A 72089-nucleotide genomic window follows, 5' to 3' on the forward strand; every position below is an offset into this window, starting at 1 on the left:
TAAATGCTTTGTGAGGCATAGATAGTGTAGTTCTCACTTTAGATGAGGTCACAAAAATACTTAAGTAATCGCTAGTAAATGCTTAAGCAAGGCAACGAAGCCCCAACTGCTCGGGGGCGCCGGTCCGTGGGCAGCCCCCTCACTCTGACATCTCTCCATTAGTGCATGTACAGGTCCTGGCCATGTGTGTGTATTTCAGGCCTGTGTGTAATGTGTAACAATTCCCTTGGGGGATTAATAAAGTATGTCTCCTTCGTCTTCTACCTGAATTAATCATGAATTGCTGTATTAATAAGTATTTCTAAAACATAACACACTCACTTACCATTAGTATATGTCTAAATTATTACTGTATATGGACGCATGGATAAATGTACCTACCTGTATCTAAATAGTTTGTTAATCACTTACTTACACTTTCTAAATGATCTATCTATCTATCCATCCTAACCTATATAGGTTATAGTGTATGATTGAAACATTTTGACATATAGTAGTTATTGAATGAAATATTGTGATTGGGTTTAGTGTTAGAGCTTCATTTTTCCAAGACTAATGTATGCAAAGTGTTGCAAAAGATATAGAGACATGACATTGCCAAAAGGTGTGCATTCATTTAGTAATTTAACAGATGAAACGGTGCAAAATAGGGGCAGATGCCTTCAAATATTCACATATTGAAAGTGAAAATGAAAATGAAGAAAGTGGAACCTCTCTAGTTGGTTGAAGACATCAAAAAACTGAATGTGAATTTTGCGATCAGAGGATGCACAACTGGAGGAAAACTGGACAAAATGGTAATTATTAGACTGAGACTGAAATCACTAAAAGGGCAAATACAACTGGATTCAGTAGCACGATCGTCAAAAACATTAGATATTAGCATTTCATTTCCAAGTAAATCATTTATTTTTGTGTGCTGCTTTTGTATGATTACTTAAAGGGATAGTTCACCATCTCGAGATGGTTTTCTTTCCAAGAGTTAGATGAGGAGATTGAAATCAGGCTCATGTCTGTGTATTAAGAGGTGTAGGTGGGCACGTTTTCACGCCAATTCACACAAATTCAACCAATCACCGCAAATTTGGTACGACTCGCAATTTTGACCAATCACCGCAACTTTTCCGCACATTTGACCAATAACCTGAAGTTTCCCGCGACTTCAACCAATCACAGCAGTCCCACGTGCACTCTGAGAGCCAATGACCAAGCGGGAGTGAGAACGGGGTTGATCATTTCCTCGTTTCTGATATGAAGACGAGACGTGTGTGGGACTCATTTACCAACAAAACGTACAGCGAAAGACCGGTGAAAACATTTCAGACCGTCCGATACATTTTAACATCAATGTAGACTTTAACGATTTAAAAGTCGCTGCCGTCTTAATCCTGGCTGTCGGCTCTCTGCAGCGGGTGGGGCTACTGCTCCGCCTAACCCCCGCGACTGACGCTTGCACACACACAGACAACACACACACAAACAACACACACACGGTGGATGCGGAAGAAAAAGGAGATGAGACGAAACGATGACCTAAATTGAGGACAGCTACGCTCGTTATTGTAAGTTAATGAGAAGTTAAAGTCAGTACTTTATCAAACCGTATGAATGTGTGTCCCAGCCCAGGCCAGGATAGGAAAATAACTAACAATGTAAAGATCAACAAGCCACTGACAGATATGTTCAAATTTGATTCATTCAATAAATTATTATTTTATTATTAATTATATAAATATATAAAATTATTATTGTCTTAAATCCACCAGCCATTATCATATTATACCAACATTTTCAGCATCCTGAGCCTTTTTGGTAAGGTTACATAGGAAATCTCAGCCCAGGATAGTTTTATTCTCCCCGAAACAAGTTTCCTTTTGATTTTTAAAGAACTATACACAAAAAAAAAAACATCGCAACTTTTTTGCAACTTTCACTCCCACAACTTCATTGCAACAAACAGACAAAGACATCGCAACTTTTATCGCAATTTTTTACAAAAGCTCCCGCGAAATCAGGCATTTTGGGCCGCAACAATCTCAAAAAAAGGCCGCGAAATCCTGGAGGGCCTGAATGGTACTGATCCTCTCATCTCACTTGGGAACTTGCGAAAAGAGCAAATAACTATTTCAAAAATGTTGAACTATCCCTTTAAGGTAAAGACAATACAAACATATAATATAATATTACTTGTATATAAAACTTTATTCACATTATAAAATGCCCTAAGCTGTTTAACATGCCAAAAGAAAGAATTTAGCAATTTAGACAACACCACGTTAGATTACAGTAAAGAAATAAATAAATAAAAATAGTCACACATTTACAAATTACACTTACATTGAATGGACAAATGGCTCTAGTGGAGTGCGTCAAATGAATGAGTAGATTTCAATTAGTTTTTTGTGTGGCTTTTTTAATTCTGCTGTTTGGAGTGTGGGATAGCTGTGAAGCCCTTGTGATGGAAAACTGAAGCTAAAAGTTAAAAATCAGGGAAGACTGCTGATGACATGCTGCACATTTGTATACAGTACAACACGACTTAAAGGGTGATTTCGGTAGGCCTATTTTCCCATGCACTGGTGTTTAAGAGACAAATGTGAACAAAAATCTTTGAAATTGTTCCAGTATTAAGCGGGCTGTAATGTAATCCTACAGGGCAAATGTGCATAATCAATTTCCGTCCACTAAAAGTGTTGTTTTTGCCACTGACAGACTCAGATTATTATTTTGACTGTCTGACAACATTATGGAAAGGATCCATACAGAGATAGACCTTTTTGTTAAAGAGTAAGATAATTTTTGTTTAACATGAAACAGCTCTGAAATCGCCACCCTCAAACTCACCAGACTCCATTTAAATAAACAATACTTTTAGTGTGTATAGAGCCAGCATATGTTCTCATGTAAATGGGTGAATTAAGGGTTTATTTCCACCAAACCAGAGTGGTGATTGTTGGAACAGAGAGAAGACAAACCAAGATGGCTTTAGATGTTTTCTTTTGTTTCTGTCGTCTTCACATTAAGATTTTTTTCATGATGATAAAATGACTGTTACTTTAAATGGAGTCTGGTGAGTTTGGCGATAGCGATTTCGGGGTTGTTTCAAGTTGAACACAAAGGATCTTACTTTTTAACAAAAATGAATATCTCTGTATGGATCCTTTCCATAATGTTGTCAGACACTTAGAATTATAATCTGAGCATGTCAGTGGTAAAACAAGCACTTTTAATAAACTAAAATTAAAGGTGCGCAATTGCCCATTAACGTTACATTGCAGCTTGTTTCGCCGTTGTCGACTGCAGCGGTCTCGCTCAATACTGGACCAATTTCAAAGATGGTTGTTCCCATCAGTCACTTAGACATAAAAACATGGGAAAATAGGGTCTAGTTTGGAAAAATAAATTAAAAGTTACCCTTTAATGCCCTGCTAGTTTTACCCTAGAGGCTGCAATTATCATTACACCCCAAAATATTAAAGCGTTGGATCGAATGAACATACGCACGAGTATTAGAGCAACTATACAAGTTTCAATTCTTCAGTCAGTCTTGATATTCGGATAAGAAAGTCATGGAAAAAGATTGTTACATTTTGAGAACAAAATATCATGTTATGATAAGATTGGGCAGATTAGATTACACCAATTAGATTAGATTACAATTAGATTGACTTTTTTTCCTCTTACATTACATTGATTTTACAACTTCATGCTCAAAATCTTTGATTCTATTTACCATATCTAGCCGAGGACCCTTGCTGTGGACCAAAGTGTTAGTCAATAGGAAATGTTCAGGGGGTCAACTAAATCATCTAAAGAAATCATCCTCTCTCTAGACAACATTTTAAAGGAACCTGGTCAGTAGTGGATGAATATCCCAGTCTATGCCACAGTATTAAAGACTTACTGACCAACATCACGAATGCATCATCACTGCTATCTGGGAGAGAGCAGAAAGGCTGACAATCTGCTTAAAACGTCTAAAAGCTTTGCAGCAGCTTATACTTATCTGGTATGACTTTTATTTTTGCACACGCACTGTGGAATACATTTTTAAATGCGGTTTTTCCATAGAAAACGAGACGTCATAATTCTAGAAGCCGATTAGGTGTATGCGTCATAACGCTGTGGATGAACTGCTTGGTTCACAGTGTGTCACACCACGCAGGCAAGTAGAGACTCACCTGGCAAGAGCCTCTACTAAACCATGTTCAGATGGAATACATCGGGAGGTTGATGGGGCTTAAACATCTCACATCGTGACACATTCAAACATGGAGGCGTGACACAAGCACAGTGAGACAGCTGGAAACGGAAAATGCCAGTGCATAGCCTGAATATGTACATTTTTATTCTTTCATTATATAAAATGGCACAAAACAGAAAGATAAGGAGGGATGGCTGCTTATGTAAGAATAACAAGAGATAGAAAATCCAAAGATGACCCACCTAAAAAAGCCTAAAACTGAAACCCCGACCCGACCAGTGCCTGTGTCTTTAAGGTTCCCCCCAGCAGAACCCTTATGGTACTGTATCTGTTCACCCGCAATATATTTATCCTTCATTTGACCCATTACTGACTGTTCGCCAGGCTAATACAACACTTTCCACTGGGCATTGTGTATATACTAGAGCTGGGTAAAAATAATCCATTCTCAAATTAAAATCAATCTTTGTTCGAGTGATCTGATTTCGTTTAATAAAAATCCTGAAATAGATCTTTTAATATGTTAATTGTATTTAAGCTGTGGCCGGGATAGCTCAGTTGGTAGAGCAGGCGCACATATATAGAGGTTTACTCCTCGACGCAGCGGACGCGGGTTAGACTCGGACCTGCGGCCCTTTGCTGCATGTCATTCCTTAACTCTCTCCCCTTTCATGTCTTCATCTGTCCTGTAGAATTAAAGGCCTAAAATGCCCCAAAAAATAATCTTTTTTTTTTTATTATTCTTTTTTATTAAAGCTATAGTGCGTAGTTTCTGTTTCCAACATTAGAAATTCTAAGTCATGACAACAAAACTGTCGGCGCGTCCACATGATACAAGCCTTCCGTGACCGTGCACCACCCTCACCCCTACTCCACGCAGTTGCTATGTAGCCGAGAACACAGAGGATTAAAAAAACATTTCTGCGCGGTAAAGTCGCCGGACGACACAATCTTCTGAACATAGCCATACTGAAAAACACAGAGAGAGTTGTGTGGAGCTGATAGTCTTAATTAGCTTTGTATCATTTGGCAATGGCTTGACTGTAACGGACGTTCATTAATATCAAAAAGTTACACACTAAAGCTTTAATATAATGTTAGTGCTGTTCAGTAACTAGTAACAGTACTTTAAAGTGCTCATATTATGCTTTTTGGCTTTTTCCCCTTTCCTTCACTGTGTTCTATATCTTTTTGGTGGAAAAGCCCAAAGTCCACCCCAAAGGGACTTACCATCTCCAACAGAAAACACTGTTCACAAACTGCTCCAAACAGCTCTATTGTAGTCCAGCTTTTACTTCCGTGACAAATGTGCGTCATTTTGCGTCACTTTGTAACACACGTTAATAATAATAATGCTGGCCTAGCTGCTAGTGTGGCACGCCCTCAAACCAAGCTAGATAGAGCGGAGGCCCGAAGAGTTCAGATAGTTGTATCGCCATGTCCAGGAGACAGTGCAGAATTAAAATGTTATGTATGAAAGACTCATTTGTTAACATTTAAATAACTTACCACTCTGAGACGTCTTGCTGCGGTCTAGGTTGTTCTGCCTGTGTTTCGGGATCAGACCCGGGTTCCAACGTGTTATGTTATATATGTAATACAGTGTTTTCTGAAAATTAAACCATGTAAACCTATTCTGGTAATACCTCTAATTACAATTATGAACCTGAAAATGAGCATAAAGGTCTTTAAACTAACTTTTTGGGGGTCAATTCTTAATGTAAACATGAACCTGGTGCATTTACAAAAACATAACAGGGTTGCTTCTTGTCTGCTTGTACAATTTACAGCACGACAATCTCTTTTACATCCAAGCAAAATTGGTAATGTCACCGAAATTTCCCCTAACCTAATTGACAGTGAATCGAATCAGAAATGTTATTAAATCGGGACCTTGTGAATCGGAATCAAAACGATTCGGGAAATCATTGGCGGTACCCAGCCGTAGCATGTACTGTACCATCTACTCGGAAGATGCCTTAAAGGTCCCATGGCATGAAAAATTCCCGTTATATTAGGTTTTTTAACATTAATATGAGTTCCCCCAGCCTGCCTATGGTCCCCCAGTGGCTAGAAATGGTGATAGGTGTAAACCAAGCCCTGGGTATTCTGCTCTGCCTTTGAGAAAATGAAAGCTCAGATGGGCCAATCAGGAATCTTCCCTTTATGACATCATAAAGAGGGAGGTTACCTCCCCTTTCTCTGCTTTGCCCGCCCAGAGAATTTGGCCCGCCCATGAGAAAGAGAGAGACATCATGGCTTGAAAACAAGCAAAGTGGTAGTTGGTCAAGGCCACACCCCCCTCCAACTTGCCCCCCCCCCCCCTCTCTCCTCCTCAATAGCATTTAAAGCTACAGACACAGAAATGGCACATCCTAAGGAAAGCTCATTGTGGGACTGGCTCTAGTGGCTGTAATTCTGCACCAAGCCTATATAAAAACATCCAAAAAGCAGCATGTCATGGGACCTTTAATAAAATACATTTGAAAATAACCAAACCCAACTTTGATCCAAGCCCGAAATTACACACCCCCTAAACACACCTAAACGAGGTGAGTCCGTCGCAGAAGAACTAAAAATGACCAACCAGCAAAAAAAGTTAACATCAACATGAAAAAGACAAATGCCATAGAATTAGATAACAGGTACTACAAGATTACAATTTCAGATAATATTGGGGGGGGGGGGGGGGGTAAGGTAACTAAATAAAGAATTGAATGAAATAGGATTAATGACTCTCTTATATACATAACAAAAACGAAAATGTGTGTTGAGTGTAGTGCTGCCTTCAGGTGCTCAGCCAGACACCATGCAGCAGAGGCCAGGGAAGCGTCTCTTCCTCTGTCTGATCAGCGGGTGTGGAGTCAGATTCAACAAGCTGCTGTCATCTGGAACAGACAAGACACTTTGTGATGGAAACAGAGCAGGAGTATGATGATTATGCTTGATTACAAAGAGACAAAGGCTACAATTAACATCGCTACGTTGTGGTTTTTGAGCCAAAAGCGATCTCCGTGCTTTTTAGCTCCAGTAGAAGAACTAATCTCTGTTTAAACTAACACGCCCAAACCGCATATCTCATGAAGAGTCTCATATACTGGGCATAAACAGGAGGCAGCATGTGTAGCCAGGCAGCTAGTGTTTTCCTAGCTAGTTTGTAATGTATATATTGCGGTGTTTCGCTTTTGGTTGTGTTTTTGCTTGCCTGGCACAGACACTGCGACTCCTCCCAACACACCTGAGGCGCATCTCCTAATCAGGGGAGATACTGGATTGGCATGAGGACACGCTCCAGACACACCAGTAGCGCGTCTCATAATGACGGGGTTATACGCAAGATCGAGGCAGTGCTAAGTGTTCTGGTGGGGAAGAGCAGCAGCAGAGTGAGCTGTGGAAACGACCTGTGGTGGCGCGGGACTAGACGGTGGTGGAAAACTACCGAAACACGCTCCGGAGGTGCAGGACGGCGCGAGGTTAGACGGGCTGGACAGCGAGCTGGACCCAAGCAAAAAGGGGCAGGCTGTCGACACCGAAAAGTGCGCAAGAGGACGTCTGGCGGATCGGCCCACCGGCATTGCACGGGTGCCCCAATCAGGAAGAGCGGACTGGACAATGCAGGTGCCACTAGCCCCTTCCCCGCCGCCGTCAGGGTAAAGACTGTAGTCCCTTTTTACAGAATGCGTCATAGACTGTTTAAGTCAGATCTTCTGTCTTTTTGTCCACTACAAACATGTACTTGTACATTTGCTGCCCCTGAAAAGGAAACCATATGAAGACCATTTTAAAACTAAAAACAAACGTTTCTGTATGTGTGTGTGTGTGTGTTATCAAGCCTAGGAATTTTAAAGGACATAAAATGTCTACTTTGTGACATATACTCTGCCCGTTGCTGGTAGTTGCCATAGTAACGTTAGTAGCTTAGTCTCAGAGAGCGAGACGTCTTGACCCAATCAGGCAGTGAAACATTGTCGTCAGTGTCGGTGTTGCCAAAGGTCTCCGTTTGCAGCCGTTGAGACTGCAACACAACCCCGCAGATTCTAAACCAAAACGGAGTCAGAAGTCTTTTCAAATGTCTCAGGTTAAGGGGCTCTGAAATGGCAGAGGAGCGTGAATGCGAGGTGTAAACGTAGCAAAAGATTTTCGTTTTTAAACCAAAACAAAGCAAAGTAAATGTAGCCAAAGCCGAGTGTCACTGGAACCCTTAGGCCATGATTACACTTGCCGTCTTTTATTGAAAAGAAAAAGTTGACTAGGGCGCTTCTGTAGTTAAGAAAAAGGCTGGCAGCGTTACGGTTCCAAGAAGCAGCCGAGAGCGTCTTTTGTTGCTATAACAACAGCTACTGCTACAGTATCCAAGAGCGCTATGTGCAGCGGTGCGAGATAAAACAAAGTGGTCGAGCAATCTAGAGAAAGAACAGAGAGAGGGAGCGGCGCTGGTGCTAAAGTTAGATCAAACAAAGTTCCTTCAACAGGGAGCACCCGCGCTCGCTCTGCTCCGACACTAGCACAAGTTGATCTATCGGCACCTTCTCCATGTTTTCCTGTTGTTATAGAAACGACAGGTCTCGCTACTCCGCGTGTCATTGGTCAGCTAGAGGGCGTTGACGTAGGGCGGTTTTGTGCAGAAAAGTTTTTGAAACTTCGAAAAGACAAGTTGAAAAAGAAACCTCGGCGCTGGCATTTCAAAAAGCGCTCAGGACTTTTCTGAAGACACAGTTTACTCATTTTTCAATGTAATAATTAATAATAATGAATGGCAGCTTCAAAAAAGACGTGTGTCCATGGTCTTAATTGTACCTGATGTACACTAGACTTGTGAGCAGTTATGTATACATAATATTTTATTACACGGCTTGGTTGAATACTTGATTGTGATTGGTCAATCACGACATTCTGGGGTCTGATATTTCCGTATAAAAGACCGTTGCTAAGTAAAACAGAGAGTTCCCATAGAGTTGATCATAGACTCTGGAGGACCATTTTTAAATCAATAAAATCGTTTGAAAATCAATATTTGTGCTCATACGGAGCTCCTACCCGCTGATCACCGGATCAAAAGGAGAGAGAAGTGGGGGAGGAAACGGGGATCGCTAACAGCGCTAATAGCAACAGTGCAAACGGAGCATTAGTTAGCTCCATGGTTAGCTCACTCACTGGGGCGACGTGGCTTCCGCCGGAGAGCCGTGCTCATCAGTGATTAAGTTACGTTAGTTAAAGGTATAGTAAGTGAATCCAATACACTTTTTGTCAAATTTAGTGAATCTCTCCTCACGGTCACCTAGCTCTCTATTTTCTGTGTGTGCTGGAAAACAAATCCAGTGTTAATACACAGACCTGGCTGTGTAAATGGAAAACAAACAGAAAGGAGTGCACAAGCCACAAAACAGTATTCCGGCCAATCAGCAACAGGCGGCGTCAGTTGGTGGTAGGGGGGAGGGGGCCGGCAGCATGTGAATGTGCCAGCCGGCCAGTGGTTATCTGTCCGTGAATCTGGGGGGCGGAGCTTCTGGGGGTTGTACTTGTTTGGCAGTTGAGTTCAAATATCAACAATCTTTGTGCAGAATCCCTTACTGCACCTTTAAGTTAACCGTCCCGTCATCAGCCGGTGAGCTCTGTATGAGTAGCGCGGGGCTCCTGCATCAACCTGTCCAGGTTCTAATGCGCCAATAATGACCTGCTCCCTCTTCCTCATCCCTTAAATAATAATGTATTGCTTTATTTCTTATATACATTTTTTTCAATCCTTCCTTTAATCTTTTTATTAACAAAAAAAAAATGCATTCCGGGTTTGCAGGTCACACTATTGTGTTTGCCTTGATACTGTATTTCCTGTTTTGGTCCAGCACCTGTTGAAGAGTTTTTTGAATGTTGGCGTATGGCAACTGAGCAGCTAACAATATGAGACTGAAAGTATTGCACTGAATGCTCATTGCATGCATGTATTATTACAATCTATAGTATAAACAGTATGCACTCACTCAGGCCTATTGGTCTATGAGAAGAAAATAGACCTCTGATAGGTCCATATTATGCCCGTTAGTGAATATGAGTGTCAGTGCTTTTCGACATTTAAAAAATTTGAGGCCTTTATTTTTATAGGACAGCTGAAGACATGAAAGGGGAGAGAGAGGGGGAACGACATGCAGCAAAGGGCCGCAGGTCGGAGTCGAACCAGCGGCTGCTGCGTCGAGGAGTAAACCTCTACATATGGGTGCGCGCTCCACCAGGTGAGCTACCCAGGCGCCCATGGAAGCCATTTTTCCCAGCTGCTTTACATAAGTGGCTGACAGCCTGTGATTGTAGGTGTTTTTTCCCCCGGTACGGATGAATATTCAACAACTGAAAATTAGGTCTAGGTCTTTGAAACTGCAAAAAATGTGCCTATTTTGTGCCAAAATTGTCCTTTTGTTTTGCTGTGTTTTAAACACCCACTCGTTACCGACTAGAAATTCAATGCATTTCTTTATTTTCTGTTAAGGTTAAACAAGTGACTAATGATAATTTGACCCGCGCTCTCTGTCCATGGTGCTGGACAATGGAAGGTATTGTATAGTGCTGCAATGGGTATTCACAATTCACACTAATGCCACAAATGTCATCTCTGACAAACATTACACACCTTGGTTTTTCAGTGGCAATGGCATCGTGTCCCTGATTTTGCTGAGTAGGTTTCGCATCTCTCGCATATCTCTGTGAAAACAAAGAAACACCCACTCATTTGCAGTAGAACAATACAGTGTTTCAGTGTAAGTACGGATTTAAGAAAGCCGGTGCCGTCGGTGTACCTCTCTATATTTTGAATATCCATCCCCACCAGCCACTGCTCCTGCGGAAAGTCGATGGGGGAGGACGATCGCTCTTCCAGGATGGGAACGTCCGAGCTTTCATCCATCCTCAGGTCCAACCTCGGCTCAGAGTCCGTTCCTTCAGGTCCGAACAGAGACATCAGCACACTCACACTCACAGCAGCTACATCTTTTAAGCAATGGATGACATCCGTTCACATATTGTGAATTCTTCTTTTTCGAAACGTGAAATATGTTGTGGCCCTGCAGGGACTGTATGTTAGGCGTGTTCACTGAAAAGTTATCATTCAAAGTCAAATTATGAACAGATGAAAGATGCATATCGGCAAACGGCGTAAACATGTGGAATCTTTTGGATGAGGAAATGAAAATGTGTAACACGCTACAAAGATCTAAAGAAAAATACAAAAAAAGAAGATGCTAAACAAAGTAAGGCATGTATGGCAATGTGTATATGAATGGGAATGTATTTTGTTTTGTTTCATATCTTCCTCACATAATGTGTGATAATATGTATATAACATACAGAAATGAAGAATGACACATTCCATGAGATTGAAAAGATTCTGAGGGACCTAAGAACAAAATATAAATAAAATAGAATGTAAAAAGGGTAGGTGTTATAAGTAAATGCTTCAACCTACACCTTCTCGGTCAGCGTTGATTATAAACGAGTTAAGACGACACTGTATGACACTTTGTTTTTTTTTACCATTAATGTTATGTATTTATGTAATGTTGTGTGTCTATGTGATCGAAATAAACAAAACTACATGAACATCATTTAATTAGTTTTTTATAAATATAACAGATTTGATTCTTTAAAAATAATCTTTTTAAACAACAGATTATATCAAAAAAATCAAACACAAGGGCTGAAACAAACAGTGATTTGCATTGTCGATTAATCGGTTGATTATTTTCTCGATTAGTCGATTAATCGATTAGTTGTTCGTAGGGGTGTGCAAAAAAAAAAAATCGATTCACAGTCGTATCGCGATTCAAGCTCTACCGATTCTGAATCGACTGATAGAATTCCAAAAATCCATTTATTTATTTATTTATTTTTTAAATTGTATGTCTACCACAATCACATGGGAAAAGTAACTACATTTACATGCTGTGACTTGTTTTTTGAATCCAGAATTGTTTTTGAATCAGAAATCGATTTTTAATCGAATCTTGAGTCTAAGAATCGACATTGAATCGAATCGTGACGTTTTCTGAATTGTGCACCCTTAGTTGTTTGGTCAATAAAATGTCAGAAAATGGCGAAAAAATGGGGATCGGTGTTTCCCAAAGCCCTAGATGACGTCCTCAAATGTCTTGTTTTGTCCACAACTCAAAGATGTTCAGTTCCCTGCCATAGAGGAGGTAACTAGTAACTAGAAAACATTCACATTTAAGAAGCTGCAATCAGAGAATTTTCTTCAGTCTTTTTAACATTAAAAACGATGAATCGATTATCAAAACAGCTGACGGTTAATTTAATTGTTGGCAACTAATGGATTAATCTTTGCAGCGCACGCATACGTTGAGCATACTGACAGCTCTCTACTGCCCTCTGCTGTTTCAACACTGTGTGTGACCTGAACTCTGATCTCCTCAGATATCATTGAACAGTAGCAGAAACATTTAGGGGCCCGATTGCATTTAAAACTATGTTTAGACGCATTGATGTTGAATACGCAGTTTGAAATTGCATTTTAGGTAAAACTAAGAACTGGAACTAAGAACTAATTTCTGAAACGAGTGCCAGGAAAGCATGGGATCTGACGAAGGGTGAGGTACAATAAATATACTTTAAATAGATATTAACAAGTAGGATTTCAAGTCGAAATAATAGTAGGGGGAAAGATACTGAAATGCAATCGAAGTTGTTTAATAACTGCATCGTCAGATGTCCAGACATACTTTTCATGCGCAATGCTTAAAAGTTGGAAATATATGTTTGCTTGTGATTTAAATAATTGAATGCATGGATTTTGAAATGCAAACTGCATTGAATTGAGGCACAGTGCGGAAGATGGGAGAAATTCTGTCTTACAAAATAAAGCATGTAAGTATATCCTAGTATGTACTAAATGCAGTAGAATTTAGAAAAGGTTAAGAAACTAGGTCGTCACATTTCATAAGTTGAGATCAATGCTTAATATTCCTCTGTTTGTTCACTGCAGGTTTTTAATGGTCAACAAAATGTATCCTCACCCTTACAGTTATGTGCTCTTCTGTTTCCAATGTGTGCCTTTTTAAATGTATAATCTTATTTTTCAGTTAGGTTTTTGTTGTGGGGGTTTTCTGTTCAGGGGTTAAAGTTTAAAATGGGAGGGAAAACATAATATTTAAATGTCAGCAGTGCCTGAAATGGGCCAGTACTCACCAGTACTGAGTACTGGCACTTTTTTTTGTCCACATGGGTACCCTTACTTGTAATTGGTATTAACAGTATTATTAATAGGCTGATGTTTATACCAAAATAGGCTATATATATATATATTATGATTTATTGGGAAAAACCAAGCAATTGTATGTAAAATCAGACATCCAGCTCCCCCCATTAAGCCCAAATGGAATGACCCATTATTTCATAAGCACATTTTCAGACACTGTGACGATTCGACTGTGAGACTGGCAGTCGAATCAGGCTCCTTAGAACAAACCGTTGAATAGTCGATTATTTGGGGTCGCCCTTTTAATATATCCGTACGAGTATAAATATATTCAAGACGTATGAAATGATCATGTCATGAAACCGCTGAAATAGGGTACTGGCACATTTTGGACCAATTCAGGCCCTGTATATCTGATTCCCACATAAAAAAGAAAGCCTAAAACTGAACCAGGTTGTATCGGGCAGAGCATCTGTGAGGGGCTGGATTACTGCCTGGGAAGTACTGAGATGCAGCCTTGAATCCCAGCACAGCAGCTACTTACGTAACCAGTTTCTGCTTGGCCTTTTGTTTTTGGAAACTATTTCAGGTTGCATGCATTTTTTAACAATCATGCTATTAGGTTGATTCATTACTTAAGTTATTAATGTCAGGGTTTCCCCCCCCCAGTGTATTGTAAGCCTGGTGGCCCACTAGGCCTAAGCCACTGGGAATTATTTCTTAATGTATTTTTGAGACGTTTTTGGAAACTTAGATGTAGTCATATTTTCAAATGTCCAGTAAAGCATTGACTTTATGTAGGGCCCCTGTGGAATCTGTCAAATAGATTTTTTAATTCTCATTTTCACAAGTCAGTCCATGATTCTGTCATCACAGAAACCATTGGGCTCTACAGTAATGCTGCCATCAGTCGGTGACTGGCCCCAGCAGGGCTCTCGCCTGCCCCGCCCCCCAAAAAAATAAATAAATTCAATGCGTGATTATTGTAGCTACAGGCCCTTTTCACTGCACGCATTTGGACTTGTCATAGCAGGAAAAGCACAGGTGTTACTGTTAACATGAATGATGGCTCTGTCCTATTCCAGTGTCCCAGTAAGCTGTGGCCGTGTGACAGTGAGCCAGCATGCACAATCAACTCAAACTGAAGCAGCTAAGTGGAATCCACCATTAATCATTTCGTTATTTACACCTGTGCTATTTCTACTGTCACATCAAAGCGTCTTCTGTGTGTCTCGGGCTTTTTCTCTCCTTATTGGCGGGCAGGTGTCTCCAGTGACATCTAGTATTGAAACCAAATCAATACAGAATAAATTGATTAGAGCCACGGTCGTCATGGTAGCCATGTGATGCACACGGAGGTGGTTCGACCGAATGAATCTGTGCTTGTGTGATTTTCATTAAAATCCCCCAATTACTTGAATGACGTTCATTTGACTTGGTTTGAATTACATGAACGTGTTTCAAATATTACAGTTCACCGACATCTGCCCGAGCTGATCCATTTCTTTTTTTAGAAACTGGCTTTTAAAAGTGACGTGGATTTTTATCACCCTTGTATGTTCCTCGTCTTGACATTTTGTGGCATGTTGATATTGTGATTTGTTTTTTGTGATGGTACTTTTTCTGTGCAGCTGCAGCACCCCCAGCAGGCACATGGATTTGAGCATCTCCGTTATGAACATCTCCAGGCAGCACTGCAACTGGATGAAGAGGCGACAGATCTCCGGGTGGATCTCTCCGTCCTCTAGGCTGCAGCATGAAGAGGAGGGGTGAGAGGAAGAGAGGATGGACGGGAGCAAGGAAAACAGAGAGAGAGAGATACAATCAGACAAACAGAGAAGGAGAATGTGGACTTTGTATTTAGGCTAGTCTATTTCCACGACGTTCCACTTCCGGGATTGCTCCGTAGCCGACGGAAGTTCCGCTGGATGTCTTTATCATCTAACTTTATCAGGATGCATAGTATCCTGGATCCATGAAATAACTGGCCTTTAAAAATAAAAATTCTGCCTGCCTCTATGGGAATTTAACATAGGGGTGTACTCACTTTTGTTGCCAGCGGTTTAGACATTAATGGCTTATTTTGAGGGGACAGCACATTTACACTGTTATACAAGCTGTACACTTAATACTTTACATTGTAGCAAAGTGTAATTTCTTCAGTGTAGTCCCATTAAAAGATATAATGAAATATTTACTAAAATGTGAGGGGTGTGCTTACTTTTGTGAAATACTGTATACTGTATATCTATGTGGGCCACCGTGCCGCCACTTTCTTTTTAGCTGTGCCCATTCCAGCTGTGCTGTAGCCTACCTTATTTGTTGTTTTTATTGTGTTTTGTTCAGCTGTTTACTGCATTACTTGTTATCTCATTATTTGAGAATATCAATACCTATTCTATCTTTTATTTTCTGTTGCTCGACTGTCAATCACTTGTTGTCAGTAACTTTTTTTTTTTTTTTTTTTAGGATAACAAGTATTCATTTTATAATTGTTTAGGCATGATATAGCCTACCATCAAATGAATTGCTCCGGAGGGTTCAGGAGGTTACGTGCTTGGAAACTCACAATGAAGGACAGATGAAATGTTTAATAATAACGGATGTTCCTATTTCTTTCAATAATAACAATTGTGCTTTATTTCGTTCTTACCCTGAAACAGAGACGAGGGTGAGGTCGTGGTGTGCAGCCCGGGCCATGGAGCATCCTTTGGACCGGGTGTTGTACATCTGAGCCCGCAGAGACGGACAGTCGGCGGAGATCTCCCCGACGGATATCACCTGCTCCCGGTACAGCGCTACCAGGGTGTTGAATTCCTGCACTGTCTGGAGGAAAACAAAGCGACTGCTGATTAAAACCAGAACAAATACAGAATATCATCTTCCAATGGAAGGCAATGCAAAAGTCTAGCCTTAAAATGATTCTCAGCACTTGTGCTGAGGTCTGGCAATGCCAGACTGCTTTTGCGCCAATGCTGCACCTGCACATGATTTTAAAAAAAAAAAAAAAAACAACCGCTCTATAAAACGACCTGTCGTTTGGTGCAGTGCCATACTTAAAACGGACCACTTGCTAAACATTAACAGAGGTGACTTATCAGTACTCACCATCCTGCTGCCGTCCACGGCCTCCTCCGTGCTCTCCCGGCGCTCCGGCTCCGTCTGCGCCACTTTACTGATGGGAAAAATGCTCCCTGCAGATCTTGGGCGCTTTTTCCGCCCGTACGGTGCAGAACACATGCATGCACAGCCACCACCGGAGCCCAGCCAGACACAGACACACACACACACACACACACACACACACACACACACACACACACAGAAAGAGAGAGAGAGAGAGAGAGAGAGAGAGAGAGAGAGAGAGACCCCCTATGTTCTGCTAGCTGCTAGCTGTGTCCTTTACAAAGAAGGAAATGGCCAGCAGACGCAGCAGGTTCGCGGGTTTGGTTAATGCTTAAAGCCCCCGCAGGTGTGTGTCGTTATTCCCGGAGCAGGACCGTGTAGCAGGCCGGACGGACGGACCCCCAGCAGCTCGCTCTGCATCCCAGCCGAGAAGAGAGTCACCTTCAGCCCCTCCTGCAGGCCGAGAAAGAGGCTCCTCAGTCTTCCTTCCTGCGCGCGCTCCTCCGTCTTCTTCCTGCGCGCGCTCACGATTCAGAACGAGCCAACAGCGAAACAAGTCGTCACACTACGACTGACAATTAACTGTTTAGGAGCACCTGTGGTACAGAACACACCTGTTGCTGAAAAAAATATATTAAAAATAAAAATTCTGGATTTCCAAATCTGGGATAAGACAAGACACAAGAAAAAGACTAAGCAAACAGAAGAACAGAAGTCAACCAATGGCACTAGAGATGTTACAGTAGCTGTTAAACAGCAATCCCCACACACCCTTTACGTCCAATAACCCTCATTTACAATACGCCACAATAACACTTTGTTAGTCCAAAGGCACTTTCTCGTTCTCACTTGTCCCTCAATGGGCTCAGCTGGCTCTGATTCAGAGTGATTATAGTGTGGGACGGAGGCTCTAAAGGCTCTGACACACCAACCCGACGGCCGACCTTCGGCAGAAAAGGCAGTCGGACTGACTGCCTCCCCGAGTTGGTCTAAAAAGGGCCTCGGACGCTGACTTGAGTGTACGTTCTGCGCGTGCGCGAGACGTAATACGTCTCCATAACAGCAGGCAGCGCTAATCTGTATTGTCGCCCAAAAAATGAAAACCGGCAGTTAATTGGATGAACGCATCACAATTTCAAAGCCAGACCATCATGGAGGCCCGTTCGGAATACGATCTCATATTTTACGACAATAGTTCACCGAAACGTGTTTCTGAAAACATTTTAAGGCAGAAATAGGCCATGCAGTTGCTGAATCTGTCTTCATTTCAGATCAACAAAGGTCAGTTTTAAAGATTTTCGTCAGATTTTGAGAGAGACTAGTCACGCTCATCCCGCTCGTCATTTCCGGGTTAGCGCTCCACCAATCAGATTGGTCATTGAGTCCGACTGCCCGCCTTCCGATTCAACATGTCAAATCGGCCCAAATGAAGGCTGACGGCTCCGGCGGCTGACGACAGCACGGAACACACCGAACAGACTCGAGTCACCGACCTCGCCAGACTGTCCGACGGTCGATAATTGGATTGGTGTGTCAGGGCCTTAAATGTACCCAACTGTAGCTTTGAATGTTTTTGCCCATTTACCATAAATAAATAATGTTTTAAACCATCAGTTTTCCATTATAGGTGCGTGCAGTGGCCCAGAAAAACAACAGCCAGGATTTCTTCGGCGTCTTCCATTGTATCTAATTGTTCTCCAACTGTCATCATTCTGAACACAACAAATGTTGAGGAAGACTAATTTTCACTCCTGCTACCTAAAGAGAGGCGAAAATTGTCAGTTACTATTTTTAAGTTACTTAACATAGGCAAGGAATTCGGCGTAATATAACTAATACTAGCTATGGCAACACATCAAGCAGATGCAGAGCAACAATATCACACCATTGTAGTCATGTTTGTAGAATGTAAATCCATTATTTATTCTCCTTTTTAGCTCTGCTTTGGTTTTCACCAACTCCTGAGAAAAACATCTCACTGATACGTAGCTAAATGTTCCAAATGTCTTCATCAGCAAAATTAAAAAAGATTAAAAGAAACATGTTAACAACAATACCCCCCCCCACACACACACACAGTGCGTTTCACTATCTTTGTGGGGACCCGTCATTGACATAACACATTCCCTAGCCCCTTACCCTAACCTTAGCCATCACAACTAAATGCCTAACCTTAACCTTTACCCTCACCCTAACCATAACCTAATTCTAACCCTAATCCTAAAACCAAGTCTTAACCCTCAAACAGCCCTTTAAAGTTGTGGGGTCCAGCATTTTGGCTCCACAAAGCTGTCCGGACCCCACAAGTATACTGTATTCCCGGGTTTTGGACCCCACAAATATAGTTGAACACACACACACACACACACACACACACACACACACACACACACACAATGATAAAATGTAAACACATGCAGTGGATTTATTCTTTCATTTTCACTCACCCAAGAAAAAAAGAAGAAAAACCTGACCCCATATGTTTGAATTTAAAAATGCAGAGATAGCTCAAATGACATACCTTTTGCCTTTATTATATACAATTACCTCTTCACACAATATGAACGCCAATCATTTTTCCAATCAGACTTTTGTAAGCATTTTCTTACAAAAGTCACAGAGAGAGACACAATAAGTGTTCACTGACTGGCTCCCTCTATGAATACAGCGTATTCTGTGTCTAAAACTTAAATATACTGTACTCTCAATTCCAGTCTCATATTATTTGGTATAAACAGAAGGCACAGACTAAGCAAAGGCACCATACTAAAACGGGTATTTTACCCATTTGTGTATCTGATTTTCCATTTGTTCTTTTCCAGCCCACTCAATCAGTCAAATGAATCAATCAATCAATCACATCCATTAATAACTGCTGCGGTCTTTACTGGTTAGATATTTCATTCCTGAGCATGCCTCTACTTCGTAAATAAAACAACGTGTACATGTAGAAGCAAAACATTTGCAGCAGTGCATCTCACTTCTTTTATATTATTATCGATCTCAAGCGCTCCCAGACGCAGTAAACATTCAAGGCTCAGTCCAGACGTGGGGAAGCCTACAAATTTGTAGAATGTTAGGGAAAAACATGATAGTTGCTAAGGAAAAAGAATCACAGTGTAAAGCAGACATCCCTTTTGTCATATCTATATGTTGTCCAACTGTCTTCATCATTCTAAAGCCAGAACAAAACAAATGTCGAGGATGACTTATTTTCACTTCTGCCATCTAAAGAGAGGCAAACATTGTTTAATGTTTCTACTTTTAAGTTACATAGGTAGGTTAGGAAGTTAGGAAGTAAACAGCATTACTAATCTTGAAAACTTTTTTTAGTAGAGTTCATAGAATGAGTGGCTTTGTGTTAACACATAACACATCCTCCTATCATAGGAACACTCCTGAGGATAGGCTCTACTGCAGTATGGTCAGGCTGACATTGTTTCAGTCTTTTCTGAGGTTTTTGGGGTTCATGATTTAGGTAAGCTAAAAGCTCTTATTTTCTCTTGTGTTCTGAATGAAATAATAAAGTTTAAATAGGAAAAGTATTAAATGTACAATATGTAACTTTCTGCCGCTAGGGGTCTCTCAACCAAAACAATGGATTGTAAACACAGACGTTTGATGATGTAGGGAAGTTGCGTGGAATTATGGGAGTTTTTATTACTAAACGCTGATTGTTGATTAGAATGCATCTGTTCACGGACGAGTTTACCCATTCAAGTTTATTCACGTTACGTTTAGTAATGTTTATTCATGTCATGCTAATAATAATAATAATAATAATAATAGCTGCAGTTTCCCCCAACATAATTAAGTTTTTCTTGATTCAATCTGTATTAGCTAGCTGACCAGTTAGCTAGTGAGCCGGTGTGCCAGTTTAGCTGGTGATCATGTTAACTGGTGATATTTGCATGAAATCTGAATATTCAACAAGGCCCTGCCCTGCGTTCTTCTTTGCCTCCGCCCCTCGAGTGCCAGAGGCTCATATTTTCATGAAGTGTTTGCAAGTGAGACAAAATAATGGATATCGCTGAAAACATCACCAGTTTTTGTGTAATACATGTCCGTTTAAGCATTATCCACACAAACACGACACATACTGTATGAACGGAAAAAAATAAAACGAAACAACGCACTAGAGATCTAGCTGGGATTTGAACCTTGGATGTCACAAAAAAAGTTGACAGACTAGGTTCCATGTCATCTATACCACTACACTACAGACCATTGCAGAGAGTCTGGGATTTCTAGCTATATATTGGACTTTTAGTCTAAGTTAACACAGGTTAACATATGAGAGAAATAGACACCCATGTTAACTGGTGATATCACACTTTAACATGGGACAAATGCAAGCCTGGAAACAGTGAAGTAGGTTCATCTTTGCCTCACATACCAAAACCTAACTGATGTACAACAAACAGGCATGACCCCACTTAACACTTTATTCCGTTTTGGGGGTAAATACCATATAAAAATTAAACACATCAGTCATGCGCAAACGTGATCATTTATCATTGTTGTTGTGGGCCATCTCATACGAAGAATGTGTAGGTCTATCTCAGCACAAACGGTCTCTTTCAACCTGTGCCACAAATCAACTGATTATAGTTGTGTTTAATTTCATTAGACCCAGTATGTCTGTGTCGACCCAGAATCGCGATTTTTGTCTTATGGTAGCCATGGATACACTATTGTTATGAACATAGTAGTGTTATCTTAGTCTTGGTTAAGTTATGAAGTGAGTTGCAGTGATTTGAAGTGAAGAACAGATGAAGCTTATTTTCTCCGAGTTTGACTTTTATTTATCCCACACATAATTTGTTGGCCTACTTTGAAGACACAAAATGGTCATTATTATATGATTACAAAACCTCAATGTACTGAGAGAGTTTGATAACATTCAGATATGTTGCTGTTTCAGATTCCTAATATGGGTTTAATGAAATTAAACACAACTATAGGCTAATCAGTTGACTTGTGGCACAGGTTGAAAGAGACCGTTTGTGCTGAGATAGACCTACACATTCTTCGTATGAGATGGCCCACAACAACAATGATAAATGATCACGTTTGCGCATGACTGACGTGTTTAATTTTTATATGGTATTTACCCCCAAAACGGAATAAAGTGTTAAGTGGGGTCATGCCTGTTTGTTGTACATCAGTTAGGTTTTGGTATGTGAGGCAAAGATGAACCTACTTCACTGTTTCCAGGCTTGCATTTGCCCATGTTAAATTGTGAGATCACCAGTTAACATGGGTGTATATTTCTCTCATACGTTAACCTGTATTAACTTAGACTAAAAGTCCAATATATAGCTAGAAATCCCAGACACTTTACATTGGTCTGTAGTGTAGTGGTATAGATGACATGGAACCTAGTCTGTCAACTTTTTTTGTGACATCCAAGGTTCAAATCCCAGCTAGATCTCTAGTGCGTTGTTTCGTTTTATTTTTTTCCGTTCATACAGTATGTGTCGTGTTTGTGTGGATAATGCTTAAACGGACATGTATTACACAAAAACTGGTGATGTTTTCAGCGATATCCATTATTTTGTCTCACTTGCAAACACTTCATGAAAATATGAGCCTCTGGCACTCGAGGGGCGGAGGCAGAGCAGAACGCAGGGCAGGGTCTTGTTGAATATTCACTGATTTCATGCAAATATCACCAGATAACATGATCACCAGCTAAACTGGCACACCGGGGGACTCTCCGTGGCGGCGATGATGTTCGACTGCTGTTAGCAGCAGCAGAACATCTCCCAGCTGCCCGATCTCCCCCTTCACTTTTCTGTAATCTTAACTATTGGTTTTGGTGCTTAACACACCTGTTGTCGGGTTAATTTAGCTAGCTAACTGTAAAGACAGCTAAACGTGAAGGGGGGAGAAATTCGGCAGGGAGGAGATTTTCGGTACAAACACCGTTAGCGTTTACGGAGACGTAGCTAGCTAGCTAACATTATGGAGGGCCGATGTTGTGACTAGGATGCCTGGGTCTGATATTCTCTGTTTCCCGACGCTTCATTAAACTGCCGTTAGCGTCGTAAGCACCGGCTGGGGCTAACGGTAACTAGCTATTGCTAAATGTGCCGGCTGTGTTGTCAGCTATCATCCCGAATGATGTCTCTTTGTGCCGGGGGAGTGAGGCAGGCAGACCGACCAGAGTGTGCTAGCTAGCTAAATTAGCATTAGATTAATCATCTATCTATCTATACAGCTAATGTTAACGTTACTAGTGAACTTATTCGTGGGTTAGCACAGTGCTGCTTTTATCCATGGTCAAAACAGTCATACTACTAATAACTTTATGAGCGTGTTGAACGATCTCGTAACCCTATGTTGTTATCCACCAAGCATTAGCTAGCATTAATGTTAGCTACTTGTCAACCAGCACATACATTGTATTAACATTAAGATGGATTCATATTGATATGTATCAATAAATAAGGTTTCTGCTGTATTACTGTGTTGCAAAGTGGTATGTTATTAATCACAAAATGATGCATTTCAGCAGAAAAAGCAGTGTTACCAGTATTGTTTTCTGTGACATTGTATGATTTTCAATTACTCTCAAACGTCGCATCTGGGTGCTCATGTTTTGACGGAAGTTACGAGTAACTAGATGGTGAAAGGTTATGACGCCACTGACGGGCGACTAGCTAAATGAAACGTGACGTGTCTGAAAATAGAATAACAGATTTCTCTGGGTTTGCCATTTGATGGAAACATTTGGGATAGTGTAACTACACAACTCAAAAAAAATATATATAACATAGGTATATGGTAGTTTTTAGACATTTTAATGCAGAAAAGTTACATATTGTACCTTTAAGGCAAATTTCACAGTTGTATGTTTTTTACTGTTGATTTATTGAACTTTGTCCACTGTTTTTTAAGTTCAATAATTGCAACATCTTTCCAGAAGTCAACGAGTAATCGTGATTATATTTTTTTCCATAATCGTGCAGCCCTAGCGAACTAGCATTTTCAGACAGACGGCCTGATGAAAGTAACACCAGAAATTCTCTCACTAAAGGAGAATTTGGTCCTACAAGAGCATATCGATGAACCAATCGACCAACCGACCTGGAGACGTACACCATGGGTACTTAACACTGTTCACATCATCATAACATTTTCAAAAATAGTTTGTAGCCAGTTAGCACATATTATTAACTTTTCGAACCAGTCGTGCAAATTTCAAACCAGCAAATGTTCATATTCCTGCTCCTCGCTTCTTATACGTCACAACCAGCTCTGCTATGTCTGAGACATATTATAACAGGTTTGACTTTTAACTCTCTCAAACTGGTAACTTAAAGCTTTAGTGTGTAACTTTTTGATATTAATGAACATCCGTTACATTCAAGCCATTGCCAAATGAGTTCATACAAAGGTAATTAAGACTCAGCTCCACACAACTCTCTTTGTATTTCTCAGCATGGCTATGTTCAGAAAATTGTGTCATCTGGCAACTTTCGCACACAGAAAATCGAGCGAAGATAATGACCTCTTCTGAAGAGTCCATGTTTTTTTAATCCTTCGTGTCCTCCTTGGCTACAAGTAGGGCTGTTGGAACGAATTTCGAAAGTCGAATATAATTCGAATATATATATATAAATCAATACTATTTGAATGCTGAAATTACTATTCAAATGTGATTGTTTTTAAAAATAGGTTGGCTAACATTAGCTAATCTCCCTCTTCTCATGTCTGATGAACAATAAGTTACAGGAGTGAGAAATACAAGGCATTGTGAGCCAACGTTACGTACCGAGCAACGTTAGTACGGGGGGTGACAGGCTGCGGCTGGAAATCGCAAGGATGGGAAATAGTTTTAACATGACCATTGACATCCACCGAGCCAAAGTGCTTATGTTATCAATAGTTTGCTAGCTTGTTCTGGTTTCCTAACTGCGTCGCGAGTTATAGGAGCTTAGCTGGGAGCTTCATGGAGACAGCTAAAGTTAATGTTAGCTGCCCTACAGCTGTCAGAGTTAGCTTTGACTTCATATATTACCTTCTAATAGCCGTATTCTCAGTAACGTGACAATCTGCAAAAAAAAAGGGTTGCTTTTAAATCACTAAAATAGTACTGGCAGCACCGTTTGGCTTAGTTATCAATGCTGTTAGCATCGTGGCTAACACCAGTGTTACTTAGCTAGTTAGCTAGTTTATGACAAATCGTTTCGGCTGTGCTTTCTAACATGATGTTGTTGTGCTAACCGAGCAACGTTAGCGATTACAACAGAGCCGCTTCAATACACTTGTTAGATAATGTTTCATTACAGAGTTCTCTGTTGATTTGTGTTTGTCGCTGTGTGCTCGTTGTGGAAAATAATGTAAACAGAGAGCGGCGTGCCAGAAATGCAATGCGCCGTGACGTAGATCCCCTTCAAGGCCAGGCTGATGTTGGTAGTCCCTCTAGTGGACAGAACGTGTAACAACAACCACATGCTTATAGTGGCATTGACAATGCATAAGCCTGAGTAGTGTAGTACTTATTAATAACAGGCTGCATATAATCATTAAATAGTATTCAAATATTTAAAAAAAATAACAACAAATGAAATTTGAATGGTGTTATAGAGGAAGACTGACAGCTCTAGTTACAAGGAACTGTGTGCAGGGTGGTTGGGAACTACGGAAGGCTTTCTCGTTTGAAAATACGGACTGGGTGGTTTTTGAAAATAGTGCCAAGGATATAAATGAATTTACTGAATCCGTCTGTGGGTATATACATTTTTGCAATGATATGGTTGTACAGGAAAAGAGGGTTAAGGTATATGCAAATTGTAAACCATGGATGAATGCTGAAATTAAAAGGTTAATTAATGACAAAAGGAAATCCTTTGCTAGGGGAGACAAGAATACACTGAAAAAGATCCATAAAGAACTTAAAAGGGAAATAAATAAAGAGAAATATCGGTATAAATGCGAAATAGAAAATTATTTTAAAGAGAATGATATGAAGAAAGTCTGTTACTACTTGCACAACTAAAAGTTGACAAAATAGACTTTTCCAATGAAAGACAAAGACTCAAGGATATGATTGGGAGCATAGAGGATGATAACTATACCCTGCAAACCAACAATCAGGAGGTTTATGGTATGTTTATGAGGCTGAAAGCTACCAAAGCAGCAGGTCCAGATGGACTGTCTCCAAAAGTATTAAAAGGCTGTGCTTTTCAGTTAGCAAGTATTTTTTCAAGTATTTTTAATTATTGTTTCTCTCATAAAGTGTTACCGGATTTATGGAAACAATCTTGCATTACCAGTACCTAAAAAGACAACTACAACAAAGAGCGTATGAATGATCTAAGACCAGTGGCTCTAACCTCGCAGCGTCACCCGGATCGTTGGTCTGATTGGTTGGACTATCCAATGCGCCCAGAGGCATTTGAGCGGCGTCCGTTGGTGACGCCCCTTTGGAAATGAACTGTCAATGAACCTTTCCCAGACCCACTCTCAGTTACAACTGAGAAGGGTTTGGTGTCAACCAGGCTAATGGAACGTAGTGGTAGGCTAAGGCCTCCCGTGACACGAACTAAGCGGTATGCTCTCTCTTTTATACCTCAGACTATCAGACAGCACAACAAGCACTTTAAACGTACATTCTTATACATTTTGTATTGTATTATATTGTATTGTATTATATTGTATTTATTGTATTGTATTAGGCGGGTATGAGCACTGTAATTTCCATTTTTATGGCTGAAATAAACTTGACTTTGACTTTGTATCTTGTGGATGCGCCGACAGTTATACACCTGGACTGCAAACTCTTGAGCGCTCCTCATTGTCTCAAAAGAAGAAGTAGTACATGAGGAAGCAGAGGAACAGGAAAGCCAGGATCCAGTTGACTGAGTGGATGTAGACGATGACCAGGCCGATGTCGAAGAGCCAGCCGCGCATGTCGGTGAAGTCCAAAGCATTCAGCGTAAAACCTCCGTGGACAAAGTGCCAGCGTCTCCTCGCCGCCGCCGCCTGTCTCGGCTCTCCTGAAGTTAGACAGGCAAACATTACCATCTGGGTTCATAAGTGATTCAACACAATTTCTCTTTATGCTGGTTTGGATTTTTGTGTTTGGTAATTTATTGAAACATCTGGATTTATCTGTAGTGAGCAATTTCAATTTCATTCCTGAAACAAAAGAAACTGTGGGGGAGGGGGAGAGGCATTTTTTGATTTCTTGTTTTTGATTTCTTGTTTAAAAAAAAAAATAGAAGTGCTGGCACTATCATAACGGTTAAAAAGTCCAATTCCATTTCATTTTCTTTAATAGTTATGATATTTAATGATCTAATATCAGGAAATACCTAAACAAGATTAGTCATTTTGGCAGTAATTCTGCATTTAAAAAAAAAAAATGAAACAAACAGAAAATTACATTTCAGTTTCATTAAAAGGCAGGGTTGGTAACCATTTCCAATGTACACCATTTGTGTGTGTTTGAAATGGTCTTTATACCCCGACAGCAATAAATAACCGATGGGCTCTAAAAAGGAGCGAAAAAGATCTGTCATCTGTAACTGCTGTAATCCTGTAAAAACGCCCACCAATCACGGCCTCGCGGTCCGCTTGGAAAGAACCAATGAAATGCCTCCTTGCCCCTCTGCGCGTACTCTACCCCTCCCGTGTAGCCTGAGCTCAATGCGCGTCGTCGTCGCCGCCAGAGTAACTGCAAGTCTACTGGAGAATGGAGGAAATAAAGTTGCCAGTGCTGCGGTTACATGCAACCGCCCGCCCTGCTAAAAAGGCAAAGAGAAGAAAGACTGAATCTCTGCTCTGAAGCAGCGACGCAGCGGCGCTCGTGCCCGTCTGTGTGTGTCGGCGCCCCGAGGGCAGGGGGAGGGGTTCGACGGAGCCCAGAGGAGATGCTATTTTCAAAATCTTGCTAGCTTTTCAACATTACCAACCCTGCCTTTAAATGATTTCCTTTAAATACTGGCATCTCTATAAATTATGAGGCTAAATTACTTTGTTCATTGAAGAATGCCGTAATTTGTTGAAATTATTGATGCTAGGGTAACATTTTAATTGAAGGTATCTACATAAGAGTGACATGACACTGTCATGAACACATGACACTGTCAGACCCTAACTCTAAGTTGTCATGACAAAAAAAACGAATGACACTTACTAAAAGAAGCGTTATGTCATAAATGTTTATGACTTGTTTATAATGTTTATTAGGGGTGTGCAAAAAAAATCGATTCACATTTGTATCGCGCTTCAAGCACTACCGATTCAAAATCATTTTTTTATTGTATGTCTACTGCAATCACATGGGAAAAATAACTACATTTACATACTGGGACTCGTTTTTTTGAATCGACAATCGTTTTTTGAATCGAATCTTGAGCCTAAAAATCAATATCGAATCGTGACGTTTTCTGAATCGTGCACCCCTAATGTTTATGACACGTTCATGACAGTGTCATGTCACTCTTATGTAGATACCTTCAAGTAAAGTGTAACCGATGCTGGTAGTAGTGTAGGACATTTGTAGTGTTGGAATTTTTATAACATTTTTCTCATTACATTGAGGGGTAAACTTAACAATCTCTTTGCAGAAAAAGGATTTTGGTTACTCGGGATAATAAGTTGGGGATAAATAAAGATTATACTGGAACTACTTTCTGGGGAAAAAAAAGAAAAGAAAAAAAAGAATATGCTGATATACAACTATTACAAAGACTTTCTCACCCCAGAAGGTACGGAAGCGCTTGCGACAGCTGGGCAGAGGCCATTTTGCACACAAAGCACTCTGGAAGTTCTGCTTGCGGGCGTAGTACACCTTCGGGAAGAAGGTCTTAGCGGTTTTGTTGAGCTCTGAAGTGGAATGAGAACAGTGCCTACAGTCAATCAGGCCATAATTCCTTATTACTCTGCCGTATAGGTCATTTCTATCAAGGCTGGGCTGCGACTAATGATTCATGTGATAAATATGTTATCCATCCAGTATCTGCCCCTTATCCTGTGCAGGGTGGCAGAGGACTGCAGCCTATTCCAGAACCATATACTGTAGGGAAATCCGGACAGGTCACCAGTCTACCCAGCCAGAAAACTAGTCACACTTAAGTGCGATTTATGCTTCTGCGTTAAATCTACTCGTACGTGGAGGCACGGACCCTACGACCTAGCCTGACGCGCACCTCTCGAAAAATGTAACAACGTATGAGCAGTCGAACCACGAACGCCGTGCAACCAGTAACCAGTAACCTAGCTCAAACATGGCGTTCGTGGTTCGCCCTGCTCATGACTGTTTTCCAAGATGGCGCCCGAATGTAAACACAAACGCTACTATCTTTATAAACTATCTTTTTAATAAACTGTCTGTGCACTTACAAAGTTCTCAATGCTTCGGTTTACATGTAGGGACCCTCATTATGCTACTGTTGAAGTGTGGTGCTTTGAGTCTTGATAGTGGTATAAAATAGTGCCCCGAAAGCTAGCGTTAGCAGCTAACCACCGGTTAGCATATGTTATTAACCCCTAGGTTCATTTTGCGCCGGAATTGTCCTTTAAAAAGGTCCAATGTGTGGGAATTTCTACCATCTAGCGTTGAGATCACATATCGCAATCAACGCTCTCGCGCCACGCAGTTCAAAGTACGTATTACAGCTACGGTAGCCTTCACGCTTAAAAAAAAAAACGGTCTCTTGCTCTTTTCAATATCCTTTTTCTTTTTCTGGGCGAAGAAGAAGACTCCTGTTCCTGAAATTTGGATTTTGAATACGTGTGGTCCTCCATGTTTTCCTTCTTCAAACTTGCCGGGGGCCGGGAAGCTACGATACCCATTAGCAGCATTAGCAGCACCTGTGAGTTTATCATGTGACAGCGAAAACACGAAAGGCGCAGCAGTATGTCCTGTATGTCCCTTACCGGCTAACGTATTTCAAGATGGCGCATGAATATGGAGCGTCTACCCCAGTTCATGCGAATGCAAATGTAAAATTTCAAGCCAAAAGGAATACTTGGAATTGATGGTGGAGGTAAATATTCATGAAAAAGGTTTTCGAACGGGCAACACAGATTTTGATAATGAACAACTAAACACGTTACACACTGGACCTTTAAAGAGATCGACGCACATACCGGCGCACAAGTATAAACTTCAAGCCACTTACGTAGGCTACGGCGAAAGCTCTGCGTGGAGCCTCCGCAGAACCATAAAGCACCCTTTACATGGTGACGTCTTTAAATTGCTTGTTTTGTCCAAATACCCAAAGATATTCAATTCACAATCATATAAACAGAGAAGAACAGCAAAACCTTTTTTTTTTTTTTTTTGGATTATAACAATACAATCATTGTTTATTCATTTTCGGGTTATTTACTAATCAATTAACAGTGGTAGCAGATAGGAAAAGGACAGGATGTCCAGAATTCTGGCGCAGGAGTCCTGGAGGAAGCTCACCGTGGTGCGGGTTGGTGTGTGAGATGAGGGCGCGGCAGAGAGGGCAGGGTGCGTCTGTCGGTCGGTTCTTGGCGATTGTGCGGAGACACGGCTCGCAGAAGACGTGACCGCAGGGCTGACAGCTGTACGGGCTGAAGTAAACCTCCAGACACACGGCGCAGGTAAGGCCCTCTCTATGCTGCTCCTCCTCCTCCTCCTCCTCCTCCTCCTCCTCATTGTCCATCTGTGAACCGCTCACACTCTCAGCCTGGATGGACACAGACACACAGAGACACACAGAGACACACAGAGACACACACACTGATATCAACTGCTGCAAAAAACACATCGCGAAAGGCTGCAACATATCACGAAAGACACAGAGATGTTTTGTGTTAGTTGAAAAAACATTCCAGTAGAAAACTGCACTGCAAATGTAACTGTCGTTCTTTTTCAGTGCTGCCTTTTATATTCAAAGTCGATGTTCAATTTGTTCAATTAAAGAATGTTGGAAATGATTTCCTTTCATTTGTTTTAAATTAAACAAGCAGTTTCTTGTATTTTTGCAGAATACTGAAAGCAGCCGAAATGCAGAACTGAGTACACTTTATTTATGAGCGAGTAATATATGGTTATCGCGATATTCAACAACGTTATGGCATATTTCCCTCATATCGTGCAGGCCTAGTAGCCTGGTCCTACCAGACTCTGGTACATTTCATTTGTACAGAGCGTCAAAGTGTTAACTTCCTTGAAGGCGGGTACTCTGTTGAAGTTTAAAACTATTGGATCTGCCCAGAGCCACTGTGTATCTGCCATAACCAATCGCTAAAGTTTGGTCGTGACGTCGGCTTAGCATCGCTAGCGTTAGCCTTAGCCAACTCCTTCACCACTAACGGAGCGAGCTGGAAAATCTAACTTTTCCCGAACCCCGTGGGGAGGAGGGCCACAACATCATGGCCACCAACACAACTCAGCAAAGATTGTTCTTGCTCGGGGTTTAACTTCTGGATATCCGGCAGCGTTGCCACAACGGACCGAATGGCTTCGCTCGCATCTTTCTCCGCCGCCATTACAGAACTACAACTCAAACCACTCCCTCTGTTCGCTGATTGGACCGGTAAGGCTAGGCAAACTAGGCAAGATTCGGTTAATGAATTACCTGTTTCTCACCTAAAATGTGTTCGGAAACATATTTTAGAGCACGGTTTGGCTGAAATATGATAATCTGTGAACAGTAAGTGGGCGACATACTGTTCCCTGTATTGCAAGGACAGCGGTTGAAAAAACTCAGACGGAACTGTAAACCAGCGCTGATCAAATATTAACCAAGACTGGGTTAATGCTAAAATATTTTCAGTAACATATTTCAGCTCACCGTTTAACTGTTATACAAGATCGTTCAGCTGGCAGCCATTCTGTGTCAACCTGGACAACATTACGTCACCCACACCCACGTTGGTGGAAAGAATAAATATTCTACTTAAGTAAACGTACAATTACTTTGATTAACTTTTACTTATAAGGTACACTGTGTAGTGTTTTAAGTATTTGATTAGCTAAAATCAATGTCTTCATTCATAAATATGTCCTTCATTGGTGTAAAATGACCTCTGCCAATGATCTGACTTTTCGTCCTAAGCGAAGAGTTTCTTATCTGTATTTACATCGGACGGGCAAGTCCAAGGAGGCTTCCATGTCGTTCCGCCATTTTGAAAACCTATAATGGCTGAGAGGGACATGAAGCACTAGCCTCAACGCGTTTTCGTTCAGAGCCAGCGTCACGTGACTGAAACCAGCTGAAAACGGAGAAGGAGATCAGTGAGGGGCGCTTGTCACTGCCCTGGGAAATTTGAAAGCCTGCGCTGCACTTTAGATCATAATGGAGGATCGTACTTATGCCGAGCCACAGGAGAAGGAATCCTCGTCGCCAAAAAAGCGAAAATTGGAAGACATGTTGTCATAGGTTCTTGGTACATAACGGCTACCGTAGTTGCAACGCGCATTTGAAAAAGCGAGGCGCTAGAGAGCGCTAGATGGGAGTCATTTCTACACAGTTTACCTTTAAGTACAAGTGAAATTACCGGTATAAAACTCTACTCAAGTAAAAGTAAAATGCAGCTCATTTAAAATATACTCAGAGTAAAAGTTACTTAGTTACATTTAACAGCAGAGGGAGATATACTTTTTATATTTATACTTATTTAACATCTTATTTATACTTTTTATACTTATTTATCTTTTGCGATTTGATAAAGGTACAACACCGCTTTCGATTAAAAAAAAACCCGCTAGGGACCTTTTTTTAAATTTAATTTTTTTTTACTCTGTAACGAATGCGATTTGAAATGTAGCAAAGTACAATACTTCAAACCAAACATACTTCAGTAAAAGTAAAAAGTACAGACTTTAAAAACTACTTTAATGAGTAAAAGTACACAAACAAACTCAATTACAGTAACGTGAGTAAATGGAATGTGTTACGTTCCACCTCTGCCCACCAGCGGGAGCGTTTATTGGTCCGGTGTCGCCAAGTGCATTCTGGTAGTTGTAGGTTTTCTACCTTTTGAGCGAAAGGGAATATCCCAGCTTCTTTTTCTCTGTTTACTCTGGTCATATAGCACCAGTCTACTGCATTAGAAAGCCCAGTTTTATGAAAAGACCCTCTCTACTGCGGTAAAATACTTCTTTAAAGGATTTGTAAAAAAAACAAAAAAAAAAACAGACATAATATAATAAGTAAGTTATTACATTTTAAACTATAGCCTAAGATGCATACTGATAGAACGACTTCCCCAGTGCCTTTCTATACTTTCGGTTTATCTTCCTGAAAACTAAAATAATATTCAATAACTTTAAAGGTCCAGCGTGTAACGTGTTTAGTTGTTCATTATCAAAATCTGTGTTGCCCGTTCAAACTTTTTCATGAATATTTACCACCACCATCAATTCCAAGTATTCCTTTTGGCTTGAAATTTTACATTTGCATGAACTGGGGTAGACGCTCCATATTCATGCGCCATCTTGAAATATGTTAGCCGGTAAGGGACATACAGGACATACTGCTCCGCCTTTCGTGTTTTCGCTGTCACATGATAAACTCACAGGTGCTGCTAATGGGTATCGTAGCTTCCCGGCCCCCGGCAAGTTTGAAGAAGGAAAACATGGAGGACCACACGTATTCAAAATCCAAATTTCAGGAACAGGAGTCTTCTTCTTCGCCCAGAAAAAGAAAAAGGATATTGAAAAGAGCAAGAGAGCGGCTTTTTGAACCGTAAATATAATACGTACTTTGATCTGCGTGGTGTGAGAGAGTTGATTGCGATATATGATCTCAACGCTAGATGGGAGAAATTCCCACACATTGGACCTTTAAAACTGGGCTTTTTTCATTTGATGAGTCTGTAAAAGGGATTATGTTTTTTTGTTCAGTGGAAGTCACTTTGAATTAATCCCACAGTGTCAGTGTGAATAACTGCCCTCTCACCTGCTCCAGCTGACTGAGCAGCCATCGCTCTCTCCGCCTCTGTTTCCTCCGGAGACTCTTCAGGCGGTTCTTCTCTCTCTTGCTCAGTCTGTTTGAGGCTGGGGAGGCCGTGAGGTCTTCAGGCTGAGAAGGTAAGACATATTACACACACATCAAGAGTCCTGATCCCCGACACTAGGGCTGCTGGATTACGGAAAAAAGAAAAATCATAATCACAATTATTTCGGTCCATTTTTGAGATCATGATTATTTAACGCAAGTACTCATTGAGCAAACACACACACATATTAAAAAATATGGTGTTTGCTGTTCGAAAGAGCACTCCTGCTCATATCCCTGAATGGTCATGTTATGTCATTAAAGTGTATACATTTTTGATGATGAGGGGGTCTTTGTTTCAGGCGAGATGGCCTAACTGCAGGAATCCCCGAGTTGGTCAAAAAAAAAAAAATGCCTCGGAACACACCAAAGCGACGAGACGTAATACGTCTCCATAACAGCAGGCGGCGCTAATCTGTATTGTGGCACAAAAATGAAAACCGGCAGCTGATTGGACGAACGCGTCACGTGGGTCTGGTTTCTCCGGAAATTCAAAGACAGACTGTCATGGCGGCTTCGTGACCGAACCCGGCCCGAGCCCGACAGGCATTAAGAAATTTATGTCCGAGCCCGACACAGTTAAAGTCTCATTTTTTGTCCTCATACTAATGACACATTTGACACGTTTGTTTGTGTAGAAAGCCCGCTTTCATTAAGCAACTGTAGGAAGGCATTCAGAAATGTCAACAGATGAGCGCATCAGCGCACACAGGGGCAACAAGCGCAGGTTAATGACTTGTTTAATTTAAAATGTTAAATGTGTTAACCTTCACTGCTTGCTTCGTTTCCGACCGTGGTCAGAAAACCAGGGGAGACTCGGTACCTCCAGGGCCGACGTTATAAAAATGAATAACGTCGGGGTTAAAATCCCGTTTCAGGTGAGAAAATGAATGAACTTGGCTTTCAGTCTGGGGTTTATTTTGGACACCGCACACACTGTGTACAAAACTTAAACTTATTCCACCAACTCTGCTCCGGTCACATCTACACGTCTGCTTCCTCTTTCTCTGTCTCTCTTCTGCCCACTTTACACACGCACTGAGCTCTCTTAAAGGAGCCGCAGCACCATTTTACAAATGCCTTATCGCGCTGATGTGACCGAGCCCGACCCGAACCCGACCATAATTTCTAAATATCTGTCCGAACCCGGCCCGGCCCGTCGGGACTTGTCGGGCTCGGTTCGGGTATCCATGCCTTACTGCACGTCTCTTTGTATGTCACTTTATTTTATGTGAAATCAAATTTTTAAAAAGGCTGAAAAAAAAAAAATAATAGAAATAAACAGTAGAATAATGTTAATATATGAAATTAATAATTAGCTTCAGTCCTAATTAAAGCTTTAGTGTGTAACTTTTTGATATTAATGAACGTCCGTTACGTTCAAGCCATTGCCAAATGAGTTGCTACAAAGCTGATTAAGACTATCAGCTACACACAACTCGCTCTAATTCATTCCAATCGCGATTCCGATGTGAAAATGATTAAACGGTCAGCCCTGATCAGTGTTGTAGTACTCGAGATCAGTCTTGGTCTCAAGACCAATTTTTGAAGGTATCGGTCTCGCCTCGGAATCTACCACATTTTTACTTGGCCTCGTCTCGGTCTCAGATAAAGAGGACTCGGGTCAACTTGTGCATTGTCGGATTTATGCCAATGTGTTCAAACTTGCAAATGCAACCAATAACTTGACCTATATCGAATCTGAAATTTGGAACCGTAAACCCCCCCCTCTCTCCCTGCCCCAAAAAAGTGAATGCGGGAGACAGGAGACGAAGAACTGGCTGTCTGGCACTGGTCTGGTCTGGACTCGGTCTCAAACCCTCAAAGTCTCTGCCTTTTTTCAGTCTCGATACAATATTGGTCTTGGTAATGACTTGGTCTTGGTTTAGGTGGTCTGGACTACAACACTGGCCCTAAATCGGTGCAATCATTCATTTCAACGCCCCTAGTAAATCCCAGCAACATACCGACACTTCCTGGTCCTGCTCGGCTGCACTGTCCGAGACGGACCTCCCTCTGTGGAACAGCCGGGCTGAAGCAGACACTTCCTGGTGGACAGCCGTGGTCTCTGGAGAGGACTCCACCTCCTCCGCCGTCCGCAGCGGCTGTCCGCCCAGACGTGACCGCCGTGTCCTTCCAGATACAAACCGACGGCCGGCGACTGAGGCGTCGCCGTCGGTGTCAAACCGCTGACTTGTGAGATGCGGGACGGACGACCGTGTAGACCCATGTGTCCCTGTCCTTGTACTCTCGACGGCAGACTTGACTGCAGGGCTTACGGGGCAAAAACACGCCCTGACGGCCGAATCATCTTCCAAACTGCAGCGTCTCCTATGAGAGATGCAGTACAGAGGACTGAAAGAGAACGACGGGGGGTTTTCACTGTCAGTCGGGGAGTTGGAGGCCTCCGCGGGGCTGATGTGGGACATGACAGCGGCACAGTTGAGCTGCATGCCGTCCAGCGCGGCCCTGTTAAACTCAGGCCTCTGATCTCTGCTCTGAGGGCCGTCCGTCAGCGTACCGGCCCGTTCTTTCTCGGGCCTCGTCCTCCTCGGCTGGACGATGAGGACGTAGTGTTTGTGGTCGCGATCCACGCGGCTTTTGTTGAGGTGGACGGTGGCGTCTCGGCCGCAGGGACACTCGCTGCGGTTAATGAAGTTAAAGCCGCCCAAACGAGCTCCGCAGTTCTGGCACTTCAGTTTTCCTACAGTCCATTGGGCCTTTAGACAGAAACCAGATACACAAAAAATCTTGAATCTTTAAATCAATGTTTTTTTGAAAATTAAATCATGCCACTTTCTACTTCTACTCCGCCACATCTCAGAGAGAAATATTGTACTTTTTACTCCACTACATTCATCTGACAGCTTCAAGTTACTAGTTACTTTACACATTTTTGCACACAAAATCCTGTAGTTTATAAAATACGTTTTCAGTGCTGTAGTCTACGTATACCCACTAAGAAAGCTCCAGAATTTCCATATACCCACTTAAAAATGCCCAATGACACGTAACAACATACTTTCCATTATATTGTTGATATGTTTTGAATTGTCGTCTGCGTTTTCCTTCGCATAGGCTAAATAAAAAGGTATTTCCACCGTAAGTTGGTGCGAAAAAATCAGCACTGAGAAATGCAGGAAATGAAGTCTGTGACGCTAAAAATTTCCCTGGGGGAGGACACCCAGACCCCCCACTTTGATACGTCCAGTCTGATCCATATATTTATAATTAATAATTTATTTATAGTACAGTACGCTAAAATACATTAGACTACACCACTGAATGTTTTATTATAAATGAAACTACCCAACCATACACAGGCCTACGAGTCCAGCTGCAATGATTAGAAGATTAAACACAGAACTGTTTGGATTTTCGATGATAGTACTTTTATTTTGCAAAAAAAAAAGCTTTAATAACTTTTTAAAATTTTGTTTTAATAATATTGTTTTTTAACTGTTTAACTGATTTTAAGTTTTAGTCGGTCTAAAATCTTATTGTCGGTTAACGGTAGGGCTGAACGATTTTTGAAAATGATCTAATTGCGATTCAATATGCGATTCTTTTTTAAGCTCTTCGTCTTCTGTATTATTCAACAAAGACAAGCAATACATCATTGTATAGTATGAACAATACAATATTAGATGGATTAAACTAACTGTTCTTTCCTGGAGGCCTGGATGTGATGATGAAATTAGGTGATGCATGAATTTATATGAATGACATCTTTTGTTTAACTACTTCAGTCCCAGTAGTATACTGAGCACTGACCGCCTGGTGGAAACATTCATATGAAAGTCAGAAACATATCACACAAACTAAAGTGCAGATTGCAGAAATATAAAAACAAATATGTGGCTTTACCACACTTGGTAGTATTTACATTTAATTATCATTTACTGTAATAAACATATGTAAACATGTGGATTGCACTTTTTAAACACTGTCTTTGAACTTTACTAGACAGTTAAATAAGTAAAAATATAGTATGTACAGTATATACAACGATGTATTTTTTTACAGCGCACACAGAGGAGCTGCCTCCACCCCCTCCCTCCCCTCATGAAGTTGCGTGCCGCCTGCATGACAGCGTCAACGTTGCACTCACACTCAGAGACAGAGAGGCTATCGTTACGTTAGCAGTAGCATGCTGCTGCTGGTGTTGCCGTGGGATTAACTAAACTAAAACCGTTGAAACAACGCAGCCACGCTGCTGTGAAAGCTCCCCGAACGTCATTTATCAGAGTCTGGTTGTTACCCCTCCCCGCGGCAGTCTCCTCCACTCCATATCTTTATAACGGAGCTAGCTAACTGGAGCTAACCGCTAATCAGAGCTAATCGTTGCTAACCGAGCCTTCAGTTCTGCGTGCCTGTATCCATTAACTGCATGTATGGACTCGAGCCCGAATAAAACCCTTCATTTTATTAAAATGGCTGTAAAAGTTTTAAACTACAACTCAGAAATCTGCTCAAGGTACGGCGTAGCGTTAGCGTGCTAAGTTGATGCTTTCTCTGCCGGTGCAGACTGATTTGCTCTTGCGAGTCACATGACCAAATTAGGAAATCGCGTCTAAACATATCGCGATATTATCGCAAATGCAATTAATCGTTCAGCCCTAGTTAACGGCCATCATTAACATCCCTATGAAGAATATAATTCACAGGGAAACATCATAATTATTAGAGATGTTCCGATACCGATACCAGTATCGCCTCCGATACTGCCTTAAACGCTGGTATCGGTAAGTACTGGAGTTTATGCACAGATCCGATACCATGTAATAAAGCCCTAAAGAAAATCTACGTTAAAGTAGTTTATTTATGTTCTTTTTCCGTTATAACTGACTGTCAAACTGGATGAAAAGAAAGTTCTGTGGCATTCATTGTTCATGTTTCACAAAGAGTTTAACCTGAGCCAGACTGACAACAAAGATAGAAATAATATCACGTCCATACAGGGATAGTAGTATAGTGTTGTTAAAACATAATAAAATATATGACACACTGGTATCGGATCGGTACTCAGTATCGGCCGATACGCACGTTCAGGTATCAGAATCGGTATCGGGAAGCAAAAAATAGTATCGGGCCATCCCTAATAATTATACTCGAGCAGGCTCTAACCTGTTATCACGGGAGCCGAAATAAAAAACGGACACGCCACGCAGCCAGTGTGCAGGAGCCCTTAGCAGTACCTGGTGAACTGAGGCGAGGATCCACTCTGGCAGTGTGTCCACATCCACATGCCAAATACTGCAAGGAGCAGCTGAGCTTTCATCTGTGGCCTCAACCTGCTCCTACATAAAGGACACACAATCAGCGAGAACAGCTCCCATCAGGCCCGGTTTCTCTGACAGATAGCCAGCCATCTTTTTTTATGACTGAAACACAAGCGGTTATCTTTGCGCTTTTCCAACCGTGATGTCCCCAAACAACTTTATACTATGATTAGGGTTGCGACTCATGATGATTTCCATCATCACTTCCAATTTTTTTTTTTTTTTTTTATTAATCATGTAGTCTATACAATTCGAGATAATAGTGAAAAAATGGTCACCGCAACTTAGAAGCAACTTTAGACCCAAATTGCTAAACACAGTATCAGTAACACAACATTTTCACCAACCATCGATAAACAAGTGGAGTCTATGATGCCTTTCCGACACCTCCTGCAGCGGAGCATGGTTCTCTCTCTTCAGGTTGTCTTAGTTTCCGGTCCAGCTGTTGATGATGAGGACGATGACAGTCAAGACACAAAACTGAAAAACGCACCTGAACTAACACTCTCGGGAAACAATTTTCGGAATGTGCCTCAACTTTCGCTCTCTGTGTGTTGCTGTTCTCAAATATCCCTTCGCTTCAGGAAACAACAACAACCTTAAAGCTAGCAAGCTACACGCTGATAATGGCAAGTTTGGATTAAAATTTGGAACGTGCGACAAGACTTGGTTCTTTCGGAGAATGATTATAAAGATTTACAAAGAATATTTTTTACAGCATTTACTCTCTAACTGGGACGTTGTGGGACCGACTGGTGGGATTGCTATGGACTAAGTTAGTACACACCGTGTTACACTGGTAAGAGCAAATTACGTTTAACCAGACCTTCCTCCACAGCGCTGCGGAGGAGGGTCTGGCTAGTCCACACAGCATTCTGGGATGGGAGAAAAACGTGCTCTGGTTTATTGGCATTTCTTTAAACCAATCACAACCGTCTTGGGCGGTGCTAACTGTGCCTCTGCAAAATAGCCTCTGGAAGGAACTTGTTTTGGTGGAACATGTGTACGTTCAAAAGCTGTTTTAGTCGTGCAACAGAAAACTCAGATTGGACAGATAGTCTAGCTAGCTGTCTGGATTTACCCTGCAGAGATCTGAGGAGCAGTTAACCATAGTCCTCAGAAATCCACCGGAGTTTAGAACGGCAACACAAAGAAAGCGGAAGGTGACAGACATCCGGCCTAAAAAGAGGGGCATCCAGCGGAATTTACGGCGGCACCTGAACAATCCTGGAAGTGGGATGTCGTCGATATAGACTAACGTTTTGCTGACATGTCTTTCTGACAGCCAGTAGGGGATTCCAAAGCAGATAGCTCCAGTGGGTCAGAGCTTCACTTTTGGGCTCTGATTTGGGCAAAGGCCTTTTTTTTGTATGAGGTTTAATCAAACACTGTCTAGTTGAAAATATCACATTGGGTATGTTCAAGTAATCATATTTATGGGCAGCAAAGAGCTAGAGCTGGCCACAAACCAAGAGGCCTTAATTAACATAACCACATGCCGCTTCCCACATAGTCCTGTCAGTGATTCCTGAGTTTAACATTCCAACACAAAGAAAGAGGAAGGTAACGGACATCCGGCCGAAAAGAGTGACATCCGGTGCAATTTCCAGCGGCACCGGAGAAATCCCAGAAGTGAAACGTCATGGACATTTAACCATGTATCCAGCTAATTTAAATAGCTAATGTTACTGTATTGTGTGAACAGTTAACTTCATTTAATATTGAAAGTGGCGTTTTCTTTTGAAAGGGGCAAATGGTCCACCAAAACAAGTTCCTACTAGGGCTGGGCGATATGGAGAAAAATCAGATATTGCGATATTCTTGTCCTAATACGCCGCTGTCGATATTGTAGCGATATTCTAGGGTTGACAACTGGTGCTTTAACAAAAATATCTTCACAATGAGATTCAAGATAAATAATCTTCAGTAATGTAGATATTAGGGCTGTGTATTGGCAAGAATCTGGCGATACGATACGTATCACGATACATGGGTCACGATTGAATATATTGCAGTATATTTCGATACTGTGCGTAAGGCGATATATTGGGATTTTTTTAAGTATAATTTTAGAAAAACTAAAATTAAAAAAAAGACATGATGTTCATAAAAGTCAAAGAAGTTTACTTTAGGTAAACAATTCAGTACACTGAAAATCAAACTGCCAGTTTGGGATTGTGGTTCACAGGTTCTTAGTGAGCTAATTTTTATATGCTAAAGTAGGCCAAAGTTCAGCCATAGCTACATTGTTAGCTTCTAGCAAAAAGTCAGGCACTGTTAGGCAAGGACACTAGTGGTGTCTCAGCATAGCCATCTAGCGGTAGGGGGTTTAAACACAACATAAAACGTGAACCACTGTCTTACATGAATATTTTTGAACGTAAAAAAAATAATATTATTATATATTATATTGCCTTTTGAAAATCGATACAGTATTGCAAAATAAAATATCGCGATACTCAAGTGTATCGATTTTTTCCTACACCCCTAGTTGATATAATGACTAAGTGGGTAAAGGTAAAAATAATAGGACAGCTAGAACAGTCTGGTACGTTCAGAAAATGACATCACTTACTACTGTAACGCAGCCTTTAAAACCAGGAAAAGACAACACTTAAGGCATTAATGATATTACGATATCCAAAATCTAAGACGATATCTAGTCTCATATCACGATATCAATATAATATTGATATTTTGCCCAGCCCTAGTTCCAGCCGTCGCTGCGTCAGGAGCTTAGCGCCGACAAAACGATTGTGATTGAAATGCAAAAAAAAACAGAGCGTTTTTCCTCTTATCCTAGAATGTAGAGTATGTGTAGTGAAGCCAGACCTTACTCCACAGCGCTGTGGACATAGATCTGGCAATGCTAGACTACATACAGGGTAACCTGATGCTGCACCCTGTAGGACTACATTCATGTTGATGTGACTATTTTTAGAGGAAACAGCTTTAGAATTCAGAGAGAGGAAAATCATGTTAGGCAAATGCAAATACATGAGCTACACTCTATTAGCAACACAATGCTCTAAAGCCTGTTGAGCCTCCGATATCAGCCTATGCAGTGATAATAACTTAGTTAACGTTATAGTGTGTATCCAGGTGTTGACAGGATGTCCCGTCTCTCTACAGTGGTCGAACAACAACGTGTGTTAGCATATACGTTAAGTTACAGCACATAGCTAACAATCCCGCTGGCAGAGTAAAAACAATGTTTTGCTAACTTGGTTATAGCTCTGTTAACCACCACAACAGACTCTCTTGAGGCGTTTTCAGCGATAAATAACATAACGTTACTTAAGAAAATGACACTCAGCATGTGAATATTTGTATTATACATTCTCGCCTACCTGACAGCTGGGACGACTTTTTGAGTTGTGGTGACGAAGAAATCCTGTGCTCCAAAAACAAGAAAGTTAAGCAGCGTTTTCGCTTTAAGCACAGCTGTGACGTCATGAAAACTGGTACTCTACGGAACGTCTAATAGACCAAAAATAAGACCAATACGCTAGAATACATTTTGTGTCATTTTTGCCACTCTCTTTTACTTTTGTATGTACATTTTTCTAAATATGTGGTTAAACATTAGGTAATGTATTACTGTTTATTTGCGTAGTTGAGAAACTGTGAGAGAAAAATACCGCCGTGGGGGAGTAATAGGGGCCCAACAGCATTTTTTTTCGCCCCAGAGCCAGCCAGAAAAATAATGGGATTTGTATTAGTACAATTGTGTACTACTCTTAAGAAGAATCCCTACTTCTCACACTTTTTCTGTGAATAAAATAAATTGATGCATGTAGATAGAAGCATCCATATTTTACTAATACATGCATTGTTCTTTACTTATTATATACTTATTATATATATATATATATATATATATATATTTTATTTTTTATTTTTAATTTTTTTTATCTTTCGACGATATATCGACGATATATATCGACGATCGACGAAAGATAAAAATAAAAAAAAATCAACTGAGCATTGATCTGATTCACCTGAGTGGCAACCTTGTCATTTTAATGTTCTATCACACGTGAAGCCTATTATGTTTGCATACTGCATACAATCATTTGACATAATGGCCCTTCTTGTAATGTCTGTATTTTATTTTTTTTCACAATGTCAGTGCCACTCAAAATAACAAAGTATGTCGTAGCTGTTATGACAGCGGAGCGCCGCCAGGTGGCAGTGTGACGCCTGTCGGCCGCAGGGCGCCGACCATGGTGCTGAAAAGACTCAAGTAGAGTGTAGCGCCTCCCTACTTTCCACTGTCATTAGGGTAATACAAATATGATTATAAACAATAGGCCTATATTAACTGCTAACACGGTCAACTTAAAGCATTTCCTTTTCTTTCTAACTGTGGTATGTTTTAACTTCATAAACAATACTATCACTTCTGTATATCGGGGAAAGAGTCAATTCCGCAAACGTTTCTACTTTAAATTCATTTGTTATTGCAATACTTATTATTATTAAAGCAAATACAAGTTTGTTAACAGTGTGGTTTCATCAAGTGTATTTGTATGGCACCTTTCACACATGAAAATCACAAAGTGCTTCACAATAAAATGAAATACAATAAATAAAAGACATAAGAATGCAAAGGAAAAACATAGATAGGCCTACATAAAATCAGACAGCATTAACAACCCTCGCCTAACTAAAATCCTATGAAATACACTTACTTACTATAGGCAGTACATTTCACACAAAGATTCCTGTTTGGGTTTAACTCATGCATTCTGATACAGTCAACCCAAATACTCATCATAATGATGTTCAGTATTTATTTATTTTTAACGCAAGAATATCTTTATATAACTGTTAAGTTTACCAGGCCCGTGCATTCTTTTTTTGGAGTGTCTTTAATTGTTTTTTAAAAGAATCAACGGAATTCGAAGAAGGTAAAGAGAGGGGCAGCGCATTCCACAGCCTGATAGGTCGTTCCATTGATTTCCTGTGGGGAGAGCGGTGCCGCCCAACTAAGCGCTGCGCTACCCCTGGCGTCGCGCACCGCTCGGATTTTGCCGCTTTGCGCTGCGCTCAAAGTTGAACATATTTCAACTTTTGACCTAGTTGCCGCTGACCTTTCGAAAGCGCAACCAATGAGATAGCAGCTGTCGTTAGCCGGCGACTTCCTTGCCGCCCTCGATGACGAATACCTGCGATGCGCTTTTGCTCTCTGCGCTCTGCTCTGCGCCCTACCGAGCGGTGCGAATGGAGCGAATCGCTTATCATATTCAGGCGGCTTTAAGCCTTGAAAAAGAGTTCTGAACAGCCTGTAGACGGTAAAGCTCTCTTTTGTTCATGCAAGTAAAAAGAGTGTTAGCGGAATAAAAGCATGGATGATCATTTCCAATTCGCAGTTCAGTTCACTAACATCAATACAAAAAAAAACGAGACTCAAAAAGTGTCACTTGACACAAAGGAACCGAAATGGCAAAATCCACTTGTTTCAAGAAAGTTCAACTGAGAAAAAAAACATGCAAATTGATTTGACTTGCAGCAAGTCGAGAAAAAAAAAAAAAAGAACCAAAAGGAACACATGGAAGTTTGTATAGGCTATGTGTCTATTTAATAACTCCTACATCCTCACTGCCTCAGCTGCCGACTGAACAGCCACAAACAGCCACACTGTTACATCCTCACGGACACATGACGCAATTTCCATCACTGGTATAAAAGCGCAGAATCATTCTCAGTCAGCAGCCGACACTCACAGTTCGCACTCTCTCTCTGCTGCACGACACGGTCCAGCAGTCCGCTATGCGCTCTCCAAGGTGCGACGGTGTGATGCCCACCGGGCTCTCCATAAAGTAACGGAAGCTCTCCAAAAACACTGGACAACAATGGAGGGCACAAACAACACGACAGCCTGGTCTCAGTTTGAAAACTCCTCCAACAAAACACCCAAACCTGAAGACGAGGAGGTGAAGCTGAGTTACCAAGTGCTCACATCCTTTCTGCTCGGCGCGCTCATTCTGTGCGCAATATTTGGAAACGCGTGCGTGGTTGCGGCCATCGCCTTGGAGCGGTCTCTCCAGAATGTGGCCAACTACCTGATCGGTTCTCTGGCTGTCACGGACCTGATGGTGTCGGTGCTGGTGCTGCCCATGGCGGCGCTTTACCAGGTGTTAAACCGCTGGACTCTCGGGCAGATCCCGTGCGACATCTTCATCTCTCTGGATGTGCTGTGCTGCACGTCGTCCATCCTGCACCTGTGCGCCATCGCTCTGGACAGATACTGGGCGATAACGGAGCCCATAGAGTACATGAAGAAGAGGACGCCGAGGAGAGCCGCCGTCCTCATCAGCGTCACCTGGCTGGTCGGGTTCTCCATCTCGGTGCCGCCGATGTTGATCATGCGCTCTCAGCCCGGCAGCATGGCAGAGGACAGGGCCAACCCCAAGCAGTGTAAGATCAGGCAAGACCCCTGGTACACCATATACTCTACTTTCGGGGCTTTTTACATCCCGCTGACGCTAATGCTTGTTTTATACGGACGGATATTCAAAGCCGCCAGGTTTCGGATCAGGAGGACTGTGCGTAAAACGGAGAAAAAGAAAGTGTCCGACTCTTGCCTGGCGTTGTCCCCCGCGCCGTTCCACAAAAAGACTCCCGGAGACGCGCAGGGCAAGAGCTGGAAAAGGAGCGTGGAGCCCCGGCCGCTGGCGAGCGTCAACGGCGCGGTGAAACACGCGGAGGACGGCGAGTCCCTGGAGATCATCGAAGTGCACAGCAGCACCAGAGGCAACCTGCCGCTGCCCAACACCCCCAGCGCAGTGCCGCTGTTCGAGAGCAGGCACGAGAAGGCGACGGAAGCGAAGAGGAAGATCGCGATGGCCCGGGAGCGCAAAACGGTGAAGACCCTGGGCATCATCATGGGGACCTTCATTCTCTGCTGGCTGCCCTTCTTCATCGTCGCCCTGGTCATGCCTTTCTGCCAGGAGTCGTGCTACATGCCCCGCTGGCTGGAGGATGTCATTAACTGGCTGGGCTACTCCAACTCTTTACTCAACCCCATCATTTACGCGTACTTCAACAAAGACTTTCAGAGCGCGTTCAAGAAAATAATCAAGTGTCATTTCTGCAGACCGTGACGGGCCATCAGCCCCTACAAAAAAAACAACAACCCAACAGCCTTTAAAAAAAAGCGGCACAAAGAGATTGTTCTGAAAACAGAATGATGCTGTAAAACTGAAGAGGGCTCATAATGATTCTACTGTTCCATCTGATCATCGCCGTCGTTATCAGTGTGAAACATCCCCACAGATGTCTGTAGCCTATGCATAGATAAAGCTGTGATCGTCTTTGATTGAAGCTTCCATGTTCCTCATCCTGTTCTGTAATGTTCAATAAAGAAGACCTTTTTTCACATTTTTTTCAGAAGTCCTGATTTTGAAATGTATGTAGCCTACAGATTTTAAATTATGCAAATGATATGGTTTCTAAAAAATATATATAAAATGAGGGAGGGAGTGAACATTCATCTCCTGTGGCTGACTTCAACGTACAATCAGCAGAAAATGATAATGATTTTGATAAATGTATTATTATAATTATTCATTATTATTATTATTGAATAATAAAGGTAACCCCATTGAGACACAGGGTCTCATTCTCAAGAGTGACCTGTTTGGGACAATACAACAATCAGTTACAGACAGACAGATACATTTACCAATAGTATAGACAATTATTATATTTATATTGGGCATTTTAGGCCTTTATTATTTTTTTATAGGACAGCTGAAGACATGAAAAGGGAGAGAGAGGGGGAATGACATGCAGCAAAGGGCCGCAGGTGGGAGTTGAACCTGTGGCCGCTGCGTGGGTAAACCTCTATGTATGGGCGCCTGCTCTAACAGGTGAGCTACCCAGGCGCCTGTATAAACAATATTTAAATGAAAGTGCCAAGTACAAGAAGACGTCAAACACTAAAATACTAAAAAAGAAGAACATATTTCCAAAGATGCAGAAAAAGAGAAAGCCTTTTTTTTTTTTGCCAAGCTCTGTACGAACTGATGGAACTCTGAAGGTAATAATCATTCATCAAGCTTAAATGTCAAACATTTCTGCTTTTCTATGTCAGTATAAATGGAGTATCTTTGGATATATTTGGGATTGGTCCTCTTTGACATTGTGACGAGTATGTTTCTTTATTTTCTAACCAGTGGCTGGATTTCATCAGAAAAAGGTGCCAGTAATTCAGCAGTTGCCTGTTATGATCATTGCATGTGTCGAATCATCACAGTGTCTGAAAATGTGGTCATGAAACAAAGAATGATTCCCTTTGGGCTATGCGGGGGTGCTGAATGTCTGATTTGACATAGCAGTGCTTGGTTTTTTCCAATAAATCAGGATATATATATATGTATATATAGCCTATTTTGGTATAAATATCAGCCTCTTAATAATACCGTAATAATATTTAGAAGTAGGGTTACTTATGACTGTACAAAGTGACTGTACTCAGTTCTGGTGAGTACTGCTGGCCCATTTCAGACACTGTTTCTAACATTGTCTAGCCCAAACCACAGTCCATTATTTGAAATAATGAGATTTATAGATAATGAAAATATCATTAGTTAAATACTATTGTATTTCACTCCACATGCTCAATAATAATTTTGCCTGTTTCATAAAGCATAAAGTATACATTTTCCAGTTCTGTGTTACATCTTCTAAGCCAACTTCATTCCGACTTATTATCACCGCTAGTTCTACACTTATGTTTGGAATTTGTGGTCAATAAACCTCATTCATATTAAAATATGCCTAATTTTGAGTTAAAAACCCCCAGAAATTATGAATTACTTCAGCTAATAATTAAGATCAGAGGAACGTATGTTGATGCATAATTACAGCCTGTTTCATGTATGAAATGAACCGTCCATGTTATTTTTGGGCAATTTGGTTGAAAGAAACCCATATTTTTGATACAGCTCTTTGAAAACGGGTCTCATTTGACCCGAGGACCACACAAGGGTTAATAATTCAATAATTAATACTGTGTATGTGACAATAAGAAGATTGCAAAGAAACACCCGCACTGTCTAACTTGCAAAAAATGAATCTAATTGCGATACTATAGAGAGTGTTGTATTTAAATGTAAGTGCTATCTATAGTGATGGAAATGTAAATGAATGTACATCTATGCCTTATTTCATGTGGAAGTTGTTGATTGCTGCAGAAAAACAGTCACCTCCTACAAAAGATGTCTTCTCAGGATGGAACACTTTGTTTTGCTTGATGAAGGTCTAGTACCGACACGTTGCCTACTATTGCATTTATTTTTTTGCAAGTTAGACAGTGTGCGGGAGTTTCTTTGCAACTTTTGACCTACTTCTCCCCCTCCGACGCACCCGTCTCAGGTTATAGATATGCAAAGTATTTTTCTGTATCTGTACGATTAGAGGATCAAAAATGAAGGATCAAAATATGCAGAACTCGGCATTCAGCTAACACTCTTATCCAGGACACCATTGCATATATATATATTCTGATTAAAACACTGACATGGGGTGTTTGACATCCGCACTGAAATAAGAAGAAAAAAACCACCCACACTGTTGTCTCGTTCCTTAAACTCAAATCTTTAGATTCTTCAGGAGTTTTCTTCTTTCTGTGCAGATATAGTTGTCACGCAGCGGCTGAAAACTACTTATGGATGTGCGTGGAAATGATGGCATTAAACATCTAGCCTAAAATACTGCAGAGCCTTCAAGCAAGGCACATAATGGGACACTTTTCTAGTGGAAGCTGTCAAGAGTGGAGGATGGTGGACTATGCAGCTTCCATGTGTGGCTAAATAACCTCTTTGAACTATTGACGGGATTACAAACTCATGCCGTGCAGGTAAGCACTGTTTAAACCCACATCACTTTATTATAAACTATAGTGTCCAAAAATCAAATATGTCAGGCTGAATTTTGGGGAAAAAGAATATTTAAATTGGATGGAAAGGTGCTGCCATAAAAAAAAGTCTTTGATGAAAATGAAAATAGAATATTTATGTTATCCTGTCAGACAGTGTGGAAAAAGATGATTTTAATCATGTGGATTTTACTTAAAGGGGAAGAAAATGAGAAAAACAAAACCAGGGGGTTAAAACTGTGTGTGTGGAATTTGATCCCCTGCAAAAGAACAGGTGTCGCCGTCCTCAAAGTGTCTTCAAAGAGCATCCTGAGCCCCCAAAGTGTTTCCCTGAGCTCCATCTGCACTCTGATCCTCCTGTGGATCTGCTGTATCTTAGGTTTGATTGTGAAACAAAGACAATCCTTATTACGGTTGGAACAAAAATGGATTTTGTCATTCAAGGGCGTGACAGTGACATGGAGAGTGTCTCGAATGTGGTTAAAAACACAGACAGGCAGACAGACAGACAGAAAAACACACACAGACACACACACACACGCACACACACACACACACACACACACACACACACACACACACACGCACACAATCGTCACCATACATGAGTGCTCATGAAAAGGTTGCCGTTAAAGAGGTCAGAGTGCTTCTTGTCGCGCCTCTCTGCCCTTTTCCTCTATCACTCCCAGCCTCATAAGCAACAAGTCATCTTAAAAAGGCTGCGAAGGGGGGCACACAGATAGATGCTGGAGAGGTGGTCGCCATAGCGACATATGGTGGATGCAAACTCCCGTGGCCGAAAGGGGCAATTACCTGATCAAAGGGCTGCTGCAACACAGGAATACAGTACATACGGTGTGTGTGTGTGAGAGGCCCACAGCTGGCAGTGGCCGCGAATAATAAGCAGGTGTGGTTTTTTTATTCTTTAGCTAACAGTGTTACACCTGTGACGGCTACTGTACTGAACGCTCTGTGACACAAACTTTTTTTCTTTTTAAAGTTGCTTTTCTCCTTTTATTTCCCAATAAGTAACCCTAGAAGGTTATTATCATGCCCTTTTCCCATTCTGTCTGATTGGATCACATATATTTTTGCTATATTTGTATCTTAATGTGTGAGTATGCGAGTGTATGTTTGAGCAGAGTGAACAGGAACTGTTTTTAAAAAAAAAAAAACTACGAGACACAGGGAAATTTCGTTGGATGTGAACATGCAATGACAATAAAGGCATTCATTCATTCTGTTTCAGTTTGCTCCAGCTCTGCATTCAAGCTAAATGAGTTTTATATTGAATGTAATATTAAAATCAAAGACTCTTTTTTTATGTTGCCCCATTCCACCCAATCGAAATATTCCAGATGTCTTGAGCATCACTTCTGAACACATTTTCCTAAAATTTCAGCTTGACATATTTTGTATCTTTGGTATCTAACCCTCTAAAAATAATGACGACTCCACTGGATGCAAAAAGAAGTCTGTTTCACAGAGGTCTAATTCTCACTTGATTTATTTCCTCAATAAACATTTTCATAACGAGTTTGAGGCCTCAATCGCTAGTTTCAAGTCTTCTTCAATACAGCATGATGTTCATTTCGTAAATTATGGTCCCATTTATTTAAAAATGGACGATAAAGCAGGGGATGCTTTAGCAAGCTTTAGCAATGCTGACCATGGCACTGTGGACATTAAAATAGCCGTGAACATGTTTTCATCCTAAACTTTGACCCTCTCACTGTGTGTTTTTTTTTTGTCCCCTAAAAATGTCTTGTTCAGCGTTCTGCCAACCAAGCTAGCTAGCTACCGCTACAGTTAGCTGGTAACTTAAGAGAAAGTTTGCCGATTTTCTGTACTGTCGTCAGTGTTGCCAACTTCGTGACTTTGTCGCTAGATTTAGTGACATTTCAGACCCCGCTTAGTGACTAAAAAAAGCGACTAGCGAGAAAAAAACATCTAGTGACTTTCTGTAGAAGGGAGTTGCCAATATTGTCCGGCGAGCGCGAGGTCGTTCTCTCTTGCGGCCGCTGCTATTACCGCTCTCTGTCACCCTTTAGCGTCTGTGTGGAACGCACCGTGCACAGCAACAACACAGGACTTTCACCCAGGAGACCGGGGGTTTGTGTTCTGTTCTTGTCCCGCATGTCACTAAAACGTACACCTTGTAACTCCACCCATAATCTTTTCCTAAACCTAACCCGTGCTCGTGCCGCATGTCAGTTAAACGTACGTCCCGACCCAGAGCGTCAAAAAGGGACGCCAAGAGTGAGGGAGTGAGAATTGCAGGAGGAAAATAAGAAAGGTATTCTATCGCTTCTAAATTTCTCTCTGTGTGGTCATTTTACCTACACATTTTACAGTTTGATTTTGTCGGATGATTACAACTCACGACTTGTAAGTTATCGCTGTAATGTAGTCTGAATCGGCCACATTTTACTCACTATTTCATACATCAGAAACAGAAAAATATGTGAGTGAGTCCTTTATTGGGACTTTGGTTGTGTTCAAATACGAAGCAAATGTGAAGAACTGACACTGGCTGACAATAGACAGGGCGCAAATACGACGTGATGACGTCACGAATATGCTAATGCATGACGTCATCTAGCGACATTTAGCGACTTTTCGAGCAGGATTCAGCTACTTTCCAACGAAAGTAGTTGGCAACGCTGACTGCCGTGTATATGCAAATGAATGGTGTCAGTATCGGGAGGTCCGTGTTCTCCACTGGATGACTTGCATCAGAAGGGTTGAAAATAGACAAAACGGCATTTTTTTTTAATTGATTTACTTTTGCCACTTTTAGACCAATACATCAATAATTAAAGTCATGTCAGGATTTCTTCAATGTGCAGACCACAGGAAATCTAAACCAACAAAATAAAAACTGCATGGGTTTGTGTGTTGTGTCACATAGTCATAACCTCAGGATTGCTTAAATCCTGGCTACAGCCCCGGGTATTGCGACAAAAAAAAAAAGTCAGACAGGTAAGAAGCATGAACAGTCAGATAACAAGACCTCAACTGTAAATAACCTTCTTTTGAGTTTGTTTCTTTGTTTTATGGCAACATATTTGACCGGTGAACTACATTAAGCAAGGTCGGAGGTGTGATGGAAAACAATTTGTGGACATCATTTAATAAACTGTGCTATCAAAAGAATAATTTGAGCAATAATAATGAATCATTTGATCGATATTAAAGCTTAGTTGAAAACTCTTAACTCTTGGTCCACTTGACTTTTCTGAAGCTGTCATGCTAAATCACCCTTTTTAAATGTGTTCCCGAAAAGCAAAGTGCTCATAAAACATGTTGCTGTGCTGTAAAATACACCAGCCAACAGTATTTTAATAAAGTGAGCACTGAGCTGCGCCCTGTCGGCACACACCTCTGACCGTCTGTAAATCCTTCAATATCAGAGAAATCAGTAATAAAGAACATGTTCAGTCTCGCACTTTGGGTTGGTCGATCCAAACAATATTTTTTTTCTGCAGTATGGCACCATATTATTGTGTGCTGTCACATCTTGACAACAAATAGGCCTACATAAAAAACAAACAAAAAAAACACCCACACCTGTATCCATGCGTTTCCTCTACAACAAAATTGGAGGAATTACGTTACGGGTCGATGAATGCCAAATTCAAAGTCTTATTCCCTTTAAACAACAGGATTTGTCAGTCAGATTTGTCTTTTTTTAAGATTATTATAAGCCTTTATTTGTATAGGACAGCTGAAGACATGAAAGGGGAGAGAGAGGGGGAATGACATGCAGCAAAGGGCCGCATAGCGGAGTCAAACCTGCGGCCGCTGCGTCGAGGAGTAAACCTCTACATATGGGCGCCTGCTCTACCAGGTAAGCTACCTAGGCGCCCCAGATTTGTCCTTTTTGACAAGTGACATTTCAAAAGATTATTTCTGAAAAAAACAACGGAAAGCAGAAGCTTGATGGAAAAACATGATCTGCTGACGGAATCACTGAACCTTTCCCTGATAGGAATCAAATTGTGCGGGGTGATAAAACCTCCAAAGCGCCGTAACACAGTTTGAATGTATCTTTGCAGATGCTTGTGTATTCTTCAGTTTTGTTGTCTGTGCTTCCTCAGTGACTGCCGACGAATGCACTTGGCTGTAAATCAGCCTGAGTATTGGAGGAGGTGAAGAGTGTGGATTCAATTTCATCCCTACGCTCTCGAACAGTCATGTTTTTCATGCGGGGGGCGCCGGTGGCGTTCTGCTGTCAGAGGAATTACGTTACGGGCTTTCACAGCCTCACAGGGATAAAGCCTTATTGTCTTTTTGGGATTACTTCTTGGAATTGTTTTTGCTAACAAGCAGCGGAAAACAGCACAACGGGAGCTGCAGATGATTCTCTTCAAAAATGGAAACAATCTAACATTTGAAATAGTGCTTACATATATATATATATATACAGTTGTGTTCAAAATATAGTATATATAGTGGAGAAAAAGCTTCGGGAGAGCATCTTTTATTCATTTAATAACCCAATGACCAAGTGGTCAGATTGTCATGAAAATGTTCAGTTGATATTCATAGTTGCCAGGGAATCAATTGAAAGCACTTATTTTTAATGATCCCATAGTTCCCTATAATTTCCTTGAAAGGAACGTATATGTAGCGGTAAATTCATAGGAACGTTCTGCAGAACCACAATTTAATTCAATTCAGTTAGTTTACTGCCACACAATGTCTTTCAGTTACTTAAACGCCGTCGGACCCAGGCTCATATATGGAGTCTGTTGTGCATATAAACTGTGGTTGTGCACTAAAATTGGCGACCAGCAGACATATCACAACGGTAAGTGTAGTTAGCATCTTTTATTTGTCTATGTTGTTTGTTAGCTTGTAACCTTGTAGTCTCGCATTGCCAGACCTTCCTCCACAGCTTTGCGGAGGAGGGTCTGGCTAGTCCACACAGCATTCTGGGATGGGAGAAAAAAACATGCTCTGGTTTATTGGCATTTCTTTAAACCATCACAATCGTCTTGGGCTGTGCTAAGCGCCGAGCGGAGCCACGGTGCCTCTGCAAAATAGCCTTGGGAAGGAACTTGTTTTGGTGGAACATGTGTTTGAACATGTCAAAGGTTTTAGTCAGATTGGACAGAGAGTCTAGCGAGCTGTCTGGATTCACCCTGCAGAGATCTGAGGAGCAGTTAACCATAGTCCTCCAGGAGTTTAGAATTACAACACAAACAAAGCGGAAGGTAACGGACATCCGCCCGGTGGAATTTCCGGCAAAACGAGAGCAATCCCAGAAGTGGAACGTCGTGGATATAGACTAGTAAGCTTGTAACTGGCAGTGGCTGACACAGCTACAATGATAATGTGTTTTCTCTGTACTGACAGTCTGCTTCGTGCTGGAGGTTTTAGGTTTCTTTGCTGGCTTTTGCGTACAGCAATCGGTTTATGGATTAGTGACGTAACTACAGTAATCAAGCTTGCCCGGGATACTCAGATTACAGAGAAGTGCACAGACATCTCACCCTTCAGGAGAGGAAAGTGAAAACACCGCTCTAGTGACAAACTTTGCCGTCGGGGCATGGGTAAAGTAAACATAAATCGCTATTTCTACACCACTAACAAGGCTCAAATTAGCACCACACTTCCACGGCAGCATAATGAGGGTCCCTGCATGTAAACCGAAACATTGAGAACTTTGTAAATGTACAGACGGTTTATTAAAAAGATAGTCATGACCAGTTGAATGACGAACGCCGTGTAACCAGTAACCAGTAACATAGCTCAAGCATGACGTTCGTCGTTCGACTGGTCATGACTGTTTTCCCAAGATGGCTCCTGCCTGTATACGTACACTTACAAAGTTCTCAGTGCTTCGGTTTACATGTAGGGACCCTCATTATGGTACCGTGGAAGTGTGGTGCTATTTTGAGCCTTGTTAGTGGTGTAGAAATAGTGATTTCTTTTTACTTTACCCGTGCCCTGAAGACTAGCGTTATAAGCTATTTAGCGGTTTGTGCTAAAACTGGTCAGATTCGATTAGCATGAAAACATAAACCAGAGAATGGTTGACTCAGTACACTTGTGTTATTAACCCCTAGGTTCATTTTGCGCCAGATTTGTCCTTTAACTACTTGTTTTTTGGCCTAAACTTAACCGTAATGTCCTCCAAAATTGCTGCTTGGTGTCATGGAGCTCAACCAGCCAGCGGTTTCCTAGTTTTGTACGCTATCGTGTTTTGGTGTGCATACATTTTCGTACGATATCATACGGACCCATTCATGAGAATGCGTTGCTCTAAGTAACTTGGTCAACTCAGCATACTTCAGATTGTAAATTGTGCCGTTTTGACATTGTGTAACTTGTTGTGTTACTGAGATCATGTAAAACATGTATTGCTGGTCATGCACAAGTGTCTCTACTGGAGCCAAATGCAAACAAATGAAGTCTCTGCTGTGGGGTTGTGATGTTTCACAGGGCTCCTCCAACAATAATGAAGTCACGACTAATTACGTGTACATCTTTATTAAATGAACTTTATCACCCCTGAGGGCTGTTTTGTTTGGTGCTGCGGTCCTGCATTGGAACTGAACTGAAGCCAAAGGAAAATATATTTTACATCTGAACTTCAGCAATCATGGTCTGGCTTCAGTATATTAATTAATCTCCTAATGTAAAATACTATGTTTATTGGCCAATTATTTTGTCAGGTACTGAATTTCAATTTAGCAAATCTGATCAGTTACAACTTCAAATTCCTAATAACTTTTCAAAATAAAGAAATTGTGCTTATACACGTTCTTTCTGAGATTGAGATGAGAAGCACAGAGTTAAAGTCAAGAGATGATTAGCTTAGCTTAGCATGAAGCCTGAAAGCAGGGGGAAACATAGCTTGGCTCAGTCCAAAGTTCAAAAACACACCTACTAGCACCTCTAAATCCCACATATTAACAGGTTATATCTCATTTGTTTAATCCATACACAAACAGAAATGTTTAACATGTTCTCCTTTTCTTTCCAGTCATCATCTCATAGGTAGGACGCAGAGCAAAGCGCAGCGCAGGTAAACGTCATCAAGGGTGGCAAGGAAGTTACTTCCCATTGCTAGGCAACGTCATGCTGTTATCTCATTGGTTGCGCTTTCGAAAGGTCAGCGGCAACTAGGTAAAAGTTGAAATAATTTGAACTTTGAGCACAGCTCAAAGCAACAAATCCGAGACGCGACGCCAGGGGTAGCGCAGCGCATAGTTGGGCGGCACTGCTCTCCCCACAGGAAATCAATGGAACGACTGGTGAAAAGACGTTTTGCCACCTATCATGTGTAGGCAGCTTAAGACAGTTTAAAAGTAAACATGAACTCTCTCCCAAATCCAACAACTACATTACATTACATGTCATTTAGCTGACACTTTCATTCAATATATTCAAGGTTCATTCAATATATTCCGACTTTCATTCAATATATTCAAGGTTCATTCAATATATTGCAACTTTACACACACATACATATATATATATATAAGGATTTTGAGCATTATTCACTTTTTTTAAACACAAAAAAGTGTTTAAAAAAAGTGAATAATGCTCAAAATCCTTAGAATAGCTTTTAATTCCATAATATCAATGCATTGGGAACACTGCACATTCAATTCCAAATCAAAACATGACCAAAATTGATCACGTTTGTGTTCTACCTTTACAGAAAGTGAAGAAAAAGGAATGTTAGGCTGTTCAAAAAAATAGCAGTATTTGCATTTTTCTTTACAAACTTAAACATTTACTGCATGAACTGAAAAATGTCTCAAGGGTTTGCTTAACTTTGAATCACTGCACTAATATTTAGTTGCATAACCATTATTTCTGAGAACTGCTTTACATCTGAGTCGACCAACTTCTGGCACCTGTGAACAGGTATTCCAGCCCAGGACGATTGAACTACATTCCACAATTCCTCTGCATTACTGGGTTTTGCCTCAGAAACAGCATTTTTGATGTCACCCGGCAATTTTTCTATGGGATTGAGGTCTGGGGATTGGGCTGGCCACTCCATAACATCAATCTTGTTCATCTGGAACCAAGACTTTGCTCGCTTACTGGTGTGTTTTGGGTCATTGTCTTGTTGAAAGACCCATTTCAAAGGCATTTCCTCTTCATCATAAGGCAAAATGACCTCTTCAAGTATTTTGATGTATTGAAACCGATCCATGATCCCTGGTATGTGATAAATAGGTCCAATACCACAGTATGAGAAACATCCCCATAACATGATTTTTGCACCACCACGCTTTACTGTCTTCACAGTGTACTGTGGCTTGAGTTCAGTGCATTGGGGTCGTCGGACAAACTGTCTGCGGCCCCTAGACCCAAAAAGAACAATTTTGTTCAATCAGTCCACAGAATGTTGCGCCATTTCTCCTTTGAACAGGCAATGTGTCCTTTGGCCAATTTCAACCTATTCAGTACATGTCTTTTTTTCAGCAATGGGACTTTGCGGGGGCTTCTAGCTGATAGCTTTGCTTCACATAGCCTTCTTCTGATCGTAACAGTACTCACAGGTAACTTTAAGTCTACTTTGATTTTCCTGGAGCTGATCATTGGTTGAGCCTTTGCCATTTTGGCTATTCTTCGATCCATTCGAATGGTAGTTGACCGTTTTTTCCCACGTCGTTCAGGCTTTGGATGCCATTTCAAGGCATTTGAAATCATTTTGGCTGAGCAGCCTATCATTTTCTGCACCCCTCTCCAATCAACTTTTTATTCAAAGTCCGCTGTTCCTCAGAGCAATGTCTGGAACGACCCATTTTGCTGAGTATTTCAGTGTGAAATGCACTATAACCAGCATGCACAACATGTACTTCCTTCCTTCCTTATATATGGGCCATAATTGACACCTGTTTCTTCACAGAATCAATCACCTTACTAATTGAACACAACACTGCTATTATTTTGAACATGCCCCTTTCAATTACAGATTCAATTACACAGAATGAGCAGCATGCATGTCATGACTGTTGGGTCTGTTGGTTTTCTATGACTCTACAACACTTACTAGTAAATTATTTGCCATGTAGAAATATCATTTCTACCAAAAAATTTGATTTATGAGGTTAGTGATGTTGGACTGCTATTATTTCGAACACAACTGTATATATATATATATATATATGTATATATATCAGTCCCTCCAGAAAAACGCAATTATGCGATCGCATAATTCAAGGCATAATCAGCCAAAGTCTGCATATTTATGCGGGGGCCGCATTCTTTCGAATACGCGGCACTTTCGCCGCATAAATTGCCGATTTCCGTGCAAAATATGCTGGGCTCGCATGATTTCATAATCCCCGCATTTTCGTTGCAACAAAGTCACATATGTCTTAGCAGAAAGTTGAAAAATGTTGCGTTTACTTCACACAAGAGCAGCCATTTTCCCCTGTTGCCATGGGAACGTTATGAAGTGACGTGAACATCATCGAGAAGCTGCAAACCCCGCGATGAAGCCATTGTGAAACCTCAGTTTTTGCAAGTTCCCGCAATTTTGGCAAGTTCCCGCAATTTCATTGCATAAATATCCTGCATATTCCATCGATTGGTGCATGCGCAAGCGGCGACACGGTCTTCGGCACGTCCTGTCAGCTGTGTTTTGTTTGTTTAAATAATTGTTTTACAATCCGTCGGAATATCGACGACTAAATTAAGTTTTTAGACAGATGATCGTTTAGGGTTCAGAATGAAGCTTAACCCAGCCATCCTGCTGGTGATCTTGATCATTTTTTAACCAATCATGCCAAACAAGCTGCCGGTTACAACTACCCTACTACTGGAAGCCCGAATCACCTACACACGAGACTTTCTGTTAAATCTTAAATCTCCTGCAACGCGTTTTCATCCCTACGACACATCATTGCTTCCATCTGAATGTGTCAGGGGCAACAACCCCAAAGCAAGGAGACGCAGCAGGAAAGGAGGAATCCGGGAACGAGTGAAAAGACAACCTTACAGACAATCACTTCCATCTGTTATGCTCGGCAATGTCCAAAGCCTAAGGAATAAGGCAGAGGAGTTGCACTCAGCAGCTCAACGACTACCGGCAATCCTGCCTTATTTGCTTGACAGAAAGCTGGCTCACTGAGGTGGACCCTGACTCGTTGATCGACCTAGAGGGCTATACGCTGGTGAGGATGGACCGCAACCTGAACTCCGGGAAAAGGAAAGGTTGAGGTGTGTGTGTGTTTATCAACAATAAATATTGTAATCCTGATAATCCGTGAGAAAGCGAAAAAGGTGGAGGTCAAATGCTGGTCTGCTGCTGCGACTGAGGCTCTTCAGGACTGCCTGGAGTGCACAGACTGGAATGTAGTTACTGACGGGACTGACAACGTCAATGACGCAGCGTTTGCTATTTCGGGGTATGTACAATTCTGTGAGGACACAATCATCCCCGAAAGACTATTAAGATGTTTCCAAATAATAAGCCCTGGGTCACTCCAGAGTTAAAGCAACTCCTTAATGAGAAAAAAACATCCGTTTAAATCAGGAGGAAGTAGAGAAGAGAAAAAGATTAAAAGCAAGATCAATGACTGCATGAGAGCCTGACAGGGAGTCCAATCTATTACAGGATACAAGCTCAAGAAGCACTTTATGGTAGCAGAGAATGACTTTAACATGGCAAATCAATTAAACGATTTTTATTGTAGATTTGACACATGATTTTAAAGCAGAACAGAATGAGGCCATCACAGCAGTAAGAGACATGAAGGGTGTGGATATTGACATCTCTATGGATGATGTCAAATCTTATTTTAGACGTGTAAATCCGTGGTGTGTGCTGATCAGCTGGCACAGCCCTTCCATAGGTTGTTTCAGATATATATATATATATATATGCAGCAATTGGTAACCAGTGAAGAGAGCTGAGGAGCGGTGTAGTGTGAGAGAACTTGGGGAGGTTGAATACAAGTCGAGGTGAGGCGTTCTGAATGAGCTGCAGGGACCGGATGGCACATGCAGGCAGGCCAGCCAGGAGGAAGTTCTAGACGTGAGATGACTAGAGCCTGAACCAGAACCTCAGCCGCCTTCTGCGTTAGAAGGGGACATATCCTTCTGATGTTATGCAGCATGTATCTACAAGATCAGGTAGTTGCAGCAATGTTGGCAGTGAAGGAGAGTTGGTCGTCAAGTGTCACACCCAGGTTTCTAGCAGTCTGGGTGGGGACTACCACAGAGTTGTCAATTGTTATAGTCAGGTCCTGGGTAGGAGAGCCCTTCCCTGGAAGGAAAAGGAGCTCAGTCTTGTCAAGGTTGAGTTTCAGATGGTGTGTGGACATCCAAGAAGAAATATCAGTCAGACAGGCAGAGATACGTGCTTCTACTTGCGTTTCAGACTCCGTAAAGGAGAGAATTAGTTGGGTGTCATCTGCGTAGCTTTGATAAGAAAAGCCGTGTGAATGAATGACAGACCTGAGAGAGATGGTGTACAGACAAAAGAGGAGGGGACCCAGGACTGATCCCTGAGTAACCCCAGTTTAGAGTGGGCAAGGTTCTGAGACAGATCCTCTCCAAGTTACCAGGTAGGTTCAGTCTGCCAGGTAAGATGTGAGCAAAGAGAGCGCAGAGCCTGAGACACCCAGATCCTGGAGTGTCGAAATGAGGATCTGGTGGTGTCAAAGGCAGCAGAAAGGTCCAGAAGGATGACGACAGAAGAGAGAGAGGTTGCTCTAGCGACGTGAAGCTGCTCAGTGACAGCAAGGAGAGCAGTTTCTGTTGAGTGGACAGCCTTGAAGCCAGACTGGTGGGGATCAAGAAGTTTGTTCTGGTTGAGATAAGTAGAGAGTTGATTATAAATGGCATGCTCAAGAGTTTTGCATAGAAATGGAAGAAGGGAGACGAGTCTGTAGTTATTTACCTCAGACGAGTCAAGTGTTGTTTTTTTGAGTAGTGGGGTCACTCTTGCCTCTTTGAGGGAGTCGGGGAAACAGCCAGTTGACAAGGAGATGTTGATGAGATGGGTGAGGAAAGGAAGAAGGTCAGGAGCAATAGACTGGAGAAGGTGATAAGGGATAGAATCAAGGGGGCAGGTGGTTGGCCGGGTGGAGGTAATCAGTGTAAGAATTTAATTTGGAGATAGAGGGGTGAAAGAGGAAAGAGTACTGGATGTGATGGATGGAAAGATGATGGGAAGTGTGGTATCATTTTTACAAAGTAGTTGAAGTGGGTTGGTAGGAGGGAGTAGGTGGACTGGGGGAATCTAGGAGGTAAGAGAAGATGGAGAAAAGTTTTTTGGGGTTGGAGAAAAAGGATTCAATTTTGTTTTGTGCTAAAACTGAACTTTTCTGATGTCATCAAGTATAAAGTCTTACTTCTCTGGTTACTGGCTTTATGAGAGAGAGTACATCATGTTCACAAATATTGATTTCACTTTCCTAGGCCAAGGAAATAACATATTGGACTTCATAATTTAGGTGGTGGTTCCTCTTCCTCTAAGTCTTACAGCCTGGTCTGTTTTTGGCTCCATAAAGCCAACCTTGCTGAACCTGAAACTAAACCTGAGGCAGGTGTCAGTGCAGTCACTGTCTGTGCCATCACTTTAAGTAGGACATCAAACAGAGGCTCATTGTTTGTTGTCTTGGTGGTTTTTTTTTTTTACCTTCTGCAGGTGTTCCTTCCTTTTCTTTTCCAGCTGATTTAAGCACAATAAAATAAAAGTCACCATTTGGTCTGGGTGTGTCAGCTGATTGCATTTACTGCGTGTGGAACCAGTGTAAAGAGAGCAATTAAAAAGGGCATAAGAAATGCAAAGTTATTCAGGTTTTTAATATGTAATTCTTTAAATGTTTTTGCTTATTTAAAATTACAATCCCAAAAGGACTTTAAACTTTTTTTAAAGACGTTTCACTTTTTACAATAAATAAGTATTAAATAAGTGATTTATAACCCACTATAATGTAGTTGTACACAGCTATAAGGACATTTTAAGCATGTATTAATGTACAGTATATGACAACAAGTATAAGTTCTCCTGTTAACACATATTTTATATAATAATAAACTTGTCTTTTACTATATTGTCATTCCTTATCTGCAACCTCCACTTATGAGGGTCATGAAAGGAGTTATAGTTAACAGATACATTAATAAACACTTTATAACTACATTATAATGTGTTATATACAATGTTTATATGCTGCTTATAAATGGTTAATTAGAGGACTTAAAGTAAAGTGTTGCAGATGGATTACTGGCAAGCAGGGACGTGCACAGACATTTGGAAGGGCTATTGTTCTAATCTGTAAACAACATATAACCTAGCATGATTCAAGAGCCCAAACCTTCACATCCCTGATCCTCTCTCTTCTCTCTACAGAACGCACACTAATGTAACGGACGTAACGTAGCTATGTTAGCCTGCTGCTGCAACATAGGCTGTCATTAGCTTTGGTTGATAACGTAGCATTTTACGTTAATATAAGGCAATGCTGCGCAACGTGATACAAACGTTACAAGTTGAAGCTGCAATTTATTAAAGCTCAGGATTTTTGTGGTTACTATTCACAGGGCATTTGTCATAATCTCCATAACTTTAAAAACTCACGTGAAAGCAGAAGGGCTTGGTGTTCCCTCTCTTTAATATGCGGCAGAGGTGTCAAGTAACGAAGTACAAATACTTTGTTACCTTACTTAAGTAGAAATGTTGGGTATCTATACTTCACTGGACTAATTATTTTACAGCAGACTTTTTACTTCTACTCCTTACATTTTCACGCAATTATCTGTACTTTCTACTCCTTACGTTTTAAAAATAGCCTTGTTACTCCTATTTCAGTACGGCTTGTTTTCATATCGGCTTGTCATCGTTAAAAAAAAAAAACCTATCCAGATAAATCACGCAATCCGGATAGAGTGAAGTCCGTGGCAGAGACTCAAGAGAACTTGAGTAAAATGTCCCAACCAAGCACCAGCGAGGAGGTTGGTAGCCAGGAAAACCAACCAACCCTTCTACATCCCTGACCGTAGAATTTTTCGAAATGGTTGGATTTTTCAACATTAACATTTTAATATAACATTAGTCATTATGGCCTTTAGGCCTTTTTATGTGGTGGGGTAGTGCATGGCCTAAGCTTTTGTCCTTAATGGCATTTTTTTCCCCCTTACATTACTTTTACTTTTATACTTTAAGTAGTTTTGAGACCAGTACTTTTACACTTTTACTTGAGTAAAAAGCTTGAGTTGATACTTCAACTTCTACAGAAGTCTTTTTTAAACCCCTAGTAGCTATACTTCTACCTGAGTAATGAATGTGAATACTTTTGACACCTCTGATATGCGGTGCTCCGTGTGTGAGAATATAAACAAAGTCATGTGACTGGGGGTAGAGGGCATCACTGAGGGCAAGATTGAATGATATAGCGATTTCATTTGATTTAACTTTAGTAATGATGGAACTATTATCGTATTGATGCAGCCAAAAAATAAAAAAAATAAAAAGAAAGAAAGTTTATTTAAGCTTTTCCACCAAGAGGGGCAGCTAAGCCAATCAGGGCAAACGGGCTGTTGCCCGGGCAACAATAACCCTCACCTGTACACGTCCCTGCTGGCAAGTGCCTTTCCATTTAATTTAAGGAGAAACCCTAACAACTTCATCTTTAGCTCTATATAACTGGTGTGTTCAGACAGCATCCAAAGCAAATGTTGTACCAACTGTAATGGTGTTAGCTGTATGCAATGTATACAATGTATATTTTTAGTTATTGTCCTTCAGTTTCTCTCCTTTTTACGCTCATCTTTGTATGTAAGTTATAAAGCCTTGCGAGGACCTAGGGGTGATTCCAGGATTTTTTAATTGGGGTGCCACAGGGGGGAATCAATAATCAGTCAGGAAGGGCCCGGGGAGTGAGGGGGGAGGCGCATTTTATCAGAATACAGCATAGAAAATCTTCTTTGAAATATAGGGTAAATAAATATTAGATAGGATAGAACAAAGTGTATTTCTGCTAAATAAAACATCCCATTCACTATTAATTTCACTTGGTTTCATTTTTAAACGAATGTTATATCTTTATACAATACACATTTTCTATAGGCTCAGTCTGCCACTTTTTTTTTTTTTTTTTTTTTAAACAATTCCAGTGCTGGTTCCATGGTATCAAAAATTTTGGATAGTCATCATGAATTGGTCATGTGACAAAGACTGGGAAAATTGGCAGAACAGGCAGCCAAGTGACAGAACTCTTAAGTCGCAGGTTTAAGGCACATCCACATTGGCTTCACTTTTCAGAAAGCTTTGTCCATTATTTTTTACAATCTTTGGGTTGACCGGTAAAAGAGCATAGCTCGCGAAGCTCTCTTGTAGGGCAGCCCGCTTGCAGAGGGCTGCAAGCTCTTGTTCTGCAGCACTAGTTTTGGTTTGGTCCTGTCCCAGATGAGGACTCTGTTGTGCACTAAAATCAGACATATCAGAAAGGTAAGTGTAGTAAGCATCTTTTTTTGTTTGCTTTTTAACTTATAACTGACAGTGGCTGACACAGCTACGATGACAGTGTGTATTTGCTCTCTATACTGACAGTTCACTCTTTGCTGGAGATTTCCAGATTCTTAGCTGGCTCTTGGATATTAGAAAAGCAATTGGTTTACGGATTAGTGACATACCTTATCAAGCTTGCCCTGGGTACCTTTGAATCTTAGATTACATGGAAGTGCACATACACACACATATATATATGTCCCCCTTTAATAGAGGAATGTGAAAACACCTCTTTAGTTACAAACTGCCTACAGATACAAGTCAGTATAGTTAAGTTCAGACATTTTGGGGGACATATACATAAGAAAAACACATTTTTGAGTAGAGCGGGACCTTCCCATGGCAGGAGATTCTGACCTGTTTAGATCTTAATACTCTTGGAGAAGTTTTGTCCCTGAGGACCAATGTTAGAAAGAGTTTTCATTGTTTTCCTTGAATCTGTTTTTATATTTTGCCTCCCTTGGAATTACAAGTAAAGGACTTGTTTTGGTGTCGGGCAGAGGTGACACTAAGGGTAATTGGAACAATGACCATTTCCTCTCACTGTGGCTGCAGAGATTAGAAAATGAGAAGAGATGCAATTACCAAGCATCTGAACTTTGAGTTAAGTGCTTCTGGGACAAAGTCATTTCTGTTAGATTTATGAACCAGCAGACTGTCAACTATCAGTTTACACAAAGTCTGTTCCACAAAAAAACTGTGTTTACATCACTTTCAGGAACAAGGACACACAGTTTAGTTGAGGTGATGCATTTGAAACCAAACTCAATTAATACCAGATGCTTGTATCTGCAGATGTGGCCACAGGATGACACTAAATTATAGCTTCTGCAATTTTTACTCTAGCGCCACCTGCAGACAATACGTGATACATCTGTAGTGGTTTCCTTTTTGTAAAGCTACCATTACTGCTATTACTTCTGTTGTGGGGACAAACATCTGTTCACACAATAACATTTTGAGGACTCCTTCTGTCTGAGGTTAAGCTATCTCATATTAAGATTTTATTTACCCAGGCCACACTCTCTCCATATTTAACAGACCAAGGTAGTACTCCAACCAATGACTTATTGCAAAGCAATTATTCTTTGTGCCGAGTGACATCCCAGCTTGAAAAGATGGTTTGTAGGAAATAGGCGCACTGCCTCTAATTTCTAGTCCAGCAGACATACTTCAGGACAAAGTTGACTATCAAGATTTCATCCATAACCAAAACTAACTTGGATCAAATAAATTCTAACTTCTGCATATTTCCACAATAGATGTAACAACAACAAAAAAAACGGCTCCTGCAACCATGCCAACATTGGTCATGATAATTGTCCTTAATTTTGGAATGTCTAATAGAAAGAAAGACGGAATAAGCACTTTAATAATCCCTGAATAGGGAGATTACATTTTTACACTCTGTTGCTTTACGGTTACACACATAGGCCATACTGCTGGAGTTAGGGTTAGGGTCAATTAGGGTTAGGAGCTATATAAACTCTGGACACATTTTTACACAGAATGATGTCTTATTATGCAGATTTGCAGTCTGTACTAGTGTTGGAGCAGTAGAGGGGGAGCTTTGTTCATGTTGCGTATTTTGTTAAAAGAAATTCAGTAAATATAGCAACCAATGTCCACCAGAGGAAAGGTTAGCTGTTAGCAAGCTAAGGCACTTCCAAACACAACACTGCATAGCTTTCTGATTTATCCACTATATTCCACAAGTTGCATACTGTCAAAATGCTTAAGCTTCACTTACAGATATATAGTTAGCCTAAAACTACATTTTTTTCATTCGTCTCAGAGAAGGAGACGTCATGACCCAATCAGGCAGTGTAACATTTGGCGTCAGTGTCGGTGTTGCCAAAGGTCTCATCATGCGTGATCCATGCGTACGCCCATTTTGGAGACAATGGGAATTGGCGACGCAGACGGTGAAGTGGTGAACTGAAGTCAGACTGCAGAAAGTAAATGGGAATAACGATTACTCGTAATATTTTCAAGTATTGATGCCTCACGCACATTTATTCACTCCATATCATCCACGTTACCATGAAGATTAAATCCAGCAGTGTTATTTGCGCTTGTACTGAGTGATAATTGTTCCATAAACTCAACTCAAGCTCCAACTCAAATCTTAAATAAAAAATTGTTCTTAATGTTTAATTGGCGCTGTCTCGCCGTCACATTGTCCGCTACGGAGCGCTGGAGGAGGGGATGGCCCGACTGCATGGAATACAGGATAGCATCAAATACCCTAGCATTAGATAACGGCAGAACACAGTGTAAATAACTAAATATCTGTCTTTAATACTGTGCATATATCATCAAATGTCAAAGTCTGAAAATACAGCCGTTAAGCTCTCGCGCAGTCGTTCCACTTAATGTCCTCGTTATCGGTCCGCACTTTAATACTGTTTGTGACAAAACCTGCATGAAGAAAAGTGTGTTTGCCTATTACACTTTCTTTCGTCTTCAAATTGTATCTCGGGGTGGGGGATACCACTAGTTAATGCTGTGATTTTGGCATGGTGTTAACAATCACAAATTGTTGTAAACATATAAATACTGCGGTGAACCCGTGCGTAATGCTGCATGATGGCACTGCTGGCCCTGGAGGAGGACTCCGCCAATGGAAGAAACAGGAGAGAAAGAGACTTCAGGGACCACGACGATGACTGGCTAATATGCCGATTTAGATTCTCTAAAGCTGTGCTCTTGGATATATGTACTGAATTGGGTCCAGTAGAGAGGGCAATGCGCCGGAACCGTGCCATCCTGGTCCATCCCAGTCCATCCCGGTCCATCCCGGTCCAAATACAGGTCCTCGCCACTCTGGGGGCAACCGGCTGTTTCCAGAGGGAAATGTCTGACAGCAATGTGTTTTTTTTATGAATATTATATATAATCTTCAACTTTATCACTAAGGCTTGTTTGGATATAATATATAGTTCTGTTAAATCTTATTATATACGTCTGGTATATCGAAGCTGTCCCCGAGTGCCGTAATGCCTGCCATTTTGGAAGATATTATTATAGGTAATAATAATATAGGCACAATATAGGTAGTTATAGATCAGGTTTCCCTACACTGTGCAAGAACAGGCCAAAATTATAATTCAATTTGCAGCAATTCCTGAACGTCTGAGAAGTTTTTTGCTTTTTCTGAGCCAGTCATCATGTCATCGGTCATCGGTGTAACAACTGCCAGTTCATAAATCGGATTTGTTTTTTGGCGTACGCCATTTTGCCAAAGTCAATGAAGAACGATGAGTTGTTTTTGCCCTCCACTGTGGGCGGGACTTAAATGCACTCTGTCTCTATTGGCTTCACTTTCAGGCCCGGAAGTTGCTGCTTGGCTCTTTCTTAAAGAAGGTCCAGGTTAGGTGCAGACTGAACAGCTCCCTCTGCTGGCGAATCTGCAGCCTGCTAAATGTGAATGAATGAGTTTGTGAGGGAGTTACAAACCAGTTCCATGAGGTGCTTTAAGTTGATGTATTAATTGCATTTAAAAATGTGACATCATTCTCTTCATGATTTAAGAAAAATTAGCACTAGCATTAATTAGCATGTAATGTGCTGGAAGTGGCTTTATGTTTATGTTTTACCACTGTTTGAAGCCTTTCTATGAGCATTCTAAAATGGATAAATAACATTTTGAGATGAAAACCTTCAATTAATATTATTCGAATCTGGAACACAAATGTATTAATATTCATCCTTGCATTGCAATCCCTCATTATATTTAATTGTAGCAGCAGTACAGTGTTACAAATGGCTTTCCTGCTCGGCTTATAACTAATTCAGAGACACTGCTGACACACGCAAAGTCTCGGTTTTCACCACGGCAAGCAGAGAGCAACAAACAAGCATCAACCAAAACAGCTTCCCTCATAAATTTACAAACTATTGTTGAATAATGAATGAGAGGCCTGTTGGGAAAACACGATTAAATATTTAAAGAAGACTCTTCTTAACAGCTTATTAGGGCAAATGGAAGTGGATGCTCAGGTTACCATATCAACAGCAGACCAGTGTTACCTGTGTGTGGACAGCATGACCTCAGAGAATAATGAATCTGTGCTCATCTGTAACTTTTAGTCTGGTCATTAAGGAACAAATTATTCACAAATTTCACATGTACTAATTACATGTTTGTTGTTCTGTGAATTTGAATGATTGAAATAGACAAAAGAGACATCTTCCGAGTCATTATTTCTGACTGTAAGTGAAGGAAATGCAAAGTAAGATTGCTACATGAGAGAGAGTCAGGAAGGAAACAGAGAATGCAGCTAATGATGTGAAACAGGGAGGGACCATGCCATGGAAAACTGGCTAAGGAAATGCCTCCCATTTCGGGAAACAATGGGCTCCTACACTGTTAAAAGAAATGAAGACATATCTTAGGAATATAAATTATCCGCATTAAGGGACTGTTCATTATTTATTTAAGGGGCCACCGGAGGAGTTTTGGGACCTTTAGCCAAAAAAGACATGACTCTCCCCTCGCCAGTAAAAAAATTTCTATGACCCTCCAAAACGATTTGAAAAAAAGCATGACCCTCCCCCAACAATTTATCAATACCTTCTGTACTGGTTTGCGCTTGGCAAATATACAGATTCCCATTGTTTTTTAACAGCCAGATGTGACTAAACCTCTGCATTCTCATCTGACACGTCACACTCCTCTGTTATGGTGTGGTGGCCATTTCAGTAGATTTACTCACTACAACAACCACAACGTTGTGGAAACACAATAAGCATGGAAACTAAATGCATACTTCCTACATTACTGCATTACTTCAAATACTAAGTTACTCCTCTAGTAAACTAGTATTCACATGAAATAAAACAATAAAATATTGAGACCATTCAGCAAGGCACTCTGGGTAACATTCAACACACAAACTGGTTGCTATGGACTCGTCACTAGGCTTCATCCACTTCTAAACTTTTAAACAAAGTGGAATAAATGTATGTAAGTCCAAATCTACACAAAACCCGCAATTAATTAGTAAGATGACATCAAATGTGACATTTAGAAACCTTTATTGCAACCTTGGCACGGTAAGATGTCCAGACATAGTGCAACAGTCATTTTCGTTTTTTACGTCCTGCTGCTGCCATCGTCAGCCAGGTAATACTTTTTTTTACTAAAGCAGTATATGAAATCAGATGTATTACCTACCACCATTTAGTTGTTTTGTGTTATTTAAGATATTTATAAAATATCTGATCATGTCAGACGTAATTATTCCACTCATTTTTTTAAACAATGCAATTATCCGTTTCAGCCACCAGGGGCAGCTCCCCCTGCCCCCCAGCAAACTCATGGGTCAGACCCATCTGGTAGCGAAGGAGAGCCGAGACTGATAGCTACATGGAAAAATATGCACCAAACAAGCCACTTTGAAATGTTGCTGTTTCATGAATACAAAAGTTGGGTGACCCCCCCATCTCGACTGAAAAATGTTGGATGACCCTCCCCATAGCAAAGAATAAAAAGACATGACCCTCCCCTATTTTCCTCCGGTGGTCCATTCCGTAAATACCGAACGGTCCCTAAGGAAAGCAAATGAAGTACTAAACTTCAGGACTCTCTCACAGTAAATACATTTGGCTAAGATGCATTACAAAGTTGGAACATTCTGTTTACTTGTGTTTTTTAAGTAATGGAATGCAATAAAACATTTGCACCATGTTAACTTTATATCAGTTTTCTCTGATACAGCCCTGTGTAATCCCTAGGGCTGGGAACCGAATTCAATACTTTTTGGGCACCGAACAAATTGCCTATATAGTATGGAAAAATGCCTCGTCATTCAATACCAAATTTCAAAACATTAGAAGTAAATCTAATCAGTGTAAGTGAGCCAGTAAGCATGCAGCATGCTTCTACCGAGATCTTAGATCTTATAATGTTTGTGATTGGCTGTCTAACGTTACAGGTCACAGAGGCACGCAGGAAAAACTCTACGTTACGCACAGCGACCGGGCTCAGGTAGTAGGAGCTGAAAAATAAATAAAAAGACGTGCTGTAATGTGAAATGTTGTAATTTCTTTTTGTTAAAATAGATTTTATGAAATTGGTATCAAAAAAAGTAATGTTCAGTAACCGGTATCGAAGTCACGATACTGGTATCGGTACAGGTATCGAGATGTTTGAACGATACCCAGCACTAGTAATCCCATTACCAATTTAATTCACCAATTCATATTTTTTCACTAACTTATTGTAATTAGATATGATTGTCTTGACTTTTAAGTCCGGTCACCTTAAATTCTCACAGGTGCATTTGAGTGGTTTGTGTGTCAGTATCTGACGCAGAGGACCGTGACAAAGCGCGGGTATTAGACAAGTTGGGGAACGGTCTGTGAGAGCTGTGTGGAAGCAATCCCAGACTAGCCTCGAACTCTAGATGTACCCTAGCGGCAACAAATGTAATTTGGAGCCAGGGTCGTCTAACAACTCTCCGTTGGCTTGCAAGCTGGACAAAGCAAACTCTAGTCAGGCCAATCACATCGTGTATAGAGTAGGTGGGCGGGCTTAACATAATGACGGCAGAGTTGCGACGGTTCCGCGTGAATTCCCTGCTACTTGAAAACAAAGAAGATGGCTGCTGCTGCTGGCGAACAGCGGTCTTTCGAATTGGCTTTTGGCCGCGACTCTGAAAGACTTTTCTTTGAGAAAAGAACAAAGAACGGCACTGAAGTAATTCTTAAAAAAGGAAGATTAATCAAAAAGTTTAATCTATTAACTAGCGTTTCTCTGGTTGCTTGTAGCGCTATCCTATTGCGTGCAGAGGGAATTTGAAAGACAACCGTTTATCCCGCCCGCTCGGATTGAGCTCTGCCAATGGTGAGTTCTGTCAGGCTAATCCCAGACCACTTGTTGTTCTGAATATCGAGTACAGCCCCTTTAAAGAAGAATATACGTATACTGCGTACATACAGTATACAGTACTCATGACAAACACACTCATCCCCCGGTGATTATCAGTCCTTCAGAAGAATATGTTTTTGGTAATCATTACAGTCTTCTCACATTGGTGACGTCTCCAGTCATGTTCTGGGGGGGTCAGAGGGACGAGTGTTCAAAAAGTATGACTTTCGAGTGGTTGGAGAGACTGGAGAGTCTGGAGGGCCTGAAAGCTCCGATCCGAGAGTACACATCTGCGTCTGAGCAGGCGCCCCACGACAGGTGAGGGCTGGGCGGGGTGGTGTGGAACACAGGCAGCGGGAGAGGGAAGGCCAGGGCAGCAGGTGCTGGAGTGAGAGACGGTGGAGCGTGGAGCAGTGGTGGAGGCAGGACAGGAGGTGGGGGGAGTGGCAGTGGGGGTGGAGAGGGCACCGGTGGGGGTGGAAGCGGGGTGACGACAGTTGGGGTCACCGGAGTTACGACTACTTGTACAGGTGTAGCTTCAGGGACCGTCCCGTTTTTGCCTGGCAGGTCCTGACACGTCGCAGCGTGTTTGAGTGTGTAGGTGGCGGTGTGGTAGAAGCTGTAGTACTCTAGCGCATGCCTCGCCCTGGCCAACCTCAGCCTGCAGGACACAACACGAACCAACATCAACAACCAACACAATTTTCTTTTTCATTTAACCAGGTAAAATTCTCATTCTCTTGGAATTAATTTAAAACGTAACTACTGTTTTTTTTCAACCTATTTTCCTATGTTTTTGTGTGTAAGTGATTGATAGGAACAACAATCTTTGAAATTGGTCCAGTATTAAGCAAGATCGCTGTAACCGGTAGCCACAGACCAAGCTGCAATGTAACCCTATAGGGGCAAATGTGCATTTGGTCCACTGAAAGTGCTTTTTTGCCACTGAAAGTTATCTGACAACAGTATGAAAAGGATCCCTACAGAGATAGGCCTTTTAAAAACCTCTTTAAGACCTTCCTGTTTAACCAGAA

The 72089-nt window shown here is 41.2% G+C and overlaps 4 protein-coding genes across 5 annotated transcripts in view; 1 reads left to right on the top strand and 3 right to left on the bottom strand.

The window, feature by feature from the left end:
• Positions 1-6655: 6655 nt before the first annotated feature.
• Positions 6656-17043, bottom strand: LOC144531018 (regulator of G-protein signaling 7-binding protein B-like). The gene is made up of 6 exons (XM_078270887.1): positions 16509-17043; positions 16054-16226; positions 15019-15149; positions 10990-11128; positions 10824-10894; positions 6656-7092 (listed from the first exon to the last, which is right to left on the bottom strand). Exons 1-6 carry the CDS (start codon positions 16638-16640, stop codon positions 7001-7003), a joined length of 738 nt encoding a protein of 245 aa, XP_078127013.1. The 5' UTR covers positions 16641-17043; the 3' UTR covers positions 6656-7000.
• Positions 17044-26157: 9114 nt separating this feature from the next.
• rnf180b (ring finger protein 180b) lies at positions 26158-42248 on the bottom strand. Of its 2 annotated transcripts, XM_078271015.1 has the most exons (8): positions 42153-42248; positions 39150-39244; positions 38719-38820; positions 35488-36240; positions 33422-33544; positions 29956-30202; positions 28242-28367; positions 26158-26533 (listed from the first exon to the last, which is right to left on the bottom strand). In XM_078271015.1, the coding sequence occupies exons 2-8, from the start codon at positions 39204-39206 to the stop codon at positions 26337-26339; spliced, it is 1605 nt and encodes a 534-aa protein (XP_078127141.1). In that variant the 5' UTR covers positions 39207-39244; positions 42153-42248; the 3' UTR covers positions 26158-26336. The 2 variants fall into 2 exon arrangements, with proteins under 2 accessions (XP_078127141.1, XP_078127142.1); XM_078271016.1 differs by lacking the exon at positions 38719-38820.
• A 2412-nt stretch (positions 42249-44660) lies between these two features.
• Positions 44661-45911, top strand: htr1ab (5-hydroxytryptamine (serotonin) receptor 1A b). Its single transcript, XM_078271741.1, has one exon. The coding sequence runs from the start codon at positions 44661-44663 to the stop codon at positions 45909-45911; it is 1251 nt and encodes a 416-aa protein (XP_078127867.1).
• A 23293-nt stretch (positions 45912-69204) lies between these two features.
• The window catches only part of LOC144531744 (uncharacterized), a 6045-nt gene continuing 3160 nt past the window's right edge, over positions 69205-72089 (bottom strand). The window contains exon 3 of the mRNA XM_078272013.1: positions 69205-71716. Coding sequence (XP_078128139.1) covers positions 71251-71716 — 466 coding nt within the window. The 3' untranslated portion in view covers positions 69205-71250. The remainder of the gene's footprint in view (positions 71717-72089) is intronic.

The sequence above is a fragment of the Sander vitreus genome, chromosome 16 (assembly GCF_031162955.1).
Source record: "Sander vitreus isolate 19-12246 chromosome 16, sanVit1, whole genome shotgun sequence".
Classification (NCBI taxonomy): Eukaryota; Metazoa; Chordata; class Actinopteri; order Perciformes; family Percidae; genus Sander; species Sander vitreus.

Bases quoted from the DNA above. Each gene is read 5' to 3' on its own strand.
- LOC144531018 (XM_078270887.1), bottom strand. From the start codon at position 16,640: ATGTGTTCTGCACCGTACGGGCGGAAAAAGCGCCCAAGATCTGCAGGG. The intron at 16,227-16,508 runs GTGAGTACTGAT...GTTTTCCTCCAG, and splicing joins CCGTGGACGGCAGCAGGATG to ACAGTGCAGGAATTCAACAC. The intron at 7,093-10,823 runs GTGTGTAATGTT...TGTCTGTTCCAG, and splicing joins ATTGCCACTGAAAAACCAAG to ATGACAGCAGCTTGTTGAAT.
- rnf180b (XM_078271015.1), bottom strand. From the start codon at position 39,206: ATGCTCCGCTGCAGGAGGTGTCGGAAAGGCATCATAGACTCCACTTGT. The intron at 38,821-39,149 runs GTTGGTGAAAAT...TCCTTTATGTAG, and splicing joins ACTCCACTTGTTTATCGATG to GAGCAGGTTGAGGCCACAGA. The intron at 26,534-28,241 runs GTGAGAAAGTCT...GTCTAACTTCAG, and splicing joins GCGCTTCCGTACCTTCTGGG to GAGAGCCGAGACAGGCGGCG.
- htr1ab (XM_078271741.1), top strand. From the start codon at position 44,661: ATGGAGGGCACAAACAACACGACAGCCTGGTCTCAGTTTGAAAACTCC.